General features: G+C 39.1%; 1 protein-coding gene across 1 annotated transcript; it reads left to right on the plus strand.

Annotated features, from left to right (window-relative positions):
- The first annotated feature begins 776 nt into the window (after positions 1–776).
- On the plus strand, positions 777–46,651 carry LOC126249006 (tyrosine-protein kinase transmembrane receptor Ror2). The gene is made up of 8 exons (XM_049950594.1): positions 777–911; positions 16,945–17,115; positions 27,494–27,693; positions 35,884–36,160; positions 40,504–40,746; positions 41,939–42,132; positions 44,534–44,689; positions 45,393–46,651. Exons 2-8 carry the CDS (start codon positions 17,037–17,039, stop codon positions 46,245–46,247), a joined length of 2,004 nt encoding a protein of 667 aa, XP_049806551.1. The 5' UTR covers positions 777–911; positions 16,945–17,036; the 3' UTR covers positions 46,248–46,651.
- The last annotated feature ends 25,438 nt before the right edge of the window (positions 46,652–72,089 follow it).

Here is a 72,089-nt window from a genome sequence, read left to right on the forward strand (position 1 = left end):
TTTTACAATGATATAAGATCCACCAGCGTAATACAAGGAAAACATAGGTATTAAACGCGCAAACGAAGTTGACACTCGGCGCGGTGGCTGATAGGAACGACTGTAAATGGAAAATGCATTTACGGTCGCTCCCATCGGCCACCACGACGATTGTCAACTTTGTTTGCGCGTATGTGATATATATAACAGAAGGAATATAAACGGTAGGCCTGCATATATTTAATGTGGAGAGGACAGATTGTTGGCCGTAGCCTTGCTGAAGGAACCATCTCGGAATTTGCTTTAAGTGATTTAGGAAAATCGCAGAAAAGTAAAGCAGGATAGCCGGACTGAGCAAATCCTTCTGAATCTGAGGCCGGTGTACAATATACTGGCCAATAAAAACGTTTATTAAATAAGTCAAGATGGATATGTTATTGGATTTTTGACTGGATTGAAGGCATTGCACGGCAAAAAGCTGCAGTACATTTCACATAGAGAGTAATAACTTCTGTCATATAAAAATATGAACAATTTAGTCCCCAGAATTGCAAAATGGATGTAAAAAATTTTTATTCCGACACGAAATGTATATTTTGTCTTGTTGCCGCTACATAGTTCATTGTCTTTAAAACTGACTGTAGGCTCAAGATGAATATGTCACAGAAAAAAAATATTTTTTTCTGGAGGGTTAGTTGTTTCTCTATCGCCAGACAACATTAACAAACAACAAACACCAATTTCACTCACTGATCCTACGCTTTTGTGTGTATGACGATGCAAAGATATTCCGTGACACAATAGTTCGGGCGTGTTTGCGGTGGAGAAGTGGGTACATTGAAGTGTGCATGATGTTGTTTGTGGTTTTAGGATATAGCGGTGAGACGGTAGCAACATGAAGTGCATCACAACAAAAATGAAAAATAAGTATGGTGTGTAATGCGTTGTTTACAACCACATAATTGAAAGTTCTATAGTACACGAGCCTGTAGTGTCAGTAATTTAGTGATATGCTGTCTGCGATGTATATTAAAACAAAGTAGTCTGATTTCATTATTTAGTTGCAGTAAAAACGATGTATTTGAATATGTGCTGTTAATTATTTATCGACTTCTAGAAACCTAGGTTTCAGCCCAACTTTTCATACACAAAGCAGAAGACTGAACTGATGGGCAAGAATAAGTGTGACGCATACAAAATGTGACAATGTCTCACCTTTATTTATTTCGTGTTGCTTTATTCGGCTTGTAATATCGTCACGAGATGGCAGAGACCTGTGCCCATGTAATTTTTTTCGTACGATATTTGTTGTCACTGCTCACACGACAATAACACGAAGAAACACATCGATTATTAAGGGGGAAAACCTACCTAGTAAGTAATAGGCGTAGTCTCTTCAAATTGCTGAAACGTCAAGATCATTTAGTACGAAGGAATGAGAGAACATGCATGATAACGAATTTCTGCTCAACAGAGTTTTAAATAAATTTCTAAAGATATGACTCAGAAATAGCATGACTGGAAGTGTGTTAAAAAAACTCGAATTTTTATGGGACATCGAGACAAGGTGCAAGTGGTTTTTGGTTACAGGTATGCAGAAAATGGAACTACACATTCAGTTGGTCACATGCCGTTGCCAGTGGAACGCATTAGAAAGAAACTGATACTGTAGGCTTTAGTGTGATACGTACATAACAATCGAAGTGTTTATTTATAAAATGAATGAGGTTCGAAGCTATGTGTATTTTGAGTTAAAAACGAACACTGTGGTAGTATATATATAATTTATAATGCATAAACACAAAAGTAAACTCATATGCTGAAGAAAGTTTACATAAACCTCAATGTACGAATGTCACTTTGAACAAAACAAGTTGCTCTGGCGAAAATAGGTACTTTAGAGATTAGACAAATCAATGGGGGCCTTCAGTACATATTTATACTTCTTAAAGTGTTTGTTAAAAACAGCAAATGATGTTAGTAAATAGTCCCTATTCTTACAGTACACGGTTTATATGGGTGTCATTTATTTAAAAATATGATGATTGTGATTTACACTAATTATTCTAGGGAGTCATAATTATAAACAATGTAAAGACCTGTTAAGGAATTAGTGATTAATGTTCATGAACAGACATTCAGCTTCCAGGCAACCTTTATAGACATAAATCCATTTGCTTTATGGAACTATGCCCTTTATATAGTCATTCATATACAATGTATCCACAATTGGTATAACTGATTTGGTACTGGTGGACTACATTTTGCTTTGTAATTATATGCATGTATGCAACTTTATTTCATGAATATATTACAGGCAAGATGTTGGGCTCATGGAAGAAACATGGAATGATAAGAAACATTTATCTTATAATGTTACTTTTTTTGCATGATAAATATTTTTCCAAGAGGTATGTCGAAAAGGGAAATCCAGTTAGTGGCTACTGGGTGCCAGCCTGTTTAGTGCACACATTTGAGTCTTACGTTCTGACAGACTTTACTAAGAAAGCAAATGTATTGTTCTGTCCAAGCTGCTCAGTGTATTGATTTTCCTTTTTTCTCATCAGACATGTGTGACAATGGTATATGGCCATGAACATGTCAATATACACTTTGAATTTTGTGTGAAGGAAAGTAGAGTTGAAATATAAAATACCACTGTGGAAGTAAATATGATGCCTGTGATAACAAAAAAGCTGTTTAAAAATATACTTCTTTTGCAAAATTCAATAAAGGACACGGAATCAAGAATGTATCTACCGTGGCCTGTGACTGGGAACTGATGTGAAGTTTGGCATAAACGATTTGAGAAAACCAGAGTGACAAATCAGATACATAATCCTGAATTGTCTTCACATGAAGTTTTCCCTGCAGTTTAATTGTTTTTTATTGAGTTTCATTTACCATAATGGAATTAAATCAGCCAGAAGTATTTCCACATATGTTTGAAGGGGGCTTGATTTAATAACTTTTTGTTTGTTTGTACCACCCTGCTGATACATAACATGTTGTCTAGTTACATTTCAAGAAATTTTAGGGTTATCCTTTTATATTAAATCGTGCAGTCCAAAATACAGTTAAGTGTATCTGATTTACTTTATACATGTTTGAGTGTGCTTCAGTCAGTATGTTTTACAACAGAGAGATAAAGTTTCAGTTCTAAATCACTTAAGGCAAATGCAAGACGCAAATGATTGCCTGCTCAATCCAAGCTTGAACTCTGTATTTGTAATGACCACACCAAGTACAGTATGTTAGACCCTAATTTTTCCTTCATTTTTCTTCACACAATTCAAATGCTACAATACAAAACCTTATTACATATCACTATTACTGCTATATAAATTAGATTTAGCAAAGTTCTGTTGAACTGCACCTCACAGAAGGTATTGTAATAGGTGGAAAAATTGGTTGCATGATACTGAGCAAGGTGGTGCAGTGGTTAGCTCACTGGACATCCATTCAGTAGGATGATTTCTCAAATCCCTGTCCAGCCTTCCAAATTTAGGTTTCCAACGATTTCCGTAAATTGCTCCAGGCAAATGTTGAGATGGTTCCCTCGAAAAACTTAGCTGATTTCCTTCTCCATCCTTGAAACTACTCAAGCGTGTTCTCCCTCTCTAACGACCTGGAAGTCGATGGGACATTAAACCCTAATCTTTCTTCCCCCTCCACCGTGTTTCTTTTTCTTTCTTTTTTCTCGATAGTTTGGTGCTGTTGTGTGGCAACAGCAGAAGTGCATCATCATTGAAATTACCTGTCCAAATGCAAATAATACTCATATGGAAAAATGATCATATGGCGTTGTTGGCCGGGAGACCCCATTCGGGTAGTTTGGCCGCCGTATTGCAAGTCCTTCTTAGCTGACACCGCTTTGGCAACTTGCGAGTCAATGATGGAGGAGGACACACAACATTCAGTCCCGTGTCAGGAATAGAACCCGGTCTCCCTCCGTGGTAGGCGGTAATGCTACCGCTACGCTACGGAGGCGGACAATACTCATATAAATTGTATTTGATCATGCAGTGGCTATCAAGGTAATGAGCATTGTGGCAAAAATTACTTATTCTTGGCCTTCTCTCCAGCTGAGTATTATTTCACCACCCAACATTTAGTAGTTAACAGTTATGTTTAACATGAGCCATAGGATAACTGCACTCTACTCCTCATTCATTCATACTTACTTTTTTCATGGTCACTTTTGTGTTCCAACAAAATATACATCACAATAGGAACATGTTGTGAGGGACAGAGGGGGGGGGGGGGGGGGGGGGAGGGAGAGAGCGAGAGAGAGAGAGCTACTGGATGGATTATGGTGTACATTGAATCTTGATTCACTTAAGTGTGATTTTTAAAGTTATTTTGATTAAAATTTATCACAATTTCAATCATATTTTTAGTATTTCAGAACTGTGGATAAGTAACTTTGTCTAATTTTTAGAAAGTCATTATAATTTTTGAAGTATACTGTGTGAAAACATATTTCATTTATTTATCTGATGGGTGTGAACCCTATAATTCTCATCTGAGAACAGTTACCTATTTAGTATTCATACAAATCTTGAAGTAGAGGAATAAGGCATTACACACTTAAATGTCTCCAATTAAAACTGTTGCAGATCACCTCACTGGGTTCAGAGGTTGGTATACCCCAGAAGACATGGTCGTCTGTCAACGTGACTTCGTACATGCACACACCTTTGGTGGTTTTGTAAATTGTTAGAGCTGCAATTCTCTATACAGGTAGAATGGCCACTGGACTGCGTTAGTGTCATTCATGTCTAGTGATGTTACTAGGCTTGGTAGGGTGTATGAAATGTCAGATGTTGAGTGATTACTGTGAAGGACAAGGAAGTGCCGCATAGTGTTACTAGCACCTGACAGAGTTTTAAAGGGGCCTCATTGTGGGACTCTATTTGGCTGCTGGTTGAATCATGCAGTATTCAGTTTTGTGGGGCATTCGTATGTGATAATAGCCCCATGTTAGACAGGCATATTTGTCATCAAGGCTCTGCTCAACCGTATCTGACTACAGAACGGAGATAGCCGTATTGTGCACCAAGCACATTATAGCTTCTTCACATCTCTGCCTCCCATCAAAGAATGAGTAGTGGAGTCTCTGAAACATTCTGTTTCACTTCACACCATTGATCGAAGACTAGCAACAGCCAGACCAGGGAGTTACTGTCCCAGGCATAGGCTGCTGTTAACACAACACAAATGACTGTATTTGGAGTGGTGCTATAACCGCGAAACATGGATTGCTGATTAATGGCGTTGCATTGTGTTCAGCAGTGAATTGTGGTTCTACACTACCCTGTAAAACCTCCGTCAGTAAGTAAGACACCATTCTTACAACGTTTTAAAGAGTTACAGCAGTGTTACTCCCAGTAAAACTGCCATCAGGTATGAATTAAGGTAACGACTTCTAATGATTGAAGGGAATCTGATGGCACCATGATATGTCGCAGACATCCTGTGCCCTCATGTAATACCTCTCATGTAACAGTATCATTGTACCGTTTTTCAACAGGACAGTGCTCGTCCCCACAGGGCACATGGCTCCATGAACTGTCTGCATGATGAGCTATTTTCATGGCCAGCAAGACTGCCAGCTCTGTCCCCGATAGAACAAGTGAGGGAGTAACTAGGATGTCAACTCCATCCCAGTGCTAGTATCCAGAATGCCGAGGAATACTTACACAGTGGTGGGCCAGATTGCCTCAAGATAGGATATAATGGCGTTATGAGACACTTCTCAAATGCATTAGTGCATGCATCTTGGCCACAGAGGGTGCAATGTCATATTGATAAGTGGGCTCATACTGCCAAGTTCTTAATAAACTTCAGTCAATTTTATAATCACTGAAATAACATCACATACCCCTTTAACACATGTAGTTTCATTTTGTTTCCTCCTCCCCATCTGAGTGCTTTACTCTTTTTTTTTTTTTCCCCAGGCAGTGTGTGTTGATATATTGATTTGTTTGGTTGTGAGACTAGTTCTTAATATTTTTGTAGTATTGTAATCAAGCTCAGTTACCATATATTTGTTCAGTCTGAGGCTTCTAAGCATGGGGATTCCATATTTATGGCTTCAGAGGCAAGAAGACAGGATTCAGCTGAAATCCTTGAATAACACAAAAGATAATAAATTTAATTCATGGGAGAAATGGAAGTATGCAGCACATGAAGCAGGCACTAGATAATACAGATAGTAAAATATGAGACTGGTAGAAAGTAGGAATGACAGGGTAATAAATGCAAAGCTGTTAAACCATCCTTGACTAAAAGAAAAATAGATGCTGTGTGTAGGAAAATCAAATAATCCTTTGGCGATAAGAAAAGCAGCTGCACCAGCAGTGTCATGCTAGTACTGAGAAAAAGAAGAGAAGCCTAAAATAGAGGATCTAGGAGGGCCATGCGAAGACAGTATTATGGAAGTGGATGAAGAGATGGAAAAGTTGAAACTGCAAGAAGAATATGACAGTACCTAAATGTCTGGGTCTAAACAAGGCACATGCTGTAGGTGAAAGTTACACAAAATTATACCATTTATCTCGACTGTAGCCTTGTACGGAAGTGAAACAGTATAGACAAGAAGATAATAAAGTTTTGAAGTGTGCTACTATAGAAGAATGCTGAAGAATCTGATATGGGTAGATCATGTAACTACTGAGGTGGTATTGAATAGAATTGTGTGTGTGTGTGGGGGGGGGGGGGGGAGAGATTTGTGGCACAGCTTGACTAGAAGAAGGGATTGGTTGACAGGACACATTCTGCGACATCAAGGGATCACCAGTTCAATGCTGAAGGGATTGTGCGGGGGGAGTAAAAGTTACAGAGGGGTACCAAGAGAAGAATACAGTAAGCATGTTCAAAAGCATGTAGATTGCAGTATTTATTCGGAGATAAAGAGGCTTGCACAGGATAGAGTAGCAGGGAGAGCTATATCAAAACATTCTTCGCACTGAAGACAGCAGCAGCAACTATAATGAACACAGTAAATCCACTTCATAATTTATAATGAAATGAGTGGAAACAAATTCCCTTGATATAGCTAAGAATGAGGCATTACATATTGATATGACCTCATCTAACAGGAGGATTTGTACTTGATATGTGGGGCAACCACAGCTCTAGTATTGCATTTCAAACGATAATACCACAACAGCTATTGCAGTTTAATCAGTTGAAATGTAACTGAGTGTGTTTTATTTTGCGGTGGGAAGTCATACCTTTGTTACAGCAAATGTTATGTGAATATGTGATGGCCTCTGAGCTGGTGCTAAGCAGGTATAATGGAACTTTTAGTGATAAAATGAAAAGGGTTGATACCCATGATGTATTCGGCCCTGATATGCTATATTTTGCAACTAATCATGCTACTTTTCTCTGTATCTTCTTAATACTCCTATTTGTAAGCATATCATTTGTGGACTGTGTTCTTAAAACTGGGATGCTCAAAGTGTTTGCTTGAGAGCTGAAGTATTATTCTTCAGAAATTTGACAGAAAATCTCTGGACTATCACCATTGCAATGTGACTCTTAGTTAAAATACTGTCTTACCAATGATACACATCGTTGTCAATTCTAGTCCATATTTCCCAGTTTTTCATTGCTAAATCTCTTTATTTGATTTTTTTAATGGTCCCATGGCAGCCATATTCAATCATGAAATGGTGATTTTGATGACTCCTTGGTGTTGTTTTGCTTATATTGCAGTATTGTATATCGGTTTGTGTTTATACGATATTGCATAGAAGATTTAAGATACACATTTGAGGTAATCATGTCAGCTTTATGCTTCATAATTAATATTAACATTCATAATTCATTAATATTTACAATTTTGTACATAAATACTCATCAGCCATGAGTTATTCTTCTCACAAACATTTCATTTTTAAATAGTTTTTATGCTTTGTGCAAGGGACCTTTTTTATAGTTGACAGTAGTGATGTGGTTGGAAAAACGAATGTCAAAAATGTATCTCATGCAAGTGTTCATCACCAATTCCATCTACCTAGAGCTCTCATATGTATGTCCTTGATGATTAGCATCACCATAGTTGATTCTGTAAGTCTCTGTTTAAGTTCAGTGTATGAGTAATTAATGCTAGTGACTTCTGTTTCAAAACAACTGTTTCCATTTGCCTATATTTACCTCATGTCACTTCCCTTCAGGATCAAATTAAGTTATGTCATTCATATTTCACGATGACACACTGTGACTGTCTTTAACAAAGTGCTACAGACAGGTAATTTGCTGTGAACAACAGCAATCCTGAGATGCTTTGTAGTATTTTCTCCTGTAGCAATTTGCCAATTATGTAGCTGAGGATAAAACTGCCTTATCAATTTTTAACACCAGAAACACTCCTTGAGATATATGAGAGATTTCTCCCATGTCATCATCTTGTCAGTTTGAAAGAACTAAGTGGTTGTGCTTCACCAATCAGTTCAGGTAACTAAATAATGAACATCATAGAAGGTTTGCACTATAAACATATGGTGTGTTCTTATGCAACCACTGAATTAATTATTTGTTCATTCTAAGTGTAGTGATTTATTTTTACAGGGATCATGTCACCTTAATACAAGGAAAATGCAAATGGTATGTACAGGATGATTGTAATTAGTCTTTTTCTATTTTAGAGCTCCTCCTCCCCCCCCCCCCCCAATCCATGACAAATGAGTGATTGTAGGACAATGAAACTTTGTGGAAACATTTGTAATGACATGCAGAAGAGAAATAATGAATAAACTATTGAAATAAACAAATTTTAGATTCCACATGAGAGGGTTACATTTGTTAATTGCATATCATGATTACATTCCAGGTTACAAACGTTGCTCAGTGTGACGACCATCTACATCCATGATAGTGTGGAAACACACTAGAGGTACCATTTCACAGTTACTCACAGCACTGTTTGAATGCTGAACCATGGAATGTTCAGCTAGTGTGACACAGCGTGTGCACTGCTTAAAGATCACATGTGTCAAGCATTCTCAGCCAGGGGAACAGTAACTTTTTCAACAGTTAGTGACACTCCCAGAAGCTATTCTCAAATTTCCAGTTAATTTGAACTTCCAAAGCACGTTGTTCAACCCCGGTGCAGAAAGACGACCTTTCTGTTTTCCTCCTGGGAGTGCAGCAGCACTATAGCTGTTGTTTTGATGAAGCAGCTTTACGAGTAAAGCCCTGATCACCTTGTCCAGACAACTGTTGACCATTTGCAACTATAATTAACACTTATGCTTGTCCTTCAACCCTTTGTCACCATACCAGTACCAGTACCTAATGGCAAGTCATGACACTAATATTACTAAGAAGACACAGCCTGCAGCATGCAGTCTGGGCATCATTCCTATAATGTTGGGTACCCATACAATGAATAGTTTTCTGCCTACACTGGCTCAAGTAGTAAAATTTTAATTATAACCACATGTATATTCATACCCACACATTTAATGAGGAGAATACAGATAGTTAGATGTGGGCTTCTTGAGGGAATCATCCTGGAATTGCTTGAAGTGATTTGGGGAAACCTGAATCAAGATGACAGAGCATGAGTCTCCCTCCTCAATCTGAGATTAGTGTCTTAACAAATACCCTACCTCATTCAGTTATATGTAACACACAGTTGTCCTTTTTTTGTTCACACTTGGATTAAATTATCTTAGTTACATGAAAACTTATAATACACTATTCACTTTGTATCTCCACACTGCACACACCACAAGCAGCTGCAGATGACTTTAGGACCATGACTGTGCAGTTGCACCTTTGATATGTCTCCATGTCTTCCCTTCTGCCAATCTGAAAGACTAACCAATATCACTTCATGATAGGTTGAGATGCTGAACTCAGAAAAATGGTGAGAGATTAGTATTAACAGTAGCATTCACTTTTTGCTAATAATAATACTCTGTTACATTATTATTATTATTATAATTATTATTATTATTATTATTATGTATTAACATCCCTGCTTATTCTTTAATTGTGTTGTATGTATTATTTAAGTGGCATGGTTTGACTGCCAATTTAACTAAAGGACAATAATTATCTCATCTCTTTGGGTGAATTATTATGCAATTTTAATACCTGATAGAAAATGCTGTGTAGTTCCCCCTCCTCATCCTCCCCCCCCCCCTTTTTTGATAAATGTAGATCCAAACTGACTCTAGTTCCTTAATTGTGTACAGAACTATTTGTGAAAATTTTCTAATATTTTTGCTGATGCCTACAACAGATTGGTAGTTGAACTGACTTAGCAAGTAACAATGCCATCTTTTAAAACTATTTTCTTACAGTAACTCCAAATACTATTTTTTGTAGTCGTCTGTTATGAACCTTTTCTGGTGTTTGAAAATTGTGCTATCATCTGTGCATCTGGTCCCTAGAAAAGAATCCTGAACTGAGTGTTCATAGGAATAGTATATAATGACTGAAAGTCTATGTCTGGTACCTTCTTCATCAGTTCTCCATCCTATATTACTTCTTATTTTTATTATTCATTCCTTAATCCGACTGTCTTTTGTCCATAAGTAACTGCTGAAAGTATTTTTTATGTAGTACGTATGTTACAGGCATATATGATTTTAATTTCCAATTTTTACAGCAATAATCTGCGTTTTGCAGCCTTATATTACTCTTGTCACTTTTCTACTTCATCTGCATGCCTGTGTCTTCTGTTCCTTATATCTTTCTCATACTCCGGATTGTCCACTCTTCACCTGTAATTTTTAGTCACTGTTTCTCCTGGCAGCCTCTAACCTTTTCCCGGTCTCTGCCTTTCTGCCTTGTTGCCAGCAACCTCTCCTGCCTATTCCTGCATGGTCACACCATCACAGTCTTTTGTAACCGCCTTCGTATCTGCTGCCCCCCCCCCCTTTCCACGTGCGCTTTCTCTCTCTCTCTCTCTCTCTCTCTGTCTCTCTCTCTCTGTCTCTCTCTCTCTCTCTCTCTCTCTCTCTCTCACACACACACACACACACACACACACACACACCACTATTTTCTTGCCTCCACCATGGCCAAGATTGCTTCAGTACATATGATTTTAACGACATTTATTTGTCTGTGTTTATCTCTTATCTAATGTTAAAAGGTGTTACATGCCCTATCTCTGGAGCTTGCTAGTAATTGTTTTCTCTCGATATTCACACTGTAAATTATTCTTACTTTTCTATATACACAACTACTCTGTAGCAGCAGAATGTCGTACTATCCTTCATTTATAAGAATGTGTAGCATAGTTTCTGAATCGATGTGGAAGTAGGATAGTCTGTCTGCTCTGTAGCATCAAGCAACTGAGCAGTAAAAATTAAGGGGCCAGGAATTGCATCCTACTGGGAATTATTTTAATCCTGTATAAAGTTATACAGGTCAGTATCTAAAGTATGCAAGAATTATGTTCCTACTAAAGAAAGATAATGCAGAAAATACGATAACTGCAGCCCATTTCCTGTACTCTCATCTGTCTAGAAAGTAATAGAATCAAGTATGAAAGACAGACTAATTAGTTACTGCAATAAATGCAATGTTTTTAATGAAAAGGAGTTTGGCTACCGGTCTAGCAGAAGTAGGATTGGCTATGACACAGTTTACAAATGTACAAGAATTTATGAAAGTAGAGCTTGAAGCTTTCAGCTGGGATGACTGGTTACAGTTACATTTTTAGACCTAACCAAGGCTTTTGACTGTATTGACCATAAAATAATAAACAAACTGAGGTACTAGAAAGAAGAGAATAGCCGATGAGTGGTTCTAGTCATACTTGCGGAATACGGTGCAAAAGATTGTCTCTTTAAACATAAATAATAAATCTACAAACTGTCTAGCAAAGGCAGGAATGGATATTGATTGTTAGGTTATATGGATTTAACAAACAAAATACTACTGAAGAATATGTCATCAGCATGTTATGTCCTTAGGGCCCATTCATCATTGTGAAACAGCCACTGGCTTGTAGTGATGTGGAATTCCTAACTAGACTCAATTCTTATCTATGGGATTCTGTTCTTGGGATCAAATACATAAAAGTGGAACACAGTTTTCAAACTGCATAGAAGGGCTGTAAGAATAATAACTAAAAGTAGTAGTCAGGCTCATTGGCAGGATTTGGAGGGGGGGAACCAACAACATCATTTTCTGTCAGATTATCATTGTATAAGTATTTTCCCAAGGAAATGAAAAAGAGACCTAAAATGCATTCATTTAGAAAGGAATTCAGAACAGTTGCATACTACACTGATAAGGCTTACTTATTAATTCCAAGTAGAGCTTAATAATAAAATAAAAGATGGTTGCTCGCACGTAATTCCAATATCTATCCTCTTTATCCAACATCTCACTCATCAATAGCAGGTGCTGACTCAGTTTGTCAGACTGGTGTAAGGGGAGACATGGAGATGTAATAGAGCTATGGTCCTAAAATCAACTACAAGTATGTGAAGTTGTGTGCAGTGAAAAGTTTTAAAAGACAAAATGACAGTGCATTTGTTAAAACATTGGCCTCGGAGTCTTTTGAGAGGTTGGAGGTTCTTACTCTGCCTGGCCATCATTGTTTAGTTTCTCTATAGTTTTCCTAATTCATTTAATGTAAATGCCAGGCTAGATCCTTCATCGAGGCCATATTTCTGTCTATATGGCTTGTGTGTTTTGTGTATTCAGCTGACACAGCCTGTATCATTGTAAAATAATCCGTGGGCAAACAAGTTAATCATATTGACACTGAGTGGTATAAGTTACACAACTCTACAGACAGGAATAAACATTTAAGTTAAATGAAAGTTCTGCTTTTACACTCATAGTGTGCTGCATATTTGATGTTGCAGTCTTTTGTAAGTGTATGCCAGAGACACCCCTCTTAACAAGCATTCTGGCCAGAAAATGTTGTGGTATAGCTAGTAGTGGCCTCCTCCAAATATTTTTCAGTTTTCTGTAATTTCCGTTGTTTAACCCTTTCAGTTACAAATTCATTTTTTAAAAAAATTGCCTTTGCTATCCAGTTCTTTGAATTAAATTATGATTTTTCAGATTTGTAAAATATTCGAAGGTGCCCCCCCAAGAGGGGATCAATGCATCCCCAAATGAGGACATTGTGTTCGAGTGGGTGAAGACTAAGGCGAAAAGTCAAAGTATTTTATTTGACGAAAATACATAAATTACACTAAGCTTACTTAATGATTATACAAATAAACTATGATTTACATTTGTGAAGAATGATAGTGAAACAAACATTTTTTTTTTTTCTATACAGAGGGAAGTTAATGTTACATTTTACACAATAACATTTGGTTTTGCCTTTGCAATCCAGATTCTTCCACTTGTCAAATGATTTTTTGTCACTGACCACTGGAAGATGCCCAGTGTTGTCCAAACAAACATCACCTTCTGGACGAACTTCCGTATCGGCTCATTTTGATGTACTTGCAGATGGCATTGGACTCTCACTAGTGGGACACCCCTTTTCAAGGGTCTTATTTTTAGGAACACCTAACTCTGATGCATTTTTCTTGTACTCAATTATTGCATTTACACATGCGATACCATTGCATGGGCAGACATGCAAAACGTCCACTTTCATGATCCGATGAATGTGCAGCAAATTGTGATCAGAATATCCATCTTGTTGACCCCTCCCATATGTTGATTGTAAATGTCAATAACTTATGGCCGGTCAATTGTAACCTATTTCTTTTCAGTTTTATCCCATCTTTTACACACATATTTGTTTCCAGTTCCCACAACCTTCGGTGCCATTACCAATGGCTTGTTGTCTTACCATTGTTTTACTATAACTTATTTACCTGCAGCTCCCAGTAATACCCAGTCCTGGGGTATCTCAAATTTCCCATCAGAACGTGAATTCCTGTAAGCAAAAGAATTCTTTTTCTGTCGTAGGAGCAAAATTACCTACACTTCTGTAAACTACGGAAATATTTGCACATTCCACACATTTGTGCACAAGAACATTAGTGACATTTTTGTTAAAAAAATTGGTAGGGACTCTCAAGTTTATTCACTGCCTCAGAATAACATTTGTACCATTCGATAAAAGGAGATATATAAGTGACTCCTCTTTTCCTCCACCGAATATCTTTATTAGGTGTTAATTGTCCAAAATTATGATGCCACTCTAGATCAACAATGTCCATCACATCAGTTTCAGGCATAATATCTATTTCAGGATGGTCTTGTTCATTGTCATTGTTTTACGCTCCGATGATAAGGGATCTCCAGAACCTATAATGAAAAATGCTATTACAAAAGTAAAAACTCATAAAAAAGCTTACATCTGAGTAGCCCAGATGAAAAGGCAGCTAAATTCATTATATATTGATATTGAGGTGGACACACGGTCATATAGATTTTTTGAGCACCTACATGATGGCCGTTTGGATGGGACTAGTGTTTTGTTATTATCTCAGTGTCACTTATCAGTCAGTTAGCAGGCTTTGCGTCTAGGCTACAGAGCTTACAATATACAGTATGATATAAAATGTGTAACACTATCTCCATCATTGTCCTCTTATTCAAAATTATCGCCAGGATCGTCGGATAGATCATCAATTTCAGGTGAATTGAGGAGCTCTATAACTTCTTCTTCCGTAAGTGGCCTTCATCTATCTTGGACTCGGGGCATTGTGAAATCACTGTAAGATGGCTAAAAAGACAGTGAAATAATGTCCTAAATTTCTATGCTATTACAACCTTCCAATCACACTGTCCTTATTTGGAGACATTTATAAAGCTATAAATATGTCACTTACCTTTCGTTCTGAAAGACACCTTTAGTTTTCACCTTCAAGAATGCACCTTTCTATGCACAAATAATTTTTTTACCTAAACTCAGAAGATATGAACTGGTTGATTGGAGGCACAAAGATTACTGGAAGTGGCCATATGACAGTGCACATTCAGTTATGTTTCGTAGTACCACAGATAGACAGGAGACGTCGAAATTGTTCTCAAATAAACTCTCTGCTTGTGACAATATGAGGACAACAGCCACAAATGATAAAATTTAACAAATTTTAATACACTAAGCATTTATTTAGTATGTCCTTATATGAGGACACCATGACCGAAAGGTTTAATGAAATGCTGAACTGTGTTGTTGTTAAGGTCTTCAGTCCAAAGACTGATGACATGCATCTCTATGAACAAAAATAAATAAAATAAATAATTATCAGTAGAGAAGATCAAAAATTTTTGGCCAAACTTACAGTCAAAAATACATTTACTGCAGCTGTGATTTTTGCACATTCTATTTGAGATACTGTTGTTAATCATAGTTTGTAATTAACAGGAAATAAAGTATGAAACTTCCAGGTAGATTAAAACTGTGTGCCAGATCAGGACTTGAACCTGGGACCTTTGCCTTTTTCGGGCAAGTGCTCTACTGATTGAGCTATCTGAGCATGACTTATTAGCTGCCCTCACTGCTTTACTTCTGCCAGTACCTCATCTCTTACATTCCAAACTTACGGAAGTTACTCTGCATAGCTTGTGGGACTAGCATTCCAATAAGAAGGGATATTGCAGAAACATAACTTAGCCAAACCCTGGGGGGATTGTTTCCATAGCAAATTTGTCTCTCCATCATAGTGTGTGCTGATTTGGAAGTTCCTGTCAGATTAAAACTGTGCCAGACCGGATTTGAATCTTGGCGTATCATGGGCAAGTGCTCAACCAGGTGAGCTATCCAAGCATGACTCACAACCCACAGTCACAGCTTTAATTCCAGTTGCACCTCATCTCCTATCTTCGAAATTTCACAGAAGGTGTCCTGCATATCATGAGACACTAACACACCCAGATGAAAGGAACTTCTGCGAAGTTTGGAATGTAGGAGATGAGGTATTGGTGGAAGTAAAGCTGTGAGAGGTTGAGTTATGTGCGGATTGCTCAGTTGGTAGCAAACTTTCTCATGAAAGGCAAAGGTGCCAGGTGCTAGTCCCAGTCCAGCATGCAGTTTTAATTTACCAGGCAGTTTCAAATGAGCACGCACTCCACTGCAGAGCGAACATTCACTCTGGGTGTAGAGTATGGTTCGTAGGTATTGCTTTGAATAGTCAACAGTATATTGTGTTATGTGTAATTTTCATGAATAAATAAATCGAATATGAAAACACAAAAATGAGCTGATATTGTGTGACAGTATAAAATTTTGGTACTATTGTATGAGAGGCTGCAGTTTGGTTCACTCAATCATTAAACAATGTGCAGTAAATTGTCTAGATTTTGTAATGTCAACAAGCTACTATGATGAAATTATAAGACAGAATTACTGGCCAGTACTTACTTTCAGCAGGTAAAATAATCAGTACTGCCGGGAGACACACATAAAAGTGTAGTAAATTATCCAACTATATAACAGCATTGGCTTACTGTCTAAATATATTCATCTCATTCTAGGGTTACCTAAATATTCCTGCTACACTGTGTTTGTGTCAGAGTTTCTGAGCTTTTTTCTCTCATTGAACCATCAACCTCCAGCAGTGGTAGTCAACCTGGGTCCTACTGCTCTCTAGTCGGTTTCCATCTTTCATGGTAGGCAGTAGGGGTTTCAAAAACATTTTCATTAGATTAAAAAAAAAAACTGACTTAAGTGTCTGGTAAGTAACATTATTATAGGCTTTAACTTGCTGGAACTCTGCTTTATAATTTTTAGAAAGTAAAGTAACTTGCTTACTTTATAAATCACCAATACTGTGGATCCAGTCAGCAGTTAGCAAATTTTAGTATTAACAGAGATACAAAAGTGAGCAGTAGGTAAAAAAGATTGACTACCCCTGGTCTACAGTGATGAACAAGACACTGGTTGATTTTCTGCTTATAGTAATGATCATCTTGGGAAAAAAAATCCAGGTGTTAATTTGTGAGATCCTGTTACATGATTAGATATTTTCCTTGTCCTCCCTTTTTAATAGTAATTTTTTTCACTAGGTATTCTTGCTGGGAAATGACAACAGCATAAGTAGCCATGAACTGGCATATCTAATGTGTGACATGCTGTCTGATGAGGAAGCTGCTATTGAATGATGGCACCATTTCCATTGTTACTTGCAGTATGGCTATATGCACAACTGGAACTGCCAAGCAGTGTACTGTGTGCTGGTAAGTAATATTCAGCCGAAATTTGTTTGTTTCCATCTCGTAGTCAGCACTCATAGTAATTATCTACTGCCAATATATTGTGGGGCTAAGTTGCTTACAGACATTGAAGAAGGAAATTGACAGTTGTTAATTTTTAGAGTCACATGAATTTTTTCTCATGAGAAATGATTGGATTTTTAAAAGTGTCTGAGTAAATTACATGTATCACAACCTGTATTTAAGTCCCAACACTTGCATTTTTTGCTGTTTTTTTTAATCATCTCATGCCAGATGTCATCACTGCAGTACTGGTGTTTCTTATAAAAGGTTAATCCCTCTGATATCAAACATCATTGTCTATGTTGTTCTTTCAGTGCACTACAGTGGTCTGCTGGACTGGGGCTCTCAGCATGGATTTCTTGTCTGTTGCTACCCTGTCTCCCTGTACATTTTTAGTTCCTGCATTATGAGATGGCACTGGACTCATTTGGGAGGATCAGGGCTCAAATCATATCCAATCATCTAGATTTAGGTTTTCTCTGGTTTCCTTAGTCAGTTAAGACAAATGCTGGGATAACAGAGACACAGTAGATTTCATTCACCATCATGTCTGATTAAGCTCTTGCTCAATCTCTAATGATACCATTGTCTATGGGACTTTAAACCCCAGTCTTTCCTCTTTCCTCCCATTTTCAGTTCCTTTCTCTTTCAAGCAGCAAAAGGAAATATAAGGGATTGAACCTGTGTTTTATTGGTCAGGAATGATTACCACATTCCCTATCAATTTTGTAAATGTTGTGATTTTTCTACCTTTACTAGTATTAGAAACATGGGTATTTACAGAAAACTAAATAGACTTCACTTGACAGAACAAAATGAATGAAGGCAGCCCACCTCTTTATGATGAAGAAGCAACTTTTAGGGTGTGTTGGTTCATAAAAAGTAGTGACGAGTGTCACTCAACTTTCACACTTCTGTACTTACTTCTAAGAGGCCACAGTCAGCACATCTACACAATTATTCTGTTTGGCAGAGGGTTCATAGAACCACTTTCTCTACCTTTCTACTTCCAAATAGTACAGGGAAAAAATGAATACCAAATCTTTCCATTCAAACTCTGATTTCTATATTTTATTAAGATCCTCATTTCTTCCTTTGTAGGGGAGAGTCAACAAAATAATTTTATATTTGGAGGACAAAACACGCCACCTCAATTATCATATCTGTGACACACTTTCTCTGATTTTGCTATAACACAGAATGAGCTGTTCTTCTTTACTCTTATTTGATGTCCTCTGTGTTAAGGATTCCATGTCATGGAGCTATACTACAGAAGAGGATGAAAAAGTGTATTGTAGGCAGTCTCCATAATAGATTTACTGCACCTTGTAAGTGTTCTGCCAATAAAGCAGTCTATGGTTCACTTTTGCAACAACATTTTTTGTGTGGTGGTTTCCGTTCAAGTTGTTCACAGTTATAATCCGTAGGTATGTAGATAATCAACAACTTTTAAATTCATGAGATTTATTGTATAATGGAAGTGTAACATTTTTTTTTATTGTATTTGGTGTGGAGTACCTAACACGCACTGTTGCTCATATCATCATCAGCAGTAGCAGAAGCATAGTATTTGCTATTTGTAAGTGTATGTTTTATTGTTTATTGTCTTTTCTTTTAATAATATCTGTGTAAGTTAAGAGTGTATTTTACCGGGTTGTGGCACTGACAAAAGTATCTGACTGAATAAAAATTGAATAAATAACATTGGTTAGTTCACTAAAATTGTGAAAATTGCACGTCTGGCCAAGGATTGTGTGAATGAATCTGAATTCAGAAGCTGTGCAGAGCACAGTAAGTGACAAAGATTGCAAATACAGTGGCCCAGCAGCATCTCCCTCTTGTGATACTGGAAAGGTCATTCTTACCCCAAGGTCATTGATAGAAGCACCATCGTACAAGGTGGGAATGTGAAAGCAAGTAGCAGTATACATTGGCCATGTCAAACAGTGCACTATCAGTTTGTGACTGAGTTTGCACAAGGCAGAATTATGGTTTTCTGGAGAATTTGTGTGTTATAGCATGATATTTCGGCTTGTACAGGGCATTCTTTTCTTTTTAATAAGGTCTGTATAAGTTAACAAATTTTACAAGGCTGTGTAACTGACAGAAATGTCTGATTGAATAAAAAATTAATAACTTTGGTTAATTCACTAAAATTGTGAAAATTGCAATCCCACCAAGGACTCTGTGCTGAGCATTTGGAACCTATGTCATACAGAGTGACAACCAGCTGCAACTTAAGCATGAGATAATTGTGTTATTGTGGAGTTATCATAAGAGACCATGCAGCTTTGTTCACAGTGATCACTGAATTCTGGAGCACAGCAGTGGCAATCAGCCTGCTGTGTCAAAAGTTTGACAATGCTTCGAGTGAGTTGAACTTCTAGTACACCTACTGTTGGGCTGGCCTCCATTGTCTAGAAACCATAAGTGCTTTGACTGCAGTTGGCATGTAAATGTTGTTGATTTTCTTCTGAGTGGCAGAAGTTTTCAGATGAGTCCCACTTCTTACTGTCTTACATTAATGGTCACATAACGTGCCGAATGCTACCATGATGACTACATTCTAACAGTCTACACTGTTGACAAACATAGCAGACAGTGTCGGATTTGACATTCAATCTAGATACTTATTACTTGAGAGCACTCTAAACGGAGACTATTTTAGGACAGATTTAAAACTAACAGTAGTACCTTTCTTCCAGTCAACTTAACATGCCATCTTTCAAAATGAGAATGTCAGACCAGATGTGACGAGTAATATGCTAACCATCTCCAGCTTTGTTGACCTGCACATTTTCCTGGAATTTCACCCATCAAACGTGTCGGGGGTATCTCCGGTCAACAGGTTGTTCAACAAGATTGTCTACTGTTGGTGTTTTTGTGGAGTCACATAGAAACTGTATTATCATATTTTCTTGTAAATACAACATTTGTTTTAATTTTGAAAACTGACATAAGACATGTAGTGGGATGTGTAGGCTAAGATCTGCAACCCTTAACAAATATTTAGATACTGTGTGATGTCCACATTAAAATAATAGGTGTTTACTTTGGTGGTGATGCATTTTATTTCAGCACTTTCTTGGTGGAAATTATTTTCATAAGAGCTCGGCACTCTTCCAAACTTCATTTAATAGACTGGATTTCTCACATGACACTTTTCGTTGTTGCTATTTATATTTGGTATTGAGCAATATGGCACACCGGTTATGACACTGGCCTTGCATTTGAGAGGTCCATCGTTTAAATCCATCTCTGGCCATCCAGATGTAGCTTTCCCGTGGTTTCCCTTAGTTGCTTAAGGCAAATGTTATGATGTTTTCTTTGAAAAGGACACAGCCAATTTCCTTCCACGTCATTATCCATTCTGAGCTTGTGATCCTGTTACTTGTACTCTTTAATGATTTCATTGTTGTTGGCATATTAAATATTAATATTTTTCTCTGTTCCACTATGTTTAGCTTTTAAATGCACACCATCTACAGTAAACGAATGAATTCTAAGTTTTCTTGTTGCTCTTCAGTGTTGAAACTAGTCCCTCTCATGTAAATGAATTAAAAATGGTTGTAAATATGGGTTTCAAATTTATCTTCTGAGGAAGTTGAGTGTTTCCTTCAGTCATACTTACTATGTTTCAAAGTTGAAGAGTACCAGTATGATTTGATTAGGTCTCCAGTCTCTAATAGGATGGCAGGATGATTTGTCTGCCATGTTGTAAGAGAGTAAGAGTCCTCAACAATTAAAGATAATGAAGTGTTTGAATGTTAAGGCCAATATCTGCAGTTACATTGTTCATTATGAACAGATTATAACTGCTGCAAGTCCCTTGCTCACATCCAATCAAGTGGTAGACAAATTCCTGTGGTAACTGGTAGGGTGTACACTTGCACTTGTTTAGGATGAAGTCAGTTAAGAGGTATACCTTGCACAAGTAAGGTTCTGTTATTGGTGGAAGTTGATTCAGTGTTAGGGGAATGTTGATCAAAAGACTAAGTGAGCTGTTCAATCAAAATATGAGAAGAATTACTTTTTCTTAAGATTAGTGTGTGAAGCTCAGTCCATTAATGTATTGTATTACCATCTCTTTTGCAGTTGTTATTTTCCATATCAAATACAAATTCATTAGGGAAAACCCAAATTACAAAGAAGCTATATGGCTGGCTAGTAATTACCTCCAGGGAGCAAAATTCCAGTGCTGCTGACAGACACAGTAATGGTAATTTTTGGAACTTCATTTGTTAAGGAGGAAAGAGGGATAGGTTTCAAAGGGTTGGGAAGGAGGTGCATGTCAGCAAGACTCCAGGATGAGAGGAACCCACATGATGTGAGGACAAGAGGAGACAAAGATGAAGGAAGAAGAGTCATAGCGAGTTGGAGATCAATGATGATACACTAGTAAGCAGTGCACCAGCTTTTGTCAAGGGTTGATAGAAGAACAGGATGACAAGAAGAATTATTGCAAGGAATAGAAATAAGACATGGAATGAATAGTGTGGTATGAACAGTGTGATTAAGAACCAAGAGGAAAGTGTTGCCCAGAGGGGGGAGTGAGGGGGGGGGGGGACAGAAAAAGGAAAAGGTCCAGTATGATTGCAGGATTTGAGTATGTTGCAGAGAAAGTTCCCATACTGTATAACACATTCAGCCACTGGCTACTGTTAAGAGAAACAGGAAACAGCTCTCTCTCTCTCTCTCTCTCTCTCTCTCTCTCTCTCTCTCTCACACACACACACATACACACACACACAGAGAGAGAGAGAGAGAGAGAGAGAGAGAGAGAGAGAGAGAGAGAGAGAGAGACTACCTCACCTAATGACACAGCCTTGTGCTCGACACATCACACTTAGCACACTTAGTTGTGTCAGCTCATGGATAGTTTGTGATAGGTTGCAGAGTGTGCAGGTGCAAAGTACTTCCTTTACTCACAAATACACCTTGTGATTCCATTCTTATTCCAGTTGATGCAATTAAGATCATCGGCTAAGAGGAGTGTTATCATTTTATTTTTCTTGAGTTAGCTGTGACATTTTGATGCGATGACCAAACAACGGGCACTTGAATACCAAATGTAATACTTTTCTACATAACTTCAGCTTCCCTCCATTAAAATACTCCTAATAGAAATACAGTAGTGATAAGCAACCCATATGGATGACTTGTGGCATAATGTGTTGGAAATGTTACTTGCATTATAAGATGAAGTGCAGTCACAGTCGATTTTCTGCATTTCCCTGCAGATAATCTTAGTGTGAAGGAGATCAGGCTATAACCATGCATGAAATAAAAGTGACTTGTGGGGAGGAGACTGGGGCTCTCACAACGAAATTTAACACTCTTATGTCATGTGGAAGAAGTATCAGGGCAAACAGAAGATTCTTAAGAGCTTGTATACCTACTGCAGAAAAATGAAAAGTTAGTTATCCACTACAGGTGCACAGAACATTTAACAACTATTTCTTGACATTGGTTTCCAAGTTGAATCAAAATTTCATTGTATTGCTGGATTCTTCTGTCACTGCTTTGTAGAATAATTGTGTATAAATCAACAATAAAAGTTTATTGGTACCAGCAAGTGCACAGAACTTTTATAAGCTGGCATTTCAAGACAGTTATGCCGCTAAAGCTACTGGATGCAAAAAATCAATTTTTAAATCATTGCATTGTATAAAGAAATATCTACTCATTTGAAGATAAGTACATAATACACCATTGCTGTAGAGAGTGATCTGTTGATTTGTCTTGAAGGTATGTTCAGTTTCCATACAAATAAAAATACTTTTTAGTAAAGCCATGTGATTTTCTTACTGCCATTGCATTTGAAAGCTTTTGAGAAGCTACATACGTATTATTGCCAAACTTACAAGTTAGACATCTGGAAAACATCAACGAAAAAAGTTAGTTATTATGTAATATATGAGAACACTATGTGTATTTTTTTGACTTAGTAAAAGTATTTATGTGGTCAGACCATGCCATACACATACATAATTTGTAATATTATGCAATTAGGATAAAAGTTCAGTACTGTTTCCTTTCACATCTAGAAAGTAATTTTTCAAAGTAAGAAACAGGAATCAAATTTTAATATGGTCAGGGTGATGTAAAAAGACAAGGGGCAGGCTACTACATGAACCTGTCTCTTGTCCACAGCAGTGACCTGCCTCTAAATATCACCAGACATGAAAAGTGAGAGTGATTGAAGACTTAGATTTGTTGGAAGAGTCATGGTAAAGTGCAGTGCAACTGTACAGGAAACCAGTTGTAAAGTATTGTTCCATTGTTTGGATCCTCATCAAGTAGGCATGACAATAGGCATGAAAAATTCAGAGACATGTTGCTGGGATCATAACATAACCCATAAAAAGTGTAAAAAAACGCTTAGAAACTTTGATGGGAATCCTTGGAAGAAAGTTGATGTAGTTCTCACAAAACCCAACTGGGTAAATTTAGAGAACCAGTATTCAAAGGAGACTGTGTTACCTTTATGCTTCTATCATTGTATATCTCACAAAGGGATCATGAGAATAAAATAAGAGAAATTAGGGCATGTGCAGAGGCATGTATGCACTCATTCTTCCATGACTCAGTACACAAATGGAATAGGATGGGATTTGATAATATGGGTATGAATTAATCTGAGCCATGCACTGTACCATAGTTTGTGGATAATACGTGATGGCATAACACAGATTTCTCAAATAGAATTTGAGGAGCTTCCTTGTAATACACACCTTTATTCTGTACAGGAGTTCTTACATCAGTTTTGAGACATTTGATGCACTCAGATGCATGTACTGTCACAACACTCTTTTTTTAAACAGATTTCTTATAAAAAAACCTAAGAAATTAAATTAAAAGATATACATTACTCCTTAGTTAATCACTTCACAGGGCTTTGATGTGGATTTATGAAGTCTAGTAAAAATAGTGCTTAATTGAGATAGAAATGGTGAAAATTAAGTCTTACTCTCATGACAGTTACGAAAGACAAAGTGTCTTCAAGTTAAGTAGTAAAGCACCTTAAGTGCTGTTTTCCGTAGGCCTATTCCACTTTTTGTGTTGCAGTTTTGTAATGAATATTGGAATTTCGGAGTGCTCTCTCTCTCTCTCTCTCTCTCTCTCTCTCTCTCTCTCTCTCTCTCTCTCACACACACACACACACACACACACACACACACACACCTAAACTCTCTGGACTACTCAGTGATTTCTACCAATGATTTTCTAAATCAGTCACCCAATAAAATTTACATTGTTCAGTATAAAACTCCAAGTAGTGATCTAGGGTAAGATTCATTTCATTGGGTTCCTGAGTGCTGTAAGCCACACAACAGCTATGCTCAATTGAGAAAATTGTTCATAATGTTCATGAAACTATTCTCCTATTACTAAGCCAGGGGAAGCGTCACATGGCATTTTATGGAGATCAGGTAAGTGATAAAAATACCTGATAGATTTGGACATTATGCTGTGAAAAGTGCTTTTTGTGTGGATACCATTGCTTTTAGTGTGACACTAGCAGCTTGTATACGAGTGGGAGTTAGTAATCTGTGAATTATGAGACTTTAAACTCTCCAGTGTATTACCTGCATCAAGACAATCTGTGTGAGAGATGCACTTGTTGTGAGAGAAGCTTTGACTTATTTGGAGGTGTGTTCTCCATTGCAATAGCAGTTTCAAGAGCTTCAACTCATACTGTCTTAGTGATGTGTTGCATTCAGCTTAAACCCTACCTCACCTCTGTAATAGAGTATATAAATATTCCCTATTCTATATTGTATTCGATGGCTGTATCTAGATCACAGCAGTGTATGTTACTTGACCCAGAGCTGTAGTTTCATCATCAACACCTGGCAAATTCTTTTCATTCCTTTGTCCTGTTATTTTGTTCAGCTGAGTGAGCTTGATAGTTTCAGATCACAGTGGTATGATTTTGTAGGGCTCCTCTGAATTTCAATTATAAAGTGATGATGTAATAATTCACATCATGAGGCATATATTTATATCATTAATGATCAGTGCCATGTTTTCTGAATACTAAGAAATGCCAATGTAGAATGTTTTAAACATTCTACATCTTTATTCTACATGTCTACATATTTATTCCTCAACATTGTCACCCTGGTGATGAACATGTTTCTCCCAACAAGGGACCAATTTGTTGATATCATCATTGTAGAATGTTAGACCCTGTTGATGGAGTCACAAACTCACTTCTGTTTAGGAAACGGATAAATCAGTGGGGGCCAAGGTGGGAAGTCCTGTATGGAGGGTGATTGATGACAGTGAACCCAAGGCATCAGATTGTTGGAGATGTTGCAGCACTCCTGTGTGTGGTCTGACATTGTCATGCTGAATATGAGGGTGCTCCTTGTGCTGATGAACTTTTCGAATTTGAAACTTTATTACAGCATGCTGTTCCCAAGCACTGACATAATTACAGTACACACTGCCATGTTATACTCTACAGTTCAGAACCTTCAAGTAGCTGAGGGTTGCAACTTGTATCAGTGGACTGGGAAAGTTGATTGAGTAATATGTGGGACATGCAACACCTGAACCAATATTGAGAAAAGAATAAAAAATTTGGAGGCATAACTTTTCACCATGCTCTTAAACATTAGAAGTAGTTTTGGATCTGACCGCCTTCCCTACCTATATACATATTTCAGCATGGTGCTGCATGTTTGTGAATGTTTCTGCCAGAGTACTGGGTGTGACTGCCTGTATTTCTGACAGATGTTCTCATTTAATAACTGTGAACTTGTAGGGATAAAGACCTGCTTTCTTAGCAGCTCTTTGACTCGTGCTACATGTCCAGATGCCTACGATAAACAGCAAAGAGATTTCGTAGGCAACAAAAACAATTGTGCCTTTACCTCACCCACACTTTCTTCCAATAACTGTTGTCAACCCCTGCTGTACAGATCTAACAATGTTCCTTTTCTCTCCAGCTTCATCACCAAGTATTGAATGCATTGTTTAGATGGTGTATGGCGACTACAAAACATTCTCTGACATGTCTGAAGGAACCACTTATCCAGTACTGTTTCACAAGAAACACACACTCTTCCACAGAGTATCGATACATCATCAGACTGGAACAACACTGGAAGAAGTAAGTCATGCACAACACTATGAGCACACTGAAACATGAGCCCCACACATTGCTCATGGAACATCATTGTTGCCACATTTCACAGATGCTGTCACGGCTACAAGTTACGTTAGTTAGAACATCCACCATGAAATCCAAGCAGTTATGCCCAATACCCTGGCAGCAACATTCACAAACATGAACCACCATGTTGAACTGTGTATACAGGTAGGAGTAGGGGGATTGGGGGTGGGATACGTCATTTGTCAACCATGAAAACAATGTCACGTACAAATTTGATTTCATATCCTCTTTTATTAATATCCGTGTAACACTTTTGCTGGGGCCCCTTACAAGTGGAACACTATCAGCTAGACACATCACATGCAATGAACACCATCCTCATATGTGCTAAGCCTTTACCAACACAACTTTAGCACAGTACCTCATGATCTATAAAAAGAGAAAGGTTACATCCACAGTTTCATCCTTATGAGACTTTGTGATAGAAGGAGTAGACACATATTCATACAGCACATAAGCATTCAGTGAAGACTTAAGCTTACAGCTGAGTAAAATCTGGATCTGCAGACATTACAATGCAAGAAAGAAAATGACAGTATGCCCTTTGGAGAGTATTGGAGCTACCAATTTCAGTTCATATCCTAGCCACATTGACACTTGGCAGTAGCTTTGGTGTCTGCATACATGCAGATGGCCCTGGTAGCGGCATTCTATTAGTAGTATTGTGATCCATCTGGAAACAACTTGACAAAAGGACAACTGTAGAGTGGACAAAGGTAGTTTCTACTTGCCAGCAGCAACCACCTGATGATGTTGAGCAGTTGCCTTGAGTGAATATTGTGGAATTTACATAAAATGAGCTGGTGGCAGACCTGGAGCCATTTATTCAACATGTACCTGGGGACTGCCGGAAGTGTCACGGCAGTAGAGCTTTATCAAAGTTTTCAACCATTAGATAATACCGTGTTATTTTTAAGGTAATTTACTAGCATCTCAGTACCATCTCCAGTAAATTGAAATTAATGCAGTTAAATCGAAGAGCACTGTTGGAGTAAGAAGAAACTTGGACACATTTCATCAATTTGTACCCCCAGTCAAACCTGTTTTTTTATTATATTAATCCTTTAATGCAGCTAGTAATAATTATGACTGAAATCCAGATATCTTTTTTTATTGAATTAGTTGTTTAATATACATTTTGCCCTATTTTTCCAGGTGACGTAGGACCAGTTCTTCCACCTTCTGGCTTCTGTACTACATACAATGGGACTGTTTGCAAGAAATATCTTAGTGGCTCAGTTTGGTACAATCAGTCAAATGATAACATGGGAAACTGGTTAAATGAGCATATTGTGCAGGGTTTGTGGCAGGAAATGATTGAAGGCTTTAAAGAACCTTGCAGAAGTGCTGCTGAGGTAGGATTCTTAGGACATATATCAGATGTCCATAAGTTTATATATTTACAACTAGTTTTTTGCCCGCTGCCTCACCCGTGTACACACATGTTAAATATATTTCATGCACGTATAACATATTTCACACACAAACACTTAATTTCATCTGTATCTGTTGCAAATTTCCCTCTGCAGTTTCTTCAGAATTCTGAAGAAATTTGTAATTCTGCCAAGAAACACTGCTGTCGGTAGAGACTGTCAGATTATCTGCTGTTTTACTGCATGCAATGGGAGAGGATGTTAAATGTATCTTCGATATTTAGCTGTGTGGCATAAAGTTTGGCCTCAAAAGGGTGGCAATGTTTTTTACTATGTTCTGTGCTTGTTCTCACTATGTGGTTGATGTAGTGAACAACCAAATAAGAGAGATTGCACTTCATAGTTTTAAAGTATTCCAAGTCAACTAATTGCAGGAAAAAATTACAATAGATTGTTTTTTGCATGTTTCTACATGTCAGCCCTCCTCATCATTACCACCCCCTCCCCTTGCTACCTCTAGGGTAGAAGGGGCATTTACTCTCACAAGATTTTCATTCTAAAAAGAAGTCAGCTATTTAGCAAATTTGGTTGAAATTTCTCCAGATGTTCATGAGGTATGCCTTTTTTGTCACCCCTCTCCACGCAAACCCTCAGCCGTGGGAGTGTTTGGGAGGGGTGGAAGGGTGCTAGCCAAATATTGAAGGTAAACATTGGCTGATTGTTGTGACAAGTGAGGCCATGGTGGTCCGTGACAGGCCTTAAATCTGCTGCAAGTGTTTTGCCACCTGGCCTGGCACTGGCGTTGTATCCTTGTGTGCTGCACCTAGTCACCTTGCTGGACATATGGGCAATTATATTTATTGATTTATGCATACAGTGATACTTCGAGATCCCCCCCCCCCCTCTCCCCCCTTTGAATCAGTCCATAGGGGAGAATCATCCTGGCTGTTGTGTGGGAGAATGAGGTGTATGTGGCACATCCTGCAGGGAAGTCATGGATGTGGTTTGGTATGCTGCTACTGGTAGAGTAATAGAGTAGTGGCTCCTGCTTCTGGTGCTGGAGGGGCAGGAGATCAGCAGTGGTTTGGATTCACAACTTACTGCTGGTTCCGAAGAAGGCTGTGGGTCTGATTTCAGACCAGGCACAGACTGTGGGGTCTCCTACGTATTGTCCAGACCCATAGAAGTGGTTAACAATGTCTGGAGAATTGGAAATGCCAGGCGCCCATTGCCTCGTATATTGTTCTGGAGCTGGAACTTACATCTGCTGTTGTTGGTCTTTGGTGTGGGGAAAGTGGGCCCTAGTGGGACTGGTGCAGGAGTCACAATGTATGGGAGTACGGAACCTCTAGAATCGTCATTTGACACTGACAGTCATCTCAGTTCAATAACAGATCACTTTTGAAAAGATGAAAGGTATGGTTGGCATCATGAAAAGAAACAATGCAATTCAACAGAGGCTGCCAAATGAAGGACCTGTGGCCAGCCGGTTTATATGAACTGACATACCTGTCTGAAGATTGGACCCTGACATGTGGCTGCTGTGACATATCTGGAAGTGATGGGAAGCTCTTCCACTGACTATTCAAATTGTGAATTAATGTGAAAGCAGACAGCTTGTTGTTTATCAAATTCCACATCGGCACCCCTAAGGAATTATGGTAGTGCATCTTCATTTGCATGCTGGGCTGATGTATCATCATGAATAGTGGAAATTTAATAAGAAAAGAGCCTGGGATTCTAACCTCATAGATGTCCATTCAAGCAGTTTTGACTGTGGACCAAATACAGACAACGGCTAATAATCTGTGACCGGATGAAATTGTTTGCCATACAGGAAAATTTTTAACTTCTGTATACCAAAGATAATTGTCAGTGTCTCCTTCTGTATCTCAGAATAGTTTTCTTGTGTTGTTGTGGGTATATTGTAGGTGAACATAATATATTCTGAACAATGCAGCTGGTAATTATGCAATAAAATGACCCTGACACCATGTGGTGATGTGTCCATGGCCTACACAAGAGGTAAATGTGGCTGATACAGTGTCAGGCAAGAAGTGGTGTGGAAACATTGCTACAACTTACAAAATATGATCTATGATGCCTAACTGTGTGATTTTTCCATACAATATTGAGGTAACTCTAAATGAGCAGACACCACATGCATTTTTGTATTAAAATGTTCACGTACAAGCAAGTGATTGGTGGTGAGGGGCAGTGTTAATGGATCATGTAAGAGAGCCAGTTTTTGCACAAGATAATAGAGCTGTAGGTTTGTAAATAATAGAAATTCGTACTATTGCTCAGGGCACTTAATGTAACTTACTTGGAAATAGAGTGGCAAACAGTCTTGTTACACTTCCCAGTCCTCTTGAGCGTCATTGAGTGGCTGAGAAGCAGGGATTGCTAGAAACAATTGTGACATGTCAGATCCATCAACTTCTGCTCAAGATCATGCTGCTGCTCGAGCTGCTGTTTCCAAAGTTTGAAAAACTGCTGGTCCATCGTGGTCGAAACACTCAGCAGAACTGTCTGGCAAGTCCAATTGCAACACGTTTGGTTGCAGTATTAAAAGGGGGGAGGCAGATACTCCAAAGGCAAAAATGAGAAGGTATAGTGAGAACTATTTATTGCTAGGTGCGACGAAAACTACCATCAATAATGAAGAACGTCTGCAGTATGTAATATGTTTAAACATTTTATTTGCTGATAGTATGAAGCCTATGTCTTGAAGCCAAACAGCCTGAATTAATGGGAAAACTGAAAGAATTTTTTATCAGGAAACTAAATGTTTTATTGTCTACCCAGAAAAACTTTGCTAAAACAGTGAATGTGACAAGTCTCTCTTAGCCTCTTACCAGATTTTGCAGAGGATTGCTAAGTGCAAGGAACTATTCACAGCTGCAGAAAATCTGGTTTTACCAGCAGTGATTGATACAGTGTCAACAATGTTTGATCACTCATTTGCTCCTATTTCTAATGACACAGTGCATAGAATAATTTTTGACATTTCTGGCTAGTTACTTGAGCAGTTAATCAATAAATTGCAGAACAACAAGTGGTTGAAGTGACGTGATATTCATAAAGATACTCGTTTGATTGCTTATGTTCGTTTCATTAATGAGTTAACATTCAAGAGGTATTGCTTTTCTGTCAACCAGTACCGAAAACACCTACAGTTCAAAGCCTTTTTGACATTATCAATATTGTTTTTAATCAAAATGGGATATCATGGAACACGTGCATAGGAGTATGTACAGATGGAGCTCACTCAGTGTCTGGAACTCATGGTAGATTCCAAACAAAAGTTAAATCTGTGGCTCTTGATGGAGAATGGACTCACTGCATTATACTTTTTATGGTGCTCTTTAAAGTGCTGTGTGAGGAGATGGGTGCCGAACAACACACTCAGTTGTGCTCTCTCTCTCTCTCTCTCTCTCTTTCTTTTCCTTTTTTTTTAAAGTAATAGTTAATGGCTTTCAAGAGGTAAAGAACTACACAGAACGTTTGAACTGAGGAATGAGGTAGCCTGTTTCTTACAGGAGAAAAGTCACTCTCTGGCAGACTGTTTCAGCAACGTAGATTTTCTATTGAAAATGGCTTACCTCACTGACATTTTTTGAGAAACTAGATATTCTGAAGGCAATCAGGCAACTGCAGTGTCTTGGAATGAAAAAGTGAAGGCATTCATAAAGAAATTAGCACTGTGGCAAAACTGAATGGAAAGTGGCATGCTAGACATGTTCTCCACTGTAGCGTCACTCTTAAAGGACACAGATAATCCCATACTTCCATTGGAGATAAAAGCCTGACTACTTCGTCATCTTGCTACACGAAAAGTTCACTTCAAAAAGTATTTCAGTGGTGACTTTGATAAATTTAATTGGATTAAAAATCCATTCAAAAATGCTCTTGGACCATTGTGTCTAAATATAAAAGAGCAAGAACAATGTATTGATCTCACTTTTGATATATCACTAAAGAGTAATTTAATGAAGTTGGAGTTTTGGATACATATTAGCAAGGAATCCCCAACACGAAGCCAAAATGCAGTGAAGATCCTGACTCCATTTGCAACTATGTACTTGCACGAGACTGGCCGTTCACCTTTGGTGGCTGTGAAATCAAATTACCATTCAAAGCTAAATACAAGCAACGAACTTTGATTGGTTGTTTCTGCTATTACACCCGTTTTGAGAAACTTCCTTGTCTAAAGCAAGTTCATCCATCACATTGAACTTCGTGATTTAAATTTTTAATGCTCTTGTAGTCCTTGTTTGCTGAATTGTAGATATTGTTCATTTCATAGTTTTTGAATAAATAAAAATGTGAGGAAGATAAAAAAAAATTACTTCATATTTTTGTTATAATAATTCGTGTAGTTTTGGTTTCTGTTGCATAAAATCCTTCTACATTGAATTTGGTTAAACAAGGAATAAATATTAAAATGATTATTTTTTGTTAATAATATAGACTGGAGGGGGGTGGGTCAGATACTATTTTTTCTTCATAATGGGGGCCCAGAGGAAAAAAAGTTTGAGAACCACTGATCCAGAGTGAAATCTACTGAGTTTGTCATATTATAATTCTTATTATTAATGTATTTCTGTGACCACCTTTATTCCAAGTCATTAAAACAGCCTCTCTCATTCAAAGAGAAGAAGAGCATGAAAAGTTCAATGCAGTGGTGGCCACTGTCTCTTTCTGACGCATATCGGGTATTTTGTGCTAGTTTATTTGTCATATACACAGCTGGCTAAAGTTTACTGTGTCCGTTTCTGTATTCAAGTGTGGTTGTTGTTGTTCTTGTTGTGGTGGTGGTGGTGGTGGCCTTCAGTCCAGAGACTGGTTTGATGGAGTTCTACATGCTATTCTATCCTGTGCAAGCTTATTCATCTCCCAGTACCTACTGCAATCTACATTCTTCTGAATCTGTTTAGTATATTCATCTCTTGGTCTCCCTCTACGAGTTTTACCCTCCACTCTGCCCTCCAATACTAAATTGGCGATCCCTTGATGCCTCAGAATATGTCCTACCACCCATTTTTATTTAGAGTACTATCTGAGTACATGGCATTGCCCAGGAATGTTTATTTCTTCCAATCTTCTATTAGTCCATCTTCTCCCTCCCTCTCTCTGTGTCCATTTCCTCCTTCCCTTCCTCTGTCAATTTCTTCTGCTCCCCTCCTCCCCCCACCCTCCCCTCTGGCCATCTGTTCCTCCCCAGTCTTTGTCCATCTCTCTCTCTCTCTCTCTCTCTCTCTCTCTCTCTCTCTCTCTCTCTCATCCTCTCCCCTTCTCTGTTTCAACATTACCACCCCCACCCCAATAGGAGGTGGGTGGTTTTTACCCCTGCAGTGTTTCTTTCAAGATTGTAACTAATATAAGAATCAAATTTAGTTGAAATTATTCTAGGGGCTTAAGACAAGCTTTTTATCCATGGTTATGCTTGTGTACACACTGTCAAATATATTTCACATACATTTAACATATTTCACTCATATTTCAACTGTATCTCTAGTGAATTTCGCTCTGTAGTTCATTTTCATGTAGCTCAGTATTTTATGACATTGTATCTCTTCAGCTATTTCATACAATGGCATAATTGTGCAAGTATATCCAGTAGTATATGTGGCTACTCACTGCCAAATGTATTGTGAATAGAGTAAAGAAGTAATAAGAAGTCTGTTCAAAAAATTCTGACACTTTTCCACAGAATTTTTCTATGCTTACCTTTTGCTTACTGTGCATGGTATCCTTCGAAATACTTTCCTCTGCAATTGATACACCACTCCCAACACCGTTTACACTTCCAGAAGCAGTCTTGGTATGCCTATTGCTGAATAGCATGAAGTGCTGTTTGCAGATTTTCTTTTATGTTGGGTATCATTGCAAATCTGGAGATGAGGCAGCACAGTGATTTCATTTTTTATACAATAGTCACACACCAAGAGGGATGAATGTGCAGGTGCATTATTGTGATGCAAGAGACACATTTCAGGCCATTTCTGTCTCACTTTGTCTTACAACATGTCGCGATAGTACCATCGATTAACAGTTTGTCCTTGAGCCATGAATTCATGATGAACCAATCCTTCAAAGTGAAAGAAAACCATCAGCATGACTTTGACATTTAATTTCATGAGCTTTTGTTGGTCTTGGAGAACCTTTCCAGACCCATTGTGAAGAACCTTGGTCTCAACATCATAACCGTAGACCCACGCATCATCACCAGTTATGATTCTCTTAAGGAACATCTCATTCTCATTTGTGCGATCCAAAATCTCTTCACAGATTGTAAAGTAACGGTCTTCCTGGTCTTGAGTCATGAGCCATTGGATGAACTTGGCAGCAACACAATGCATTCCAAGATGCTGTGTCAGGATTTCATGACATGATCCAACTGAAATGTTACACTCCTCTGCAATCTCTTGGACAGTCAGTCTTTGACTGGCATGCACAATTTCATTGACAATGTTGACATGAGCATTGTCGGTAGAAGTCCAAGGGTGTCCTGAATGAGGGTTATCTTTAAATTCCATCCAGCCATTTTTAAACCATGTGAACCATTCGTAACACAGAGTATGGCTTAAGCACTCATCACCATTGGCTTCCTGCATCATTTGATGTGTCCATGTAAATGTTTTCTTGAGTTTCATGCAAAATATAATGCAGATGCATTGCTCCTCTAACTATGTCATCTCGTAATTCTTAAACTGTATGACACAACATTCTACTCAATAAAACTCTAAAGAATAACTAACAGACATACAACAATGAAACTTCCAGCAGTTACACATTAAGCACAGGTGTGTGCAGGGATACCAACCGCATTTTAAGCCAACTTACCATTGGCATGTAACTACGAATGTTCCCGAATTTTTTGAACAGACCTCATAAATTAAAATGTTGTGCACAATGTGGCAGATTTCACATATTTCAGTGTTTATGAGGTCATATTTTCTGAACTCTGTGTCGTACAATAATATATTTTTGTAGGTACTTTCAGTGGCATATGTAGATATTGTTGGCGAAATGTGTCACAAAAGCAATTAGTTGTAAAGAAGTAATAAAGTAAAATGTCATGCTTCATGCAGCAGCTTTACTGCATGAGCATTGAAAAATGTAGTAAGTCATAATCTTTTTTCCTTTCACCATTTTATGGGGATTAGCAATGAGAAAACATTTCGTAAAGGTTTGAAATTATGTGTAACGTTTCTCTCGTTCTCAAATACTGGATGAATAAACTATGGGTATTCACATGCCATGGGATAAAGTAATTTTTTTGCCGCATCCCTTTACATGTGTACCAAGTTTGGTGGAAATCAGCGCGGTGGTTTAGGATGCAAAAAAAAAAAAAAAAAATTGCTTGTAATACTTAAATAAATCTGTCATTCACATGCTAAACAAGAATGTGTATACAAGTAAACAGCAGAATGTGTTAGATCAGGGAGCACACTGCAAAGAAATGAAGTGGCTAATAGCTGAATAATTGGTGGAACATTGAAACACTATTAATTTAATTTAAAATTCCACCATCTCATCTTCCCCTTGTCACAAAACAGCATGCGTGCCACCCCCCCTCCCACACACACACACACACACACACACACACACACACACACTCTCTCTCTCTCTCTCTCTCTCTCTCTTACTTTCTGTCACTGTGTGTGTGTGTGTGTGTGTGTGTGTGTGTGTGTGTGTGTGTGTGTGTGTGTGTGTTTGTGGTCTATACCTATCTGCTGTTCAGTATTTTATAGATCTTTCATCGATTTTTGTTATAATAATGGCTTCAGTGAAGTTACGACTTCTTGCAGGTAACACAATTTTAGACCAGTCCTTCGAATTTAGTTGCATTAAACAGTACGCCGGCCAGTGTGGCCTTGTGGTTCTAAGCGCTTCAGTCTGGAACCGCATGACCACTACGGTCGCAGGTTTGAACCCTGCCTTGGGCATGGATGTGTGTGATGTTCTTAGGTTAGTTAGGTTTAAGTAGTTCTAAGTCCTAGGTGACTGATGACCTCAGATGTTTAGTCCCATAGTGCTAAGAGCCATTTGAACCATTTTGAACCAAACAGTACTGAACATCTGAGAACAGCAAAACTATTTATAAACTGTGCTTTTGTTTGACCTGTATTTGAGATTCTTACTGTTGCTTGTTACTGTCTTCAGAAATTGCTGTGTACATACGCATTCCCACAATGTGGGTTGCGGGATGGGTATCCAGTGACACTTCCTCTGTGTCAAGAAGATTGCGTGGCTGTGCGGCAACTCTTCTGCTACAATGAGTGGGCACTTATCGAAGATATGAAACAGCGAGGCATCTATTTCAAGTCACGTAGACATTTCACACTGCCAGACTGTGAAGCATTACCAGTGTACAAGAACTCGACCACACCTGTATGTTCCTATGCACACCTCACAGAAATGAAGACTGATGAAATTACTTGTAAGCAAATAATTTTTAATTCAGTGATAAGTAATAATCTGTTTCCAAACTGAAGTAACAGTGGTTCTGTCATTGCAGTTTGGTGACAAGTTGTTATAAGCAGATTGAGCAATTACTAATCTACAGGTCATCTTCAAGCTTGTGTACTGTTTCTTAATTATATTTCTCACAAAAAGCACTGCAGCATGAGCAGATGATTTGTTTTTACAATTGGAATAATGAGTCTGTAGTGAATGGACTGAGTTCCTAAACATTTTTTAAGGAAAAGTTGTAGGGAGAATTACCAGGTTTTCATATCATATATGCACAATATTTCGATAACCCAGTGAGTTGTCGTCATCAGGTGCGTTGATGGACTGATGCTAGGAGGCTGGAACTGAAGAATCACTTCGTACAATTGTGTTATTGTCTATTAAAAATCCCATGACTTTGCACACACAGGCCAAAGATCCTACTGTAAAATAAACCTATAATCAATGAATTACAAAGTTACAACTATTTTAGTCACTGTTTTTAAGATAATCACTATTTTTTAAAAGTAATCAATGAAGTTGACATTGCTGGCTAAGTTGTGATTAATTTTCAGCTCAGATCCAATCTGAAGCGCTCAAATTATGGTTGATTTTTATTTTTATCTGGTATGCTGTTGATTGAAGTGATAAAAAGTGTATCCATTTATGCTCTGATGTCATGTGATTGATGTAAGTTAGTGCAATAAATCTTGATAGAACTAGCAATTCTGCCGGCTGTGATGGTGCAGAGTATATTTCAGAGTTAACTGGTTATCAGCTTTGGGAAGTTGACCTCTGTTCATTAAGTAACTGATGGTATAGAACTTAAACAAAATTTGGTTCTGTATTTAGAATACAGACATAACCAGGACAGGCTTTTACTCTATACTGCTGCTGTACAGAGAGGGATGTTACAGTTCTTTGTTAGTTCTGATGTGCCGTGAACAAGCTTTGTCCCATACTTACAGTGATTTTTGCATTGCAAGTGTAAAGTCCCGTGCTTTTTGAGAAGAAAGCGAGTGTCCTTGATAGAGGCACTCACTAATGAACATTTTTTTAAAGAAAGAAATCAGAATATGAAGAAACAGAGGAGAATATCTCAGTTCTCTTTCATTCCATTTAATGTCACACATAATTAGAAAATGTTCAGTTATCATTTAATTTTCTCAGTAACAGAGATTCAGATTGAGTGCAGCACATGTATGTTAAACAACATCCCACATCTAAAAGCAGAAGTGTTGAGTTGTCAATACATGTATACCGAAAGAAAGATCCAGAGTACGCACACACACACACACACACACACACACACAAAACCAAAGAACCTGTGCCCATATGTGTTGCTGGCTGAACTAGCAGTGCCAGTGCTGTATTTTGGCTGGTGGATTGGTTGGGAGGGGGGGGGGGGGGGAGTGTCAGATGGCGTGGCTTGAAGGAGAGGGGCTGGGGATGGGTGGCTAGCAGCTCCGAGGGAGGCAGGCAGTTTGCTGGCTAGGAATGCAGGAGGTAGAGGTGGCGGGTATATGAGCTACACATTATTTGATTGTAGAGGTCAGTGGGGAGTGGCACATAAGACTACATGGGTATGTGAACTGAGAGACGGTGACAGGACGGAGGAGGGGGAACTGTTGGGTGGAGGGTGCGGGGCAGTGGGTTAACTGAGACTGAAGCCATGATGATTGCGGGAGCAGAGGAAAGTGGTGGTGGTTGGAAGGATCCAGATGGCCTGGGTTGGGAAGCAGCTGCAGGAGCATTCCAGACACAACATCCATAAATTGTCCAACCTTTTGACATCTCACTTCTGCCTTGGGGCACCACTATCCATCAACACCCATTCTATTCACAGTGAACACCCCATTAACACCTTACAGCCATACCCTGCCTAGCTCACATCTTCAATTTACCACTTCCTCCAAGACTCACAATACCCCACAAAACCCAGAATCCAAGCAAACCCAAAACGCTGTTGTTAACCTTTCCACCAAAACTTCAGCCCCACAGTAGTTCAGTCCTGTCCAAACATCCCACTTTTAGCTCCACAACCACTTTTAACCGTGTTGGAGTTGTCAAAGACCTACTCTCCTTTTCCTGATCCCTACAGTGAAAACAAAACACTTCTTTGCCACCAATTCCTCCAACCAAAGCCAACCTAATCCTAACACTGAATAATCACCCTCTGGTCACCTTGCAGGAATTCCTTACCTTAACCTTGGCCTTACAATTCTTCCCCAGGTTCCTACCTGAGAACACTAACCTTTCATCAGAAAAAGGACTGCCCTATGCAGCCTCAAAAGCAGATCCTGACCTAAGCATTCTCCCTGCAGACAAAGGCTCCACCACTGTTGTGATGAGTCGCAGTGACCACTTAACAGAAGGTATTCACCACCTGTGTGACCTCTCCACCTACAAGCTCTGCCATTCCAGAAGTCCACCACAACCTCCAGTCCTTACTGAAATCCATAGGCCCTTCCAAGAACTTCTCCCGAGTCCATCTCCTTCCTCACAATACACCACACACCCATGTTCTACATGCTCTCCCCAAAATTCGGAAACACAACAATACTGGATGCCCTATGTAACTAGCTATTGGGTTCTCACTGAAAGAATTTCCATTGTCATTGACCAGCACCTCCATCCAATTGCCTGAAGCCTAACCTCCCACATCAAAGATACTAACCACTTCCTTCACAGACGTTCTACCATCCCCCACCCCTTTACCTCCTGGGTCCCTTCTCATCACTGTTTCAATCCCCACTCATCACTGTTGAATGCAACCTCCCTATACACCAAAATCCCTCATGCTCATAATCTTGTCACTATTGAACACTACCTCTCCCAATGTCCTTCAGACTCCAAACCCACCACCTCATTCCTTATACACTTTACTAACTATATCCTGACTCACAACTACTTTTCCTGTGAAGAGAAGGTGTACAAACTAAGCCACGGCACAGCCATGGGCACCTGCATGGCACCCTTCAGTGCCAACCTGTTTATGGACCATCTAGAGGAAACACTCCCAGGTCCTTAGTCTGGTTCAGGTTCATTGATTATATCTTCACGATATTGACTCAGGGCCAAGACACCCTATCCACATTCCTTCACAACCTCAACACTTTCTCTTCCATTCGCTTCACCTGGTCCTCCTCTACCCAGAGCGCCATCCAAACCTCTGCCCGCATTAAATCTATTAACACCAACAGTACTTGCATCTCAACAGTTGCCATACCTTCCATACCAAAAAATTTCTCCCACTCAGCCTAGTCACACGTGGATGCCTTTCACGGAGAGAGAGTATCCCCCGAAACCTAGTCCACAAACAGATTTCCCATTCCATATCCTTACACACCCCAAATCATCCCACCACCCCCAAGAATAAGCTACAAAGGAGTGTCCCCTCGTCATCCAGTATCACCGTGGACTGTAACAATTGAACCATATCCTTCTCCTCCCTCTCCCTCTACCCACCCCACGCAACACTTAACCCCGCCACTAATAGTCCACCTGCCAAAATACAACAATGGCACTGTTAATCCAGACAGTACTCTGTTGGGCATAGGTGCTCGTGTGTGTGTGTGTGTGTGTGTGTGTGTGTGTGTGTGTGTGTGTGTGTGTGTGTGTGTGTGTGTGTGTGAGGGGGGGGGGGGTAATTACTCTAAAAGAACTTCCCTACAACACAAATATGGTACATCCGATTAACAGAGAATTTTTCACATGCACACAACCTCTGTAGACACAGTTATTAGTTTTAGGTTGTCTTGTATAGATCCCAGCAGAGCTGTCATTTATTTTAGATGATGATATACACATCAAGTTATGTGTTTTGAGAATGATATTCTTGAAGGTTTTTTATGAATTAGTTCTTTCAAAAGCAATAGGTCACATTTAATAGGTCTCCCTCTGTTCCTCACAGCTGATTAACAGGCTTGTTAATAGGATGCAACTGGTCATGTAGTCCCTATTGCCTTTTTCACCACAACCTAATCTGAAAGTAAGAATGCACATGATGTGTCTTATCATTTCACGTACAAATTGCAAACTAGTGTGGATGACTATATTTATAATGACCACTTTACAGTTTGCCATCAGACACATTTAAAGGGCAAATATGCATGTCTGACAATACCAGACTAGCTATCAGTAAACAGAAACAAGTTCATGTTCATTCTTCTTTGACTTCATTGTTGTAAATAAGTATTTTCACAGTACTAGGTATTTAGTTCATGTAAAAAGTCCTGAAAGTTAGTTTAACATGTAAACAGTCTCATGTGTTCCACAAATATAATTATGATTCTTATACTGTACCTGTGCTGAGTGCAAATCTTGTTACAGATGACTGTATACGTGGAAGAGGACGTTTCTATCAGGGAACTGTGAATGTTACAAAGGATGGCCTAGCTTGTCAAAGGTGGGACTCTCAAGTACCACACACACATAACAGGCCTCCTGATGTTTTTCCAGAGGTTCAGAATGCAGAAAATTACTGCCGCAATGCTGGTGGAGAGGAACCGTCACCATGGTGTTACACGATGAACCAGACGGTCCGCTGGCAGCGTTGTGAAATACCTGTCTGTGGTTAGTTTCTTTCTGAAATGTACATTTGAATTGTAAACTCAAAAACTTCATCCAAATGTAGGAACATGTGAAAGGGCATTAACCATTAGCAGATAACGTATTGTGAACTTACCATTTATGTGGAAAAGGAAAAGGGAGAAAAGTTTATATGCTATACAGTGAGCCACTAAATGTTAGAGGTTTGAGTCAAAAGTGCTCACTGCCAGCACATTATTAGGAACTTAACACGACACGGTTGTAAAACAGTGGATTTCCGATTTTATATCTTGACGCAACTGTTCTCGTTGAGGTTTTCACTGGTTAAGTACAAATAAAGGGATGATTCATAACACCATACTTATGAGGTTCATTTAACTTCAGTTATAATTTCTTGTTACCATGATTTAGATTCCACATTACACTTTAAATTCGCCTATAACAGGCTGGATATGTCAGTTCACAGGTTGAAGGGAGCCAAGGAAATACTATCGCCAGCAGGATTACAATAAATAGAGCATTTTGGTGTTCAAACCAACATTCAGACTGAGGACAACTTTACTTTCTGTTCCTTCCAGAAATGTGGAGTGACTGAATTTATGCCTCTGTATGAACTGTGATAAATGTAATCTATATGATCACTTATAAGTAAGAGAGAGTTACAGATTATGGCAATGAACTATTTTGTGGGAGAAACAGAGCATGATTTCCAGCCTGGCCACCCAATAGCCCTATAGTAAGTATTCTGTGAATTCTTTACATAAATTCTGGGAAATGCTGAAATTGATCCCTCAAGGAGGTGATGGCCAATTCCTCCCAAAACTGTGTCCAGCTGAGCTAATGCTTAGCCCTTAATGACTTTGAGGATGCTGTGGCATTAAATTTCGTCCTGCTTTTCCCGTTAAGTTTTTCCGTGGTCAGTATTGGAGTTCTGTGTATGTGTCTAAAAACTTCATTCCTCAATCAAACTGTAATTTTGTAAGTAGATTCTTGTAAGATAATCTGTTGCTTATTTTGAGCATTTTTTTACTATAAATCCTGATTTCTGTGACAATATGAACTCTCGGTATATTATTGTGCGCCCAAATTATTCTGTCATTGTCACCCTGTTCCTCCTTTAGTTGTTCTGTACAGCATTAGCAGTTTTCTACAAAACAAGATGAATATTGCAAATAAATGAAATTTATTAATGCCATGTGGTGTTTGCCGATTTCAGATAATGACACAGTAAGAGAAGAGATCGACGACGAACCTGCCATTGTGGTAATGGAAGAATTCTTCACACCTGTCTTCATTCTTTTGTTGTCGGCAGTGGGTTTAGTTGGACTGATTATTATTCTGCTACTTTTTCTGCTCTGTCATCGCCTTTACAAGCACCGTGTTGGTTACAATCCTACAGCAACTCGAGATGTGAGATATGTCTCTACATAATTAAATTTCTTTTGATGTCATTTCTTTATACACTGCCAGAAAAAAAATAGTGCACCTGAAAAGACTATGTCGATTTTGATCCGATGACGACATATGCCACCTGGGGGATAGTAGGTTTACCGATAATGGTTTCAACATTGTCTGCCAACAGGTAGCTCAGTGGCATAGCCACCAGAGCACAGTCTGTGTCGATTCTTTAATAGGGAATGCTCACAGCCAGAAGGCTCAGTGTGGTGCAAACATGTGAAACAAGCAGGCAACCACATCATAGACACGCACTCATGTGTCTTACAGCCGACTTAACAAGTTTGAAAGGGGTCAGCTTGTCACCTTTCAAGTGGCAGGATGGTACTTTCAGAGAAGTGCCACACGAGTTGGACGTGTTGCGTCAGTTGTGCAACAATGCTGGTATCAGTGGTCACATAATCATTCTCACATCTATAGACAAGGTTCTGGACGTCCATGCAGTACAGACATTCGCCACGGTTGTCATGATGTATGGGCAGCAATGGCAGATTGTACAGGTACCACAGCACAAGTAAGAGGGCTTGTTAGTCCAGATGTGTCAACACGAACTGTTGCTAACCTTTATTAGCAATGGAACTACAGGCACACACACTTCTAGCCCATCTTCCACTCACACCACAACATCGACATGTACGGCTTGACTGGTGCTGTCAGAGAATCACTTGGAAGATGGGATGGCACGCCGTGGTCTTCAGTGATGAAAGCAGATTGTACCTGCACGCGAGTGTTGGTCGTTTGTGTTTATGACATAGACTGGTGAGTGCATCCCCTAGAATATGTTCGTCGCAAGACACACTGGTTCCAGCCCTAGGACTTGTGTTATATGCTACAACTCTTGTTTGCCTTTGGTGTTCCTGGAGGTGACAATAACCAGTGTTTGGTAGGTTCAGAGTGTTGTTTGACCTGTTCTTTTGCCGTTCTTGTAACAGGAAGGTGTGTGTCATTCCAACAGAATAATGCTCTGCACACTGCCTGTGAAACTCAACATGCTCTGCAAGATGTGCAGCAAGATCCCTGGCCAGCACAATCTCCAGATTTGTCTTCAATCAAGCACATGCAAGATAGGATGTGATGAGAAGTGACTCGTCAACCCGCAACCCTTATAGAGCTACATGAACAGGTCAAGCAGGCATGGCATAATGTATATCAGGACAGTATTTGCCACCTGTACGATTGACTGGGTGCCTATGTCAGCACCTGCATTGCTGCCCATGGAGGCTTCACCATCCACTAATACGGGTGTTTCAGCATACCTCATAACTGCTTGTGCTATTGATCTGTAAATGTAATCGTTTCATGTACTTTTGTACTGTTGCAACAATAAAGTTTGAGTGATTTTATTTTTCTGGCAGTGTATATTCTGTGCCAGTGCTTATAATCATCATGTCTTTTACAATACCTTCTACACTTATTACTTATTATTATGATTATTACCTAAAATAGAATTTCAAAAAATTTAAACTAGATTTTTTAGTGGAAGAAGCAGTCAGGAAGTACAGACTGCATGGTGTATGGAAGTATGTTGAACATATTATGAAATATTTTTCAGCAGTGGGTGTATACTTAACAATGTATTTGTTATGAGTGCTATTCACAAAGTAACATCCATTTTGTGTAGCATGGGAAGTATGGATTGTGTGTGTGTGGGGGGGGGGGGGGAAACAGTCACTATGCTGACTTATGCAGTGTGTTGTAGAGCTGTTATGGTGAGAAAGCCACATGTGCTTCTCATTTGCCTACGGTAGCCATTCAAAATTAGAGCTACAATGCAAAATCTCCGAAATGTTAAATCAGTTCTGTAATTTGGTTTTCAGTGGCAGAAAATTTCAAAGCAGTTGCACAAAATCTGAGGCTTTAATGCTTTGTATGTTACGGGTGTAGTTTATTTAAGAGTGGAAGGACGAATGATCAGGATGATGTACGGCCACACTTTTCTCAGCTAACATGAGAATTGTTGCATCAAGTCAAACACAACATTTTTGGACATCTGCCATACAGCCTAGACATGGTTCTAAGTTATTTTTGCATGAAAAAGTGGCTGGGCTTCCAACACTTTGTCTCCGACGAAGAACGTTAAGTTGCTGTGATAGGCTGGTTACAATCTAAGGCAGCAGACTTCTGTTTTATCAACTTGTTAAGGGATGCAATAAATGTTTGACTCTGGATGGTGACTGTGTAGAGAAGTTAATGAAGCGGTGTAGTTCTAAGAACTTTCTAATAAATTTACTGTAAATATCCAGTATTTTATGTATAGTGTTAATTGAGATTACTGTCCTGACAGCTCTTATAAATGTTGATTCCTTTGTGAGATGTGATCAAATCGAACTTTCCTAAAATTGGTGTTGTGTTGCAGGAAGTGAACATAGATCTGGACAAGTTACCTAGCAACATGGCATATCATAGAACAGGAGCACAACTCAACCCAAAACTGGAGAAACTGGAATTCTCGAGAAACGATATAATTTACATAAGAGATTTAGGGCAGGGAGCATTTGGAAGAGTTTTTCAGGTAATCATATTTTTCTGAGACATTCACTATTACAGTCTAATCCTCGTAGCTGAAGAAACAATTGGAACTTGACAGAACTTATTCTACTGGGTGCACCCATTTCATGTAGTTCTTGACCCCTTGTAATTTGTGAGTTTTTTGTAGCTTCTGGAGCACATAATTTTATTTGCATTGCATTACATCAGAATAAATGAAGATCTGAGATGCTAAGTTCTTGAAGATATGCATATGCATGTTGTCAGCACCTGATAATAGATGCAAAACATGTTTCATTTCTTCTGTTGGTAGTTCTCTGTTAGCAAGGTGAGGCTACCATCTCTTGTTTCCTGTGTAGTCACTCCAAATGGCCAACGAAAATGTGCGCAGATTTTATAGTTAATCTCTCAATGACATTATCGTAGTTATTTTAAAATGTATGAGTAATACAAAAGTTGTAGTTATGTTAGTTTTTTTAATGAATTTACTTTGCATAAATATGTGGACTCCATCTGTGGCCATCCCTTCGTGCATCACAGATATTATAAAGTAATGCTTTCTTTAGATTTTTGTATAGCTATCAGCACATGATTACCCCTGTTAAGATCATTCTGCTGTATGATAGTAAGAGTAAAATATATTAGTCATGCAGCAGGAAATTATTCTAGCAGATTTACACTGTTTCTTCTGGAGGTAATAACAATGCTTCTCTCATATGATGTTTCAGGCCAAAGCTCCAGGGTTGGTGAAAGGAGAAGAATTCACATTAGTTGCAGTGAAGATGCTCAAAGATGAGGCATCTGAAGATTTACAAGTAGACTTTGAGCGTGAAGCGTGCTTGTTGGCAGAATTTGACCATCCAAACATAGTTAAGCTCCTCGGAGTGTGTGCCATCGGACGTCCTATGTGTCTTTTATTTGAGTACATGGGTCGTGGAGACTTGAATGAGTTTTTGCGTTCATGTTCTCCTAGTAATTACATTGTCAGAAGTTCTGAAGGTGATGGGGATATGTTTAGAGATGTGCAACTGACTCACGTTGACTTAGTCAATATTGCTCGACAAGTGGCAGCTGGAATGGTTTACCTTTCAGATCGAAAATTTGTGCACCGAGATCTCGCCACACGTAACTGTCTTATAGATGACAGCATGGTGGTGAAAATTGCAGACTTTGGATTGTCTCAAAAAATTTACTTACAAGACTACTATAAAGGTGATGAACATGATGCTATTCCTGTACGGTGGATGCCACTTGAAAGTATCCTTTACAATAAATACACAGTTGAGTCAGATGTTTGGGCATTTGGAGTTTGTCTGTGGGAGATATTTTCATTTGCCCTTCAACCATACTACGGAATGACACATGAAGAAGTAGTGAAGTACATTAAAGAAGGTAATGTGTTACAGTGTCCAGACAACACACCAAAGTCCGTGTATGAACTTATGAAACTCTGCTGGAATCGCAAACCACCAGCAAGACCTGGTTTCCGGACGATCTATCAAACTTTGGAAACTATTCAAGATGAAGTGGAAAGGGCACAGAATTGTCGGACAAGTTCGTTTCCACAGAGAGTCCATGTCTGATGGTTCCTTCAGAATGCAAGGAGGCATTTTTCAGTCTTTCAGTGTTTGGACTTCTTCTGTGGCCTCTGCTCTTGTAGTGAGACAGTCTGCTGAATGTGTGTTAAGTATTTGGCAGATATGTTGAATTTTGCATAGTTTTATTTAAATGTGCTCATATCAGTTGTATGTCCTCTAGTCACTCTGACCTGTTTACCATTAACTTAAAAAGGTAAGCACTTGTTTATATGTGGTGGTGTTTGTAACAATTTGTGTCATGTATCTGCATGGTGAAGTTTTGAATGGCTTTTTTATACACTGTATTTATTCCACAATCATGCATTTGTAAAATGTTTGTGTACATACTTAAGAGGGCAAATGTGATTGTAAGGTACTAAAAGTTGCAGAAATGTATTGATTTATAAATTTTTTATTCTTAATAGAATTGTGTACATTTTTAATTTAATATTTTTGTATGTCATGTAGTGCAAGTTTTAAATATATTTGGTTTAGAGACACTCTTAAACTTGAGTAACATGTAATAGCTCTCTTCTCTTGTTGCTTTCCTTCTGCTGATTGCACTTAGTAATCAGAAGAGTCTTGTGAAGGAAAAAGCAATAGTTGCCAGTTTTATCACATCAACTGCGTAACTTACATATACTCACAGAATGCAGGATTTACAGTCGACACTACTGTTTTAGTAATTAAAAAACACATACCTAGTGTTTGAGGTAATGTAATGGTAAAACAATGATTATTCTAATCAGTTTAGCTGTGAAATTGGTTTCAACTCCCTGTGCATATATTTTATTTCCCATAATTGTGTCTGATGGAAGCCAGATTGTTTTGCAAACCAGTAGTGCAGATGATACTTTTACAGATAAGATTTTCATGCATTGTCAGCAAATTTTATTGTTTCAGAGCTGTGTTACAGCCTATAATATTTTCACCACAAATAACCAGGCATTGTAAAGCTGCAAGCCTCAGCAAATGCTTCTCTATAGGGAACTTCCTGTTGGTATTGTGTGAAAGAAAATAACTTATGGTATTTCGGTCACACAGTGTCAGATGTATGTATTTATGTAGGTGGTTTCTGTATTGTGCATGTATGTTAGTTAGTCTTTGTTCTGTCCTCCCTTATTGTACACAGTCTGGGTTGCTGTTTGATCAACAATTTAATGTTTATAATGGTGACATCATAACTCAGATTTTCAAGCATTGTCAGCAAATTTATGATTGTTTCAGAGCTGTGTTATAGCCTATAATATTTTTACCACAAATAACCAGGCATTGTAAAGCTGTAAGTAAAGGTACCTGAGGTATGGTGCCCCTCCAGTGACAGCATCATATAGAGCACTGAATCTTGCTTAATATTGTGTAGTACTGACAATATGTGGATGCAGGCTGAACTGAAAAGCAGGAAACTGTAGAATGTGTATCTGAGAGACTGTGTGCTGTCCGTTAGGTTTACTGTCACAATAAGGATCTTCTAGTGACACACATATGTATGTTTCAGAGTGATAAATGCCTTTTAGTTTAGAAGAAACTGATTAGGCCACAGATATTGACAAAATGAGATGTTGGCGACAATGCTTGACAAATTAAGGCAAGTAAATACTTGAAATTTGTTTTGAATGATGCTGAAAGACACATATAGGGGAATCTATGAGTAACAGTGTTTGAATGGGCAGTGTAAGTTGTCTATGTTGTGATATGTTACAAACGACTGGTTTGGTGGAACTGAAAGCACAAGCTGGCAAATTGATACAGGCTACACCTAGTACTTGATTAGCTGAACATAAGTGGAAGAGAGGAAAGCACTTTAGTGGTTAGCTTCTTTTCAGGCAAGACTTCAGTTAGAACTATTTGATGTGATCTGTTCTGCCATGACTGTCAGCTAGAGGGGTGGGGGTGGGGGGTGGAGAGAGAGAGAGAGAGAGAGAGAGAGAGAGAGAGAGAGAGAAGGGGAGAGTAAGTGAGTTTGAGTCCAGTCTATATTCCACGCTGATGCCATATGCCTGTTGGAGACAGTCACGGCAAAGCAACTCGTGACATAATGCTCTCGGAGATGATTAGCCACTGCCATCAGTTATACAGTAAATTATAGTAGTGCATACAACTGAAATCCATTTTGCCAGAGGCATGTTTCAAAGCTGGAGCGAATGAACTAATGTTCTTATGTGGCATTTTTAAATGGGTAAGAAAGGTGTTCTTGCTGAATAGATGAAGGACATTTACCAATGCAGTTGCAATACCACCAGATATTCTTATGAAAGTGCACAGCAATGTGGTACAGGAAAATCAGTGGGTCAACATTCCATTGCTAAAAACTTCCTAGAAATATTTGGGACAAACTTTGCATTAGGACTTGCATATTAGAGAGCATTGCACTAGGCAGATACGTTTATTCTTCAACTTGGATCAAAGAGACATTCTGTTGAAAATTGATGAGCAATGTTTACATACAAAAATCTAAAGCTGTGAAAGCTATGGACGGAACTGGATACTCAGCACCAAAAAAAGAATCAAGATCAGATCTGTCATCAAGAAATATCGTGACCTTCTATTTTAAGATGTTCAAGGATTTTGTTTGTTGAATGAGATTTTCACTCTGCAGCGGAGTGTGCGCTGGTATGAAACTTCCTGGCAGATTAAAACTGTGTGCCGTACCGAGACTCGAAGGCATAGATCACGAGTTCGAGTCTCGGTACGGCACACAGTTTTAATCTGCCAGGAAGTTTCATTTTGTTTGTTGATTAGCATTAAAAGGCAAGTCAACAACAAGAAAATATTTTTTTGGTCTCTTGGGCACATTAGCTGCCAAAAGTCATAATAAGAGACATAGAATGCACAAGAATCGGTCCACAAAATTAATTTGATAATGATAAATATAAGGAATCGGGATTACCAAGACACCTGTGTACTTTTATATCTTCCCCAAACTCAAACTGAAATTACATTTTGAAGCTTTCGTAGCCAGTCCAAGAACTCTACAGATAATCTCATTTCAAGAAGTGAGGTGAGATTGTAAGGTACCTAGTTGGTTGCAGAAATGACCAAGTTGTTAGAACACACTGTGTTCACATCACTACAAGAGTCATCATAGGTTGATCATCATCTTCATTGCAAGCTCCTATCACTTAGTATTGCCATGTGGGCAACACTGTTCTAGAATGAGGTAGTGCCACTTACTTATGGACTGACCCAGATAAAACACTGTGCTAGGCCCTCTTAATTGGGTTATGCCAATGTCTCCCCTAGAAGAGTTCAATGTAAGCCACAAAATACAACAGATACAGTCTGCCCATGAGGGGAGTGGCAGCCACATTCACCTCTGAAACAGTGTGGTTGTCATTTGCAGATTCACTGATGGAAATACAAAATGTTGCACTGTGAAGCACCAGTACAATATTTATAATAATATGTCTATTGCAGACAAATAGCCATACAAGTTCAAAGAACTATTGAAGTAATACACGAAATTATAAATTTTACATATTGTGGTTTGCATAGTTACTTATTTATTATGTCCTTTTGGTATAGAGTTCTATATGGTAACGTTTGCCCATTCGATGACTCAGTTTACACTCGCACATTGTGTTGGTTCATGATATGATGTCACTGCGGATAAGGTGGTGGAAACCATGAATTGCCATTCTTGCGATCATGTGTGTCATCTTGAAGTTTTCCTTTGCCCATGTTTGGTTCTTCTTTCATTCAATCACAGTATTGAGCTTATGATTTGTGTCCCTATGTTGTTCTCACTTAGAGTTCCCTCTAGTTTTTTTTGTCACTAGTTTTCTTTAAATACTACATAAAACTTCTCTCTCTCTTGAAGGTAGCCGGCCACGGTGGCCGAGCGGTTCTAGGCACTTCAGTCCGGAACCGCGCGACCGCTACGGTCGCAGGTTCGAATCCTGCCTCGGACATGGATGTGTGTGATGTCCTTAGGTTAGTTAGGTTTAAGTAGTTGTAAGTTCTAGGGGACTGATGACCTCTGATGTTCAGTCCCAAAGTGCTCACAGCTATTCTCGTCAAGGTACTCCCATACGCTATTTAGCAGGAGCTCTTTAGCAGCAACTGCCAGATACTATGATCATGTGTGTGTGTGAGTTGCATTTGTGTGCGTGTGTGTATGTTGTCTACTTTTGACAGAGGCCTTGTTGGCCGAAAGCTAACTTTATGACAGTTTTTTTGTTGTGCCTTTCTGCGACTCAGCATCTCCGCTATAAGGTGAGTAGCAACTATCTTTTTCACTATATTGTTATCTTTGTAAATATTTTGAAAGGTAAATATTCTAGTGCTATGCGTCTGTATTTGTTAGGGTTCTTGAGGTCTCCTTTCCTTTTATATAGCATTTTATTAATTGTCACCAATGTTCTGAAATGGAGGCTGCTTTTATGCACTCATTCTAGAGTTTCGTCCACATTGACATTAGAATTTGGGCTGTGTCTTTTAAATATTCACTATACAGTCTGTCAGGGCCTGCAACTTTTTTGTTCTTGGTGCTGTTAATGGCATCGTTGACTTTTTCTGTGGCCGACAGTACTCATTCCATAGTTGTATGTGGCAATGTCTCCTGTTTGCCATTTAGTCCTTCCTTGTACATTATGTTGTCAGATAGTGCCTCCCATTTTTTCATATTGATGTAGTGTTTTTTGTATCATTTTCTGGGGCATATATGTGTTGAGTCCTCATCGCCAAATGTGGGGTCTTGCCCACTAGTCGCGCATAGGTTGCTTAAAGGATGCTGCATTCTCGGAATGCTATACAACAATGCAAGCAAATAACATTAATAGCTTTATTTCAATAAAGCTGATTGGCAATACTTAACTTTGTATTTAGAACAAGTGTCACAAGCGATGGGCGAGGTGCAAATAGTAATGTTTTCCGCTATACACAAAGTCCAAACAAGCCATGGACATGGGTCACTAATAACTGATATTGTAGCACTCTCTGCTAGACCGTGCTAATACTCCACCAACGTCCGGCCGAGGCTGGCAGGAGCAGTGCTTACATTCACTTCTTGCAGAGGTCGCTCCTGTCATCGTGTGGTCCTTGTCAGCGGGCTATCCGCTGACATCGCATCACCACCTTCTCTGGTCTTGCATTCTTCCTCTTCGTTCCGGCACTTGTGGTTACGCCAGAATAATATGGGACTCTTGTGACTTCCTCCACTAGTTCCTTTCCTTCTCTTTCCCAGAATGTTCACTTCTCTTCTTTACTTTTATAGTTTTCCTATAGATATATAGTTTTTTGGCAGAAGTCCAGAGGAATGTAGGGTTCTCTGTGCACCATTTCAGTTGGTGTAGGCTTTCTAGTACATCTTTTTTTAGCCTGTAATTTTTTTGCTCTTCTTTTGTTTCTGGGACTGCTGGTTTGTCTTAGAAATTTTCCTAACTCTTATGTTGTTTCCTCTAATTGCGTGTTGTCTATTAGCATTTTAATTTCTTTTATATTATCTGATTTTGCTTCCATTTTCCCAATGTCTGTTGTTCTCAAAGGTGCTTTTTATTCCATTTCTTGTGTTTTGTTTTCATATTCTCTTTGGATATGTTTCCAAAGTGGTGTGTGATTTGCTGTCCAGAGAGGTGCTCCATTATCACTGATTGTTCCTCTTATGGATGCCTTGTGTATTGTGCTTTTACCGTTGTGGAATTATTTAGTAGGATAAAGACTTCTTCCTACAAATTCTCCACTACTGTTTCTTGCTTTGGAGTTTTGTATAACCATTCTGCAGTTTAATAATTAGTAGTTTATCGTGTTTACCCAGAGCGATCAGTTGGACTATTTCATATATTACGAGGGCAGTTCAATAAGTAATGCAACACATTTTTTTTCTGAAACAGGGGTTGTTTTATTCAGCATTGAAATACACCAGGTTATTCCCCAATCTTTTAGCTACACAACACTATTTTTCAACGTAATCTCCATTCAATGCTATGGCCTTACGCCACCTTGAAATGAGGGCCTGTATGCCTGCACGGTACCATTACACTGGTCGATGTCGGAGCCAACGTCGTACTGCAGTGCGTCCCACGGATTGCGTCCTTCATTGGGCCAAACATGTGGAAATCCGACGGTGCGAGATCGGGGCTGTAGGGTGCATGAGGAAGAACAGTCCACTGAAGTTTTGTGAGCTCCTCTCGGGTGCGAAGACTTGTGTGAGGTCTTGCGTTGTCATGAAGAAGGAGAAGTTCGTTCTGATTTTTGTGCCACGCTGAAGTCTTTTCTTCAATTTCTGAAGAGTAGCACAATACACTTCAGAGTTGATCGTTTGACCATGGGGAAGGACATCGAACAGAATAACCCCTTCAGCGTCCCAGAAGACTGTAACCATGACTTTACCGGCTGAGGGTATGGCTTTAAACTTTTTCTTGGTAGGGGAGTGGGTGTTGCGCCACTCCATTGATTGCCGTTTTGTTTCAGGTTCAAAGTGATGAACCCATGTTTCATCGCCTGTAACAATCTTTGACAAGAAATTGTCACCCTCAGCCACATGACGAGCAAGCAATTCCGCACAGATGGTTTGGCTTTGCTCTTTATGGTGTTCGGTTAGACAACGAGGGACCCAGCGGGAACAAACCTTTGAATATCCCAACTGGTGAACAATTGTGACAGCACTACCAACGGAGATGTCAAGTTGAGCACTGAGTTGTTTGATGGTGATCCGTCGATCATCTCGAACGAGTGTGTTCGCACGCTCCGCCATTGCAGGAGTCACAGCTGTGCACGGCCGGCCCGCACGCGGGAGATCAGACAGTCTTGCTTGACCTTGCGGCGATGATGACACACGCTTTGCCCAACGACTCACCGTGCTTTTGTCCACTGCCAGATCACCGTAGACATTCTGCAAGCACCTATGAATATCTGAGATGCCCTGGTTTTCCGCCAAAAGAAACTCGATCACTGCCCGTTGTTTGCAACGCACATCCGTTACAGACGCCATTTTAACAGCTCCGTACAGCGCTGCCACCTGTCGGAAGTCAATGAAACTATACGAGACGAAGCGGAAATGTTTGAAAATATTCCACAAGAAATTTCCGGTTTTTTCAACCAAAATTGGCCGAGAAAAAAAATGTGTTGCATTACTTATTGAACTGCCCTCATATATCGATGGCTGTTGTTTTATTGGTGTTAATTCTGGCTTCATGAGGACAGTTATTTCTCCTATGGGTCTTCCTCTGTTGCCTTGTTTTCCTTGAAGATGAGTGCAATAAAATTACGGTCGTTGCCAGTATTTGGTTAGAAATGTTTGTGTTAGGATTGCTATGTCATATCCCAGTATAAAGGGAGCCATGTCCATTGTCCTTTTTAGGCCTTCTGTATTCCAGAGGATGTTCTTCAAGGGTCCTACTACTTCTACTTTTTTTACATTTTTTTGGGCAGTATGTTGAAGGGATACCCCTCTGTTTTCTTTGGCAGGGAAGTGTGGGGGGAGGAGAAAAGCAAAAGCAACTGATAGTGATCCCTGCTGGCTAGAATTCACCTTTATTCACCAGTTCTAAGGTTTGAAATGGGATTTCTACTTTAAAAGACATGTTATTGTTGTTGTTTGCCAGTTGTTCACATTTCACATCTTATTTCATTCTCTTCTTATTGGAAAACTGTTTTATTGAATCTAGTGTTATCTCAGGTTTCAGCCACGTCTTTTGGTCCAGCACCAGTCAAGGTCTCATGCTGCTTAGCTGGTATTCTCCATATTCTACGGGTAATTTTAGTTCAGTGTTCTTCGTTTACATACGTTTCTGTTTCTTGATCTTGTGTCATATCTCTTGTTGTAGGTGCTTCATCTTCATTCATGTGAAACACATTTTCTCTTTCCCTCTCCATAGTGTTGCATCTTTGTTGTAGTTTTGACGTTTTTCGTATTTTCAATTTCGTCCTTTATCTTTACACGGTGAAATCCCTCATCGTGATGCCTATGTTTTGCATGACTTTTTCTATAATTTTTGCTTGTGATACTGTGTTGTGGTGAAGAGGCCAGTTGTCGTAGGTGCAGGTTTTCCAGCTAGGAGTCAGGATTTGATGGTCGCTACTCTCAGTTTCTCGTATTGAATCAACAGATGGTGTCACTTGTCCCACAACGCTGTAGTCCTCTCCCTCTGTTTGTGGGTTGCTAACCTCACTTTTTAAGATTGCATTGTCTATTCTTAGCACTTTTTCTACTCACATCCAGTTTTATTATACTGAAGCATTTCTTCAAGGTACTCACTGCTTATAAGATGTCGTCTTTCATCTCTTACTTGAAGTACCCTCTGATATCCACTATATTTATCAAACTTCGTAGGGCACATTTAACATGTTTGTCTACTTCATCCGCTTCAGATTTTTGGACATGTTTATCACGAGGGAGTGTTAGATGATTAAACTTTCATTACATTTGAAACTGATAGCGCTCATCAACCTCAGTATGAATTGTGAGGCCTTTGGACCTAAATACACCTCTGTATCCATTGTGATATGGAAGCAAATGGCCTCCGAATATCATATTGACGAATTCTTGATATCTTACCATCACATCCCAGACATGATCTACGGGTGACAAAGCAAACGACTGGCCGGGCCAGTCGAGCCTCTGTACATTCCTCGAAGTGTTTGTGATATGAATTGCAGTATGAGGGTCTTGTATTAGCCTACTGCTATATGCCATTTATACACTTGTCATGAAAGGGGAAAAGGGGTGGGGGGTCTTACCATTCTTGCCCCATCCTGCCAAGCAATCACCCTCCCTTCAACAATTACCAAATCATTTATGTTGTCATATCCAGTGGCTCCCCCCACAATGATTTCAGGAGTTGAAAAGATATATGTCTCGAGAATTGCTGCTTCCTGAGACTTTTCAACACGTCATGTGTGGACATTTTATCATCGAACTGATGCCAACAAACAGGAGCAATACTCATAGCTGAACATCATAGACTGCCACTCTCTGTCTCAGTTGACAGTGGTTCCATCCCATGCAGGTCTTCATGGTGTGATGTCAGCAGTAAACAACTGGTGGCTACTTAAGATCTCAATCCAGTTTCCAGTAACCAGTTCCAAAAAGTTTGTGGTGATACTCTGTCTGGATTTCAGTTGTTTTCTATTCATCAGACCTAGTCAAACAAAGCTACAATCTTCTCACGGTGTGGTCCTGGAAGGACCTATGCCTACTCTTCTTGGCTCACTGTTGCCAGAGTCCATCTATCACCAGTTGTTCTGCAGTTATTGCACTATAACCAATCGTCTGCGCAATCTATTTGTATGGTGCTTCTATGTTCCCTATTCCAACGATTTGACCCTTCCCAGTGTCTGGAAGATGGTGATATGATGCAAGTGCACATCCTCTGTGCCTGTTGTGTTGCCATCTCCACCTGAAACATTACAGTTTTAATCAACACATCCCACAGGCATGGAAATATTGGAGTAGTCATTTGGTAGCATTCAGTCAAGGTGTTCATGATGTGTCGTCCACCCCCCCCCCCCCCCCCCTTTTCATTTCAGTCAGTATATTTTGCAGTGGATTGTTGTCACCTGTGAATGCTTCACTTTTCATATTTCTTCGTGTAAGCATTATACAGGCATAATATATACAGAGTGAATCCAAACTCCTTCAACAGAATTGCAGAGGTTGTTAATGGATATCTTCTGATTATTCTGGCATAAGGTCTCTATGTATCATTACTTAATAATTGTGTTTTGTTTAATTTTTTATCTGTACTGCACTGTGTTTAGTTTGAACAATGTCATTTAGGACAGTTTGTTTCTTATTTAGTGCAACTTCTCCTGTTCTTTGTTAAGCAAGCCTTGACTTTCCTTTTTATTAATACAAGAAATATCTCACTTAGGGCTGGTACAATGGCAGTGTTTTAACACTGCATTTTCAAGGGAAACACAGCTTATTTAGTAGTTTTATTTCCTTATTCACTGGTATTGTTGGATGTGTTCCACACTTACATGTGTAGTATGGAAGTCACTTATGGTGTGTGACAGAGGATAAATTATACAATGTTATCATTATTCTTTCTTCCTTTGAATTCATTGATAGTGCATATACATTTCCGTATGAGCCTCAAACACTAATTTCATTGCAGTAGCCAGTAACTGGTTTGTTATTTTACAACTACTTGTATGCTTTTTCAATGTTATGTTCACTCGTGTTAGAAATTTAAAGCCATCTCTTTCATAATGTGCAATGCTTTTGATTCAGTGCCTTTCATTGGAGGTAGCAGAATATACCTGTGGTATTCTCACTGTGATCATCTTACTATATTACCTTTATTTAATCTTTGAATCAACATCCAATCTTTGTATTAAATGTTGGTTATTTGAGTCACAGGCCTGCTGGGTTGGTGACAGCTCAAGTAGAATCGTCAGGACTGATCTCGCCAAGGGGCATACTATTGCGTGGCCTCACTGTCAGCTGGTGAAGGACTGATATCCAGTGTGCATGTGTGCTCATAGTGGGATTTATGTTCTTTAGAATTATGAAAAAAGTATAAAAAAATGTTGGCTATCAGAGAGCTGTTGCTGTTTTCTCCGGTTTTTGTACAATAAATAAACTCTACTATCTCACTGTTTTTATTGCAATTTACCATGAGAGAGAGGTTGTTAATCTACGGAAACACACTTATAGCTGTTTTTCGTATAACTATCAGTGAAAGTATTTGGCTGATCGTCCTCTGAATGGTCACCCAAAGATGGCCATCTAATCTCAAGGCAGGTAAAGGCATTGGTAAGCGTTTACGCAAATGACCATCTCTGCCAAATATGGCTGACTACTGGATCAATTTCAATGAAATGGGATCAGTTGGACATAGGTGATCCAACTGTATGTGGAGGCATGAGTGGTCAGGATGTGGGAATCCAGTTCAGGGTAGTCATATGAGTAATACAAATGTCATTTGCTGCAAAAGAACCCCGAAGGGTTTATTTCAGGAAAAGTGGTGCCTAGTGAAGTGGTCGCTGAGATCAAAATGTAGCATATGGCTTGGGAGAGTTGGAGAGGAACATGTTTGCTGTTCAGGTGCCGGCAAGCAAGAGAGTGATACGTCTTCACAAGTTTACTGTGATGTCATGTCCGAGGCACCTTGTGACCCTCTTATTCTACCCACTGACCAAGGAGGATTAACAGAGTCCACAGAAGGGTCCCTTGTTCAGTGTTCCTTACTGTGAGAACATTAATGGATCAGCGTCTCACACTGACGGCGTGAGAGACTGGACAGTCAGCCTAGCATCCATACTTGTAGCAAATAATTGCGAAGTATGAATAAAATTTTTTAAAAAATCTACTGTCTTTACCCTCTCCAGGTTTGTTGTTGCCATACACAAACGCACCTGTTCCTGTCTTTCTTTCATATCTGATGAGTTATTAGGGACGCTGAGAATCTTAAAAGTTCTGAGAATGAGAATGGGCTGTGGTGAGACAAGCATGACAAGGGGTATTGCCACCATGACATGTAAAGGAAATAATTGTAAAAACTTGAAAAAACATAGGTATGGAAGGTAAGTGAAGTTAGTTTGCAAGTTAGTAAGAAACATAGTGTAGTAAGATCAGCAAACATAATATAAAGTGTGTATGTAGGACTGTCAAAAAGATTTCTAGTAATTGTACTCGAATACAAACTTGAGAATAACTTCAAGACTGTGACCACGCAGTGTAATCCTAGTAATTTTCTGTGGCCCAAAGTTTATTTACGCTGGGAAGGACTTCATCAGCAAACTCTTTAGGCTGCAGCTTTTATCATCCATGAGAAAATTAAGTGTCATTATAATTGTTCTTGGGATAGTGTAACACTGTTCAATATCTTGGGTGAACAGTAATATAATCAATGTATTAATAATTCTCTCAAGGTCACTATTTCTAGGTTTTGCTTGTGGCTAAGACAAATGGAACATTTACATATCAATCGCACTTCATAACGAGGCTAGATGTGGAAAAATGCCACCCTCACTCCCTTTACCTTGATCCCCAGTGTGTGTTGCTAGAAATCTATAGTCAGTTCATAAAATATTTAGTAGCTAAACTAGTGTGCAACTTGATTCCAGCGTTAAAAACAGACCAGGACGGTACTGTTTCTCCAAAATCCTATCATTTCATAATTGCCTGCTGAACAGCAAGACTAAATTGTCCCCAGTTTTGATCATAACGTTTTCCATCAGTTGCACCATTTCTCTGCAAGCATTCCTGGAAATAACAGCAGTTGGTTGTTTATGAGTTGCCATTCTTTCTTGTGACTTCTCTCGTTATTTATGTAAGAAAAGGTAGTTCTTGCCTTCTTATGGGACTACTTCTTCCACTGGTATATTGGTTTCCCAATGCACTATTAATATTTTCTTGATTAACACTGAGGAAATGGGACAAGTTTTGAGGGAGGAAGAAGTACGCATCAGGATGTATTATATAACAAATCAGTGAGGTCAGATATTTAAGACCAAATCCCAACAATACTCATGTTTGCAAATTTCAGTTATGATACGAGGAGCTCGGCGCGAATTGGACGCCACATTATTAGGTAAACGCCTTCAACATTATCCAACACCTGTATACCTGGGTGTCACTCTCAACTGTACAATGTCCTTCAAGAAATATTGCCGTAACACCAGGCTGAAGGTCAGTGGAAGGAAGAATACTTTGAGAAAGCTCACAGACACTACATGGGCTGCTAGTCTTCACTGTTGAGAACCTATGCTCTTGCTTTGTTTGTGTCTGCTGCATAGTACACCTTCTGTGTAGAGTGCATCTGCTCACACCAAGCAGGCAACGAGGCTGGTTGAATCTTGTCAGGATGTATGAAGCCAACTCCAGTCGACAAACTCTTCTCGATTGTTGTAATAGCTCCTCAGACTGTCAGAAGAGTTGATATGGAGGGGACAAAACAGATCATAATACCCATCATCCACTGCATGATTAAGCAGTAGTCTGTCAATTGAAATCTAGAAACAGTTTCATTGCTAGGACTCAACCACTGGAGGGAAAACCTAAGTCTAACTATGTCACCAGATGGAAGAGTAAGGTGTCACTGGATATGTCTTCAAAGGAATGGCTAGGCCCAGGAAATGATCTACCTTATCCTTTTCAGAGATCACTCATTTGTTGTAGTGTGGAAATCCCTGTTGCAAGACCAACATGGAAAAAATGGGACATCCTTTCAGCTAATGGAAACGTGTCCTGCGATAGTTAAACACCACAAGATCCAGGTCACTTGCTCATATGCCCTCTACTAGAACAACCTTGCAGAACACAGGACTTGATCAAAGCAAATAACAAGGCCATCAGAATTAATGCATTCTATAAATGCTGACCAGAACAGAAATAAATGAACAATGTTATGTATGGAAGATGGATAAAAGCTAAATAATTAAATCAAAGTAGTTTCTGTCTTTTCATTTGTGAAGGTCGAAGAAGCTTGGATCCTCTTCCCAGTTCACTATTCCAGTTACTACTTGTAGGGACTTTAGTCCTGCTGAATTACGTCACTCAACAAGTGAATTGTTTTCAAGAAATGAGAAAAAACATTTTTCGCCTTTTTTGCATTGAGCATATTTCTGAGCAAAATTTGAGGTAAAAAAGTTGATTTTTGTTATCAGCATACCAAGAAAATGCAAATGATCAGATTTTCAGATATTCTCCAAAGCTTTCCACTGACATCACAGACTGTCAGTACCATTTCATACAGTGCGCTGTATCTTCAATCATGAATGGGCCAATAGAGCTTGTGTGCACTGTTCAGCCTGTCGACATTGCGTCAAAGGGTCATTTCATGTTCAGAATGTGCATGCCCTGTCATTTTATAGCTGTAAATGCTATCATCATGGGAAATTGGCCACTGAATTGGCATAAACCATAACAACACATAAACATTCAGCTTAAAGAGAGACAAAACATAGAATACCTCCCTGATTATGGTGAACTACTGTTAACAACACCAGCTTTTAACCAATATGTACAAATTAATTATATGTAAGTGCCCTGCAGAGAATACCACAGAACTGTGCGCATACTTTTTGGAGGCAACTGGAAGGGCTGTTTCAATCCAGACAGTATGCAATCATCTCCACACAATCAGTTGGACCTCTAGGCAAATAGTGGATCAAGACAGGTTCTGTGACAAAGGGTCCATTGTTTCACTCTATGTAAGCAAACAGATCACTTGGGCCTATTTTGTTTAGGATGTAATTAATGGGCAATAACTGTCATTATAATTCTAATTAATGGTCAGTAACTGTCATTATGATTACCATAGTTCATAGGCAAGATGATGGCGGAGTAATGCAGTTGTGTTCATATTTACCTAGGTTTTAGTTAATGATCAAATGGTTTTAGTGTAAAGTGATAACTGTCATCATAAAGATGGTAATTTGTGACCCAAAAATGCCACCTCCCCACCCCCACTGGTGCAATGTGCTCCTATAAAGAGCAGCAACAGCAGCACAAAATTCAGGTGATATTCGCAAATTCGCAGCAGAGTATGGCACTCAATGTTATTTGCTTTGTTCCCACAAATTTCCGGCTTAGTATCATACCCAAAGGTATTTTCTCCAACATACGACCCAGTGTACTGTTTCATGGCTAATTTTACAGATTTTTCAAGAAGACACACACAAATACACTTATTATGAAGACACACTTAAATATGGGGTTGCAAATACCACTGCCATACATGCACTGCAGGCACCTCAGTGTATGTCAGTATTTATAGTTTTGGGGTAATTTTACCAATTTTTCAAAATGACACACGTAAACACTTTACTGTGAATGTTAAAAAATTTATCAAAAGTACCTTTGGTAAGTACACCACTGCTAGGTACTGTTTTACTGATCCCCCCCACTATTCCACAAATAGCAAATTTTCTCATGAAGCCATATGTAAAAAAATAGGGATCAAACAGGCACCTCATCATGATAATTTAAGAAAGTATGCAGATTTACAGCATTAAACAGTTCTTATTTAACTACAAATATGAACAAGGCATATATTTTGTTTAAATGAACTTATTGCCCATACATTTAGTGCGTGGCATAACTGTCAGGTCCCAAACACACTGTAATTATACCGGACTCGTAAAAATTAATGGTGGAGACACCTTTACGCACAAAGGTATACACACCGCTAACATCCTGCACTTGCGAAGCTCGCACTTGGCTGGGGGGTATGTCATGTTTCTGCACCACTCTGCAGGCACCTAGTGTGTAGACATCACTTACCAGCTCAGAACTGCTGCACGTTTCTGCCCTAGCTCCACATTTTTAAGGGCAAGCAAATTGCCAGGATGGTATGTGAACGATTGCAAAGTCTATATTGAAACATGCCAACAGAGCGCAGTTCCCCTGAACACACCGATGAGTACTGCAGTTGTGCTGGTTATAGTTTCTGACATGCATCCGGATGGTCCAGAAGTTCTAAAACACAACGCACCTGAAATAAGAGAACCAAAAAATCTTCCTTCTGGCAGAATCACACATGTGTGACAGTGCCTGAGACAACAGCCCTCTCTGTGTAAGTGGCCTCCCACTGCCGAATTGCAAAACTAAATCACGCATGTGCAACCTATATTCTACAGACTGTATGTGATCAAATTTTCGTGGACACATGATGATGATGATGATGATAACAACACCAAAACTATTGTAGCATTGTAGAAACAAGCTCCTATTCCTAAGAGTGGCACATGTTATTGACATACGCTTTCCCATAGCTAGGAAAACAAATATTTTCCAGTCTCATGGTACCTGCTGTTTACAATAGTAACGATGAACAAACAAGTGTTGCTGCTACATCTGTGTTGTAATGGATCTCTCCATCTGTTTATAGCCAATAAGTTACATTATATTCAGAGACAACTGCCAGTCCATGCACTTTTTTTATGGCAGTTAATGTTTCTGGCGATGATGAATAGGATGCATGGTCTTGTTTTAGGATTAATACTTAACATATATTTACATTCAGGTCAACTTCCAGCCCATGTACCGATCACACCACAGGTCTTTCTGTGATCCGCTATAAACTAATTATAGACAAATGCATCATCCCACATCTACATCTAATCGAATACCCTGAAAACTGCGGTACACTACATAGCGGAGAGTACAACATTATGGTATTATCACTCCTGTAAAATAAAGATGTAGGTCCTGTAATGCCAACTGTCAAGGGCATGGGTTTCCAACAATGGTGTTTGCTGTGTTTTCCTCACTGATTAAATATATCTTTTATCACCCCTCCCCCAAAGGTTTGGAAAAGGTTATTATTTCTTTGTGAAAGACTCTTTCATATTAGCTCCAAATTCTAGGTGGAGTTACTTCATGGAACATATGTGGTAAGAAGTAATATATTGCTCACGACTGAAGAACTAGTTCCTACATCAATCATCGATCCTATGTAAGTCTTCCTGTAAATCACTACTGGTGCTGCAGCCATCCTATATAGATAAGAGCCTACATCCAAACACACATTCCACTAGCCGCTGTACAATGGACGGAGGGTCTACGTGATAGCAATATTATCGATCACTGTTTAATAAATGGTAGGTGGGATGTACACTGTGTGTATCTGGTATACATACTGTCCACCAGAGAGATGATAGAAAATCCAGATATGGAATACTCAGGATGGTTTCATATGTCCTCACATTGTAAATGCTACTGTATGCTTTTTATGTGCTGTGTGATATTCTCAGAGGTTTTTATTGTGAACAACACAATCATTCCATTAGCTACAAAACCATCTCGATCCACAACCTGTCACTGTCTGTGTAAGACTAATATCACAGTGAGGAAAAAGTAAACTGCTAAAACCTCTGCAAATCGCTACACGCTATTATACCTAAAGACACACACACCACAAGCCACTGTACACCGCATGCTGGGAGGTACACTGTATTTAATATGATGTATAACACAATTGCCAGTGCAATGTGTATTTCACACTGAAGATGGAACTTTGATGATGCTGTGATTATCTGAAAATGTGTTTTGTGAGCCACTCCTTCATGGATGATACTGCTTTTCCCCATATTCTTGGCTTTAACACTTCCTCGACCAAAAATTCAGCCATCAATGCATAGCTGTACAATGTAACAGTATTATTGCCTCTCTTTCCTGTTCCAATCTAATACATTTATTGGGAAACAAATTGATTGTCTATATGTCTCTTTTAAGTACATTAATCTCCTTTATGAGCACTACACCAGATATAGTTTCTTTGAATGACGAGGGTAAATGTTTTGTGGATTAGTATTTGTCAAACAGAGATGTAATAATTACTGAAAAGGATGCTGCAAATATTCAACCTCAATCCGATCTTCAGAAATCAGCAGCAGAACACTGTGTTACTGTGGGCGCTTCAGACAATGTTCAATGTGAAACCTTCTTCCAGAAAGAAATGGGACTACCATTTCTTCCATGCAGAGATATTGCTGCTTGCATTAAATGTGGACCTTCCCTTCCCTCATGTGCTGTATGTTAGAGACCTGTTTCCGCTAAACTAAGAACATTTTTGAAGAAAACTGATTTTGTAGGTAATACTAATATTTTATTATATATTTCTTTACACATTATTAATATGCACTGTAGAAAAGAAACCACTGTAAGTAATTTTTTTTTTCCTATGGCAACCACACTTAGGTCTGCTCATAATATGGTATACCTCATTACACCATGATCTTACCACTGTTTGTCTATGTATGCAGTCTTTCATGGTGTTAAAAATCATCATTTTATCCCCACCAGAGTACTGTCATTAAGATCTGTGCTACCCATTTCCATATCATTAGGTAACAAGTGTTTTGTGATGTGAGAATAGTACATCATCAGACTAGCTTTCAGTTTGGTAGCCCCCCAAACCCCCCCCCCCCCTCCCTCCCATTACTCCAGGCTGATGAAGACTACCATGATTGATAGACAGCAGCTATGGTAGGGAGGGACTGCATTTATGTAATCCCATCAGTTTACCTAGTCGTCAGTGCAATGTTGCTGTTCACAAGAATGTTTTATTTGACCAAGTGTGGTTTCCAGCATATCAGTCTTGGTATTTCATCAGATATTGAGTCAGATGGTAACTGAGATAGAGAATATATTGCATCGTAGGAAGGTTCAGCTGACAGAAGTAGAGTGGACAAGCTTGCATGACAGATCATATATTGGGAGCCAACTAATCAACAAGTAAATGGCGGACCAATTCAATGTTGATGTTTTCTCCAGCAGAAGCAACAACACCAGCAATGGCAGCCATCTTTGTGCCCCAACTGCCATGCTGAACTAGTTTTAAGATACAGCAACTTTAAAGTTTCATAGAAGTATAAAAATCTTGAAGACATAATAGACACTTCCTTTTTGCTTTTAATTATACTTTAATACATTGGAAACCTTGTGTAAAATACACAATTTTCTTTCTGTTACATAATATTAATTTGAGAGTCATTTTAATTATGATGTCGAAAAGGCTTACGACTGTGTCACCCTGACAATAATTTAGAACAAAAATACGTTTTTAAGGTTTTATTTTGAAAATTATATAACAACTAGTAATTTTTAACAATTTTTGCACTTCAACATACACATACACATAACAGACAAGTCAGTCTAATACTTTGTTTTACACTGTAAATGTGAGATCAAGGAAGTTCTCCTACGTCGTCATTGTTCACATAATTTCCAGCACATGACTGAAGAAAACTTTCATATGCTGCAGGAATGTATGCCATAAGAGACAGTATGTCATCAATCTTTTTCTGATTAATTTTAGGTGGCTTTATATATTTTATTGGCAGCTGAAATAGATCTGGTTCAGCAGATCTTCCTTTCCTCTTGCTACATTGATCCATTGACGTGAAGGTTCCTATATCTCAGTAGCAGTGCTTCACACTTAGCATGAAGGGATCTTTATACTCAAACGTAAATTGAGTTGCTTCACTAAAATGAATGGGATCTCCAATTCTGAATAGAGTGGGTATTGAGATTAATGACTTCAGATTGCCCAAGCTTCTGAAGTCTTATCTTTGCATTTTCGTCACAATGTAAGTTTTGGGACTGCAAGATTTGTCTACTTCTGCCCATTCACCATGTATACTATTGGACATCTGTTTCTCGCATAGATTTTGATGCGACCAAAATCACGATCGCAAGGAAGGCTAGTATGACCTACCATGGGGAAATAAAGCTGCACAGATCTTTTGGTGGCAACGAGAGTCCTTTCCAGGGCAATAAGAGACCAGTTCTTTGCCTGGCCCTTACAGTTATCTGTGATTATGTGGAGAATTTTGGCTTGAGTGTTAGTTATCTCCAAGTATTTTAATAAACGGCTTCCAACTTCATCTGAACCCCTTCCTCCATTCTTCTCACTCCACAGAAACATGATCCCTTATTTGACCCACAATTGTGGATACCATAGTTATACATCCATATTTTTCTCTTGCAGCATGCTGGGCCAACAGTTAGTTTTGTCATGGGAAACGTTCATTGCATGTCCACTGCTGTTACGTGGTGCTCTTTCACATTCCCTTTAGCCAGAGAAGTTAAAGACACGGTCATATTTTGCCTGCTATCAGCCTTTCTTAGATGCAACTCATGTAGTTTTTTCCTTTGTGTAATTTCTTCTGCACATAATTCTGGGTTACTCGTTGCTGTTAGAAAGGCATCACAAGTTGTAGAGATGTTGCTTTTTGGCAGGTTGAACCCTATGTTAATTTTGGACTCAAAAATTGCCCTGAATTTGCTTTGTGATACAGTACGGACACCCTTTCCCTTTCAGTATTCAGAATATTTGTCCCAAAATAAAGATGCAGTTGTGAGATCACATCCAAAATATACTTTGTTGGGGTTCTACTGCCTGCTATAGTGGCTGTTATATTTTGGTATGGCATTGTTGAGGAAGTCTCTGAGACCTTGCACAGCTTTGTCATGATATTTATGTGGATGATTGCCATGTTTGCCCAAAAGAAAAGAGCACATTAAGAGTACATTACTTTGTGTTATTATTATACTTCAACATTATTTTATTTGGTTAAAATGGATACCTTATAGTGAAATGTAATATACAAACCTCTTCCATCTTCTTTTGGAACTGCGTGACCCAACTTCATTTGCTGTTGCAAATTCCTCACTCTTCTTTTCTGATTCTATAATCCATGAACCCTAAGGAAAGCTTACTTGCAAATCATGACTTCCATTCCATTTACTTTCACATTGTATGAAAATGTCACAGCTCTAGATGAAATTTTCTTTGTAGTCTTTTTTGGATAGCTGTGAAAGAAAGAAATGTGAAACAAAACAAGGTAAAGTAAATTTGTGACAATTGGTCCATTTGTGTTTAATAAAAGTGAAACGAACCTTTGCTCTTTTGGTACAATTTTCAAACAACACATTAGGTAAGTATTCTGGGCATTAAAGTTTCCTATGTCCCAAAACGAGTGGAAAATATTTTCTTCTTCTCCGAGTAGTTTCGTATAGCACTTATTTAAACAACTACGGGGACTTCCCCAAGGTGCTGTCTGAACAATCTGCTGCACCACATTACGTCAACATTTGGCCTTAATTTTTTTCCACTGATCAATGTTACGCTTTCTTTTTCTCGGAGAGCTTGGTTTCTGGGGTGATACTTCATTTGCACTACTTATTTCAAGCTGTAATATGAATAGAAAAATAGTCACAGAACTTCCGTGAGATATAGTCACAAGCCACACAAATCATTATATGTTGCTGAAATGGCATTGATGATAAAAATATTCTTACAAGTTTGTAGCCATGAAAACTATAACATTAACACAATCATATATCGAATTCTATCATTAACACAATCAGTGGTCATTACAATTAGCATCTAAAGGTTTCTCATTAACACCAAAGACGACAATCAACTGTGAAAGCATCTTCTGAGCTAGTACTGTTGATTGATGGACACCAAGATTCATCACCATCACTGTCAAAAGGATTAGAATCCTCATTTACACTACTGTCACTGCCATATATGCCTAGAATGTGCAAAGCACCTTCAGTTGTACGTGAGCATTCAGCCATTTACCTATCTTAAAATCATGATCATGAACTTTACATTCTGATACACACTTCACAATATCGTCGAAAAGCATTTTAACACTAACTCGCCATTGACTTAGTCTACTCATTGCAGCATATACCACATTCTTTAAACCATGTATGTTCACAACACTTTGATGCTTTAGAAATTTTCTCTGTAATGACTCGTGAGCTGTTAATTTTAACATAGGGCACCAAACACAATGAGTATTAATGCACTGACTATGCTGGTGTCGAAGGCAGGAGTTCTGAGACAGAATGTGCTATACTTAGCTTCAGTTTGCTGCACAGCTTCTCCCACTCTGTTTGAACAAGACTTGTCTTCATACCTCACCATACAGTCTCAATTTCCACTATAACTCTGAAGTCATTGTTGCTTGCTATTCCAACATTAACATGCGTAGACCCATTGGTGGTCAGATGATAACTACTGGTGAACAGGAACATTGCTTTGACACCTAAATACTAACTACATGGGTGGATAGCTGGGTCTATACGTATATGCCCCACCACCATCAGCTGCTGTCTGTCAGTCATGAGAGTTCACATCTCTTTGTATTATGTGGCTGATCTCTGAAGGAAACCCATCGTGTTGGTGCTGTTAGGATTATACAGGTTGGTATACTCCAATGGAAAATGTAGCAGAAAAAAGCTCAGGGAAAGACGACATATTTCTCTAAAAACATAAGGGTGGATTATGGTATGTATGGAGGTATATAGACAACCATTGTTTACTCCATTAGCGTGTGAGTGGGATACAAAGGTAACTGATGACTCTGGTGCAATGTACTCTGCACCATGCACTGTACAGCAGCTTGCTTAGGACACACACTGAGTGTGAGTCGTTTAAAAAATATAGTATTTGGAAAAGTTCCCACACTGACGTTTGTGCAATACCTGCAGTAGCACACACTAAGGAACACCACAAGTGCATACACTAGGTATGTAGATTCTGACCAATAACAAGACAACTCAACATCACAGGTTGTGTTCAAAATTACCACATGCAGTGGCGACGCATGCTTCTAGTCTGTTACGAAATGACTGCTACACATGTGCTAGCATTTCAGTGGAAATGTCAGAGCAGGCTACAGTAATATGTCACTGCATACAGTTGGCTGTAGTTGGTATGTCCTTGTAGACAGCGTCTGTCAGCTTTCCCCACAGAAAATAGTCTACAGGCGTCAAATCAGGGGATGAGCCAGCCGAGGTACAGGTCCTCTTGTGTCCAGTCCAGAGATTTGGAAACAACTCGTGAAGACATGTGGTAGTACTTCATGCACTATGGGCTGGATAGCCATTGTGTTGGTACCACAGGTTACTACTAGTCTGCAGAGGAATGTCATTTAGCATCTGTGGAAGATGGTTGTTAGGAGGCTACAATACTTGGGCACGTTCAGTGTTTTGTCTATGAAAAATGGGCCTATGAGCTGATGGTTCACTATTCCACACCACATTCCCTCTCCATGGATGCTGATTTTCTACCTGATGAAGCCAATGGGGACTGTCAATAGACCATTAGTACATCTTTCATCACCTTACCTGATCATGATTGGTAAATGTGGCTTCATCACTAAATAAGATACATGATACATCTGGAGTACTACAAGGAACCCCCACTTGTACCAAATTTCCAGAAATGTCTCAGTTTAGCCAGTTAGTCCACAGATGGTGTAAGGGGCATACAATATAACTGGCCACACTTTCCCACCCGAGTTTTATGATAATTAAGCCAGTCTGTCCTTGAACTGACATAGTGAGCTGCCGCACAGGAATTCTTCCTTCCTATTACGAGGGCCGTTCAGAAAGTAACCTCCAGTTGATTTTAAAAAATACACCAAGTTAAATAAAAATATTTTAATATATACATCTTACAACTACATCTTTGCACTATTTTTCTACATAGTCTCCATAGCAATTGAGGCACTTATCGTATCTCTTCACAAGCTTTGAAATTCCTTCTGCATAAAAATCACCCGCTTGTGCCTGGAGCCAGCCTGTGACCGCATCTTTGAGCTCTTCGTCGTCATCAAACCGCTGTGACCCGAGCCATTTCTTCAAATGCATGAAGAGGTGATAATCACTTGGCGCCAGGTCTGGGCTGTAAGGTGGATGGTTGATAACGTCCCACTTGAAGGACTCAAGAAGGGCCGTTGTTCTGCGAGCAGAGTGAGGACGGGCGTTATCGTGCAAAAAAACGATACCGGAAGTCAGCATACCACGGCGTTTGTTCTGTATAGCCCGTCGTAACTTTTTTTTATTGTTTCACAGTACACGTCTTGATTAATGGTCGTACCACGTTCCATGAATTCAACCAACAACACCCCTTTGGCATCCCAAAACACCGTTGCCATCAGTTTTCTGGCAGAAAAATCTTGCGAGGCTTTTCTTGGTTTGGTAGGCAAATTTGAATGTGCCCACATCTTTGATTGTTCTTTTGTCTCAGGGTTCACGTACTTTATCCAGGTTTCGTCACCGGTCACGATTCTGTTTAACAATGGTTCTCCTTCGTCCTCATAACGTGACAGAAAGTCTAATGCAGAGGCCATTCTTTGAGTTTTGTGGTGGTCGGTAAGAATTTTGGGCACCCATCGTGCACAGAACTTACGGTAACCCAATCTTGCTGTCACTATCTCGTACAAGAGAGTCTTAGAAATCTGTGGAAAACCAGTAGACAACTCCGACATTGAGAAACGTCGATTTTCACGAACTTTTGCATCAACTGTCTGAACGAGTTCGTCAGTCACCAATGATGGTCTACCACTCCTCTCTTCATCATGAACGTTTTCTCGTCCACTTTTAAATAAACGTACCCATTCACAGACAACTCCTTCACTCATAACTCTTGGTCCGTACACGGCACAAAGCTCACGATGAATAGCTGCTGCAGAATATCCTTTGGCTGTAAAAAACCTTATGACAGCACGCACTTCACATTTGGCGGGGTTTTCTATTGCAGCACACATTTCAAACTGCCACAAAAACTAAACTAGCGCAGGTACGACGTTCACTCGACCACGGCTTGATGCCGACTGACCTGTTGAGTGCGTGAACGCACAGATGGCGTCGCTACTCCCCCCACAACCCGCACTGTGACCAATCGGAGGTTACTTTCTGAACCGCCCTCGTATCTAGAGATGCTCTCATAGTTTTACATCCCCTTGGAGAGCCATAGCAGTGCCATTGGATTCTGAAAGTGCAATACTATGTTTTATGTAGTAAAGTGGGAAGAAGTTTTTTGTGCAAATAATTTTTACATGGGGTGCCATTAGGGTGCATCTATTTAAGAAACACCATAAAATGAACTTGTTCACACTGATTATAAGTTAACTATTAACAGTACAAGAGTAAGGTCTACTGCATGACTAGATTAAAAGGCATCCTGTCAATGACTGCTGACTGCGGTGCACAGTCTGTAACTTGAGCATACAATCGGTATAGTTAGCATAAGATCATATATCTTTGGTTATACCAAAGTTGTTCATTTATTTATTAATATCAACGTTTCCTGGGATTGTAATATTACTGAAAGATAGTATTTATGACCTGTAGACTCATCCTACTGCCTGAGTGACAAAATGCATCTTTTGTTAGCAAATATTTATTAATAACAATTACTTGATTTGCGGCAGAATAAATGTACTTTCTCTGTGTATCTCTTTGCTGACATCACAGGCAATTTGTGTATCATTACCTCATCCCACTGGCTCTGAAAGTGCCAATACTCTGCTGCGTGATCCACCATCAAATTTGTCTCCATTACATCAATCCATTACAAAGATTTGGGACCACCATATCACTGACCTCCAATAAAATTCCTTGAACATTTACCTCTAATTTCACTTGATTCTTTAGTTTTCACTTTTTTGTCCTACAGTACCTATAACTGTAACTCCTTGTAACAGCAATACTAGTAACTCTCTACCTCTTATTTGGCCATAGAGCCCCTCTGCTACAGCACAGAACTTGCTACCTGTATCAGTAACAGCAGTTGCTTTAATTCCATTTATTTCCACATCTACAACCAGTTGGTATTCCTCTTCACTATCTATTTCACCTTCTTCAGAAAGAAATTCTCTATATTTCAGCACTTTCCCATATCAACCCCTTCATAGTCAATGGTCCGTCACTTAGCTGAGCTTGTGTTCAGACCTCACGCAAACTCCTTTCCAGTTTTCCCTTTCCTGGTCTCCCCCTTTGTGGTTTCTTTCTGCCTTATCATCATTATGTCTTTCATTTTGTTCTTGATATCACCTGTTACTGTGATTATTATTACCTTCTCAGTTCCAAACTCCTCTACCACGTCTGTTGAACCCATTGCCATGCCTCTCGTCATCTCTCCCATTCTGATTTCTGTTGTGTTCCCTCTGCTCATTATGGTTTCTGCTTTGTTCCCTCCAATAACCACTTTCTCTTGATCTCCAATTTACTCCTCTCCAGCCATTACTGGATGTTTCTTCCCCTGAAATTGAATCCATCTTGTCTAAAGCTTGTAAAATACCTTCCGTTTTCTTTTTGGATATCCTGATTAATTTTTTGTGAAAACTCACTGGTACTTTGACCAATACTACAGCAATAAGGCCTAAGTGGGTTATCTAAATACAAGTTCTTTGTGAAGAAACTTTGAAAGTAATCTTTATAGCTATCATACCCACTGCCTAAGGAATTTCTTCCCTGGAAGATGCTGTTCCTAACACTGCACTGAGTACTGTTGGACCAGTACTTGTCTAAGAATTTTTTAAATAAATTTGTCATATGTTTGATATGATTCGCCAGCTCCATTCCCCATGATAGAGCCTCTTCTTCCATTCTACTTGTAAAACATCCTGTTTTCCTCCTCCCACCCCATT

This window comes from Schistocerca nitens, chromosome 3 (genome assembly GCF_023898315.1).
Source record: "Schistocerca nitens isolate TAMUIC-IGC-003100 chromosome 3, iqSchNite1.1, whole genome shotgun sequence".
Lineage (NCBI taxonomy): Eukaryota > Metazoa > Arthropoda > Insecta > Orthoptera > Acrididae > Schistocerca > Schistocerca nitens.

Bases quoted from the DNA above. Each gene is read 5' to 3' on its own strand.
- LOC126249006 (XM_049950594.1), top strand. From the start codon at position 17,037: ATGATGGCACCATTTCCATTGTTACTTGCAGTATGGCTATATGCACAA. The intron at 27,694-35,883 runs GTAGGATTCTTA...TACTGTCTTCAG, and splicing joins CTTGCAGAAGTGCTGCTGAG to AAATTGCTGTGTACATACGC. The intron at 36,161-40,503 runs GTAAGCAAATAA...ATCTTGTTACAG, and splicing joins GAAGACTGATGAAATTACTT to ATGACTGTATACGTGGAAGA.